At 40.7% G+C, this 60,948-nt stretch overlaps 5 protein-coding genes across 8 annotated transcripts; 4 read left to right on the top strand and 1 right to left on the bottom strand.

Annotated features, from left to right (window-relative positions):
* The first annotated feature begins 1,637 nt into the window (after nucleotides 1–1,637).
* On the top strand, nucleotides 1,638–3,281 carry LOC5506725 (tetraspanin-33). Its single transcript, XM_001627347.3, has one exon. The coding sequence runs from the start codon at nucleotides 1,839–1,841 to the stop codon at nucleotides 2,697–2,699; it is 861 nt and encodes a 286-aa protein (XP_001627397.3). The 5' UTR covers nucleotides 1,638–1,838; the 3' UTR covers nucleotides 2,700–3,281.
* A 507-nt stretch (nucleotides 3,282–3,788) lies between these two features.
* LOC5502365 (glutamine--fructose-6-phosphate aminotransferase [isomerizing] 1) lies at nucleotides 3,789–18,671 on the bottom strand. Of its 4 annotated transcripts, XM_048724757.1 has the most exons (26): nucleotides 18,511–18,671; nucleotides 18,200–18,307; nucleotides 18,092–18,125; nucleotides 16,956–17,005; nucleotides 16,274–16,399; nucleotides 15,682–15,740; nucleotides 14,415–14,495; nucleotides 14,011–14,070; nucleotides 13,539–13,600; nucleotides 12,900–12,979; nucleotides 10,602–10,619; nucleotides 9,889–9,927; nucleotides 9,357–9,456; nucleotides 9,198–9,268; nucleotides 8,880–8,975; nucleotides 8,368–8,463; nucleotides 8,198–8,295; nucleotides 7,991–8,111; nucleotides 7,662–7,739; nucleotides 7,494–7,573; nucleotides 7,217–7,331; nucleotides 6,847–6,974; nucleotides 5,807–5,935; nucleotides 5,439–5,477; nucleotides 5,072–5,233; nucleotides 3,789–4,547 (listed from the first exon to the last, which is right to left on the bottom strand). In XM_048724757.1, exons 1-26 carry the CDS (start codon nucleotides 18,515–18,517, stop codon nucleotides 4,503–4,505), a joined length of 2,082 nt encoding a protein of 693 aa, XP_048580714.1. In that variant the 5' UTR covers nucleotides 18,518–18,671; the 3' UTR covers nucleotides 3,789–4,502. The 4 variants fall into 4 exon arrangements, with proteins under 4 accessions (XP_048580714.1, XP_048580715.1, XP_048580716.1 ...); XM_048724758.1 differs by lacking the exon at nucleotides 9,889–9,927; XM_048724759.1 differs by lacking the exons at nucleotides 9,889–9,927; nucleotides 10,602–10,619.
* Nucleotides 18,672–18,892: 221 nt separating this feature from the next.
* Nucleotides 18,893–23,072, top strand: LOC5502374 (rab GDP dissociation inhibitor alpha). The gene is made up of 3 exons (XM_001623507.3): nucleotides 18,893–20,006; nucleotides 20,416–20,615; nucleotides 22,313–23,072. The coding sequence occupies exons 1-3, from the start codon at nucleotides 18,998–19,000 to the stop codon at nucleotides 22,448–22,450; spliced, it is 1,347 nt and encodes a 448-aa protein (XP_001623557.2). The 5' UTR covers nucleotides 18,893–18,997; the 3' UTR covers nucleotides 22,451–23,072.
* An 18,081-nt stretch (nucleotides 23,073–41,153) lies between these two features.
* Nucleotides 41,154–48,616, top strand: LOC5502367. The gene is made up of 6 exons (XM_048724468.1): nucleotides 41,154–41,315; nucleotides 41,562–42,572; nucleotides 42,694–42,804; nucleotides 47,089–47,538; nucleotides 47,784–48,549; nucleotides 48,600–48,616. Exons 1-6 carry the CDS (start codon nucleotides 41,154–41,156, stop codon nucleotides 48,614–48,616), a joined length of 2,517 nt encoding a protein of 838 aa, XP_048580425.1.
* Nucleotide 48,617: 1 nt separating this feature from the next.
* Nucleotides 48,618–49,577, top strand: LOC125561298. Its single transcript, XM_048725369.1, has 2 exons — nucleotides 48,618–48,794; nucleotides 48,916–49,577. The coding sequence occupies exons 1-2, from the start codon at nucleotides 48,627–48,629 to the stop codon at nucleotides 49,117–49,119; spliced, it is 372 nt and encodes a 123-aa protein (XP_048581326.1). The 5' UTR covers nucleotides 48,618–48,626; the 3' UTR covers nucleotides 49,120–49,577.
* Nucleotides 49,578–60,948: the final 11,371 nt, after the last annotated feature.

Below are 60,948 nucleotides of genomic sequence, written 5' to 3'. Positions count from 1 at the left end.
GGGCTTTTAGCACTGTTTGGATAAGGGTTTAACCAATGTGTGTAGGAGGGACGACCTTCCTACGTGGGTGTGCAAGTCGGTTACCCTTATGCTACCGTGACTTTCGTAATGTTTACAATGTTGCTACTGACTACGGATGTCACACACTAACCTGTTACACTGATAGTGCGCATGGCAAGATATACACGTGACTATTATGATTGACAGCATTCCAATCATTTTTGCACTCAAAATCTTTAAATGTACTAAAACCTAATTTCACCGACGGCTAGGTCTGAATCTTACTTAGGGTAAACCTTGTGTGGACTCAGACTTAACTTTCCTTATGTAGTTAACGGATACAGGACTAAAACAAATGCCCAAAACCCTGTTCTCCGCAGTACCACTTGAAAAGGGGCAAAAGGTCAATCTGCTAAAAATATGAACTGCTTGGCTAAGCAATTTCCATGCGAGCGTTTTATATTTCCCTGTCAAACGCGATAGGTTAACTAAACAAAATGCTTTTAGTTGTTCCGTGGACTTCAATATGCTGACAGCCGATCAGTATATAATTTCTAGATGCTAAATATCACTACATGTGATATTTCAGTTGCAAGGAGCTAATGATGCTATTTTCCATTTAGGTTTTATAAATAATGAGCATTTTATATAATTATTTGAAAATGGCAAAATTTTCACGGGGGAAGCATGCCCCCCGACCTCCCTATCAATATCATTTACACCCCTGAAAACTGGGCTCAAAACAGCACTTCTCCTGGCTTGGTGGTGTTAAAGGCTAGCTCCGCCGCCCCTTCATGGGCAAGCCTAAGTCATTCCCCCCCTCCCTCCCCCCCTCACACAACAGTTTTGCATGCAGGTTAGGGGGAGGGGGAGGTGTCTGTCTACCCACAATTATGGGTGTGTTTATTACATTTGTAGGTTATATAATTTCCTGGTGCTCCTGGAAGAACATGCCGTACCTAGAGCATCTTACAACCAGACAACTTGAATACAAATTCCTATTAACTAACCAATACGCTTTTTCAGCTTTTTTCTGTTGTGGGTGAGGGCCTTGATTTTTGGTTGCCATTTGGGGAGGGTCACCATTTCTGTGTTTTATTTGATTAGGGTAAAAACTTTTAAACAAGAAAAAAAATCTACTTAGCAGCCCCCCCTCCCCCCCCCCCCCCCCCCCCCGATAATTAATTACCCTTCCCGGGGGAAGGCACATCACAAATTTCAATTGCTTTATCTTCAACACCCCTCCCCTATTTATTTTGTCTACGGAAAATTATTGGGGAGTCAGTGTCCCCCCCCCCCTCCCCCCCTCCCCCCCTCCCCCCCTCGCCCACACGGTTCCACCGCCCATGTCTTGCTCTTGCATGCAAAACCCATTATTAGCTGATTAGCAGGTGAAAGCACGAAATAAGGTCCTTTATTAGTTGTGTAACAATGGGTTATATATCTGCAAACTAGGTAATTAAACTTGTATTTCCAACGTTCCTAATTGGTCTCAGATAATAGAATGTTTGTTATAGAACAATTTTTTAACAAAAACACACGCCCCCGCTTGATGTCACTCTTTGTCACTCTTTTACATTATGATAATGATTATGCACATTGCCTAATAGTTGTTAAGACAACCGACATTGTAATAGAATTCACTGTGTCGTGGAATATTGACCTCGCTTGAACATAGCACAGCACGTGATATCGCAAGGGATTAACACTGTATTGAGTGCCACGAATGAAGGATTAAACCCGCGTTCTAGTTGACTGAAGACTGCGACTGAATACCCCTTTGTATTTTTAAGAAAAGTTGTGACAGATATTCTGAAGAGCTGTTCGAGCGGTCCGACATGGCGCGCGGGACGAAAGTTCAGCCATTTCAACCACCTTCACAAGCTCGAAGACCAGTTGCTCGAAATGACAGGCTTATGTCTTACTCAACCAAAACCACATTCTGTGTTAAATACACAATGTTCTTCATGAATGTTCTGTTTTGGTTGATAAGCTGTATTATTCTGGCGATTTCCTCCTATGCGATGGTGAATAAGAAGGAACTTTATGGCAAGGTCAACAATTTGGCTACCGACCCCGCGGTTATGCTAGCGATCGCTGGCGTTCTGATGTTTGTCATCTCGTTCAGCGGATGTCTTGGTGCATTGAGGGAGAACGTTTGTATGTTACGATTCTATTCCATTATGCTTGGAATAATGCTTCTTTTGGAAATTGTAGCCGCTGTGTTGGGGTACGTTTATGCGGGGGAAGTAAAGCAACAAGTCGAGAAAGCTGTGGATCATATTATAGTCCGCTATCGCGACGACCCCGATTTGCAAAACATTATAGACCTCTTACAGAAAGAGCTCAAATGCTGCGGCAGCAAAGACTACAAAACATGGGAACAAAACGTGTACTTTAATTGCTCATCGCCCAGTGTGGAAAGATGCGGTGTCCCATTTTCTTGTTGTATTAGTGACCAGATAAATTCCCAGTGTGGGTTTGGGGCAATCAAAATGAGCGAAAGTGAAGCCTCCAAGGTTATTTACACTAAGGGCTGTATCCAAGGGGCTGAGTCTTGGTTTATGACTAACTTAATTATGATGGCCTCCATAGCCGCATCCCTACCAGCAACGCAAATTCTAGGATACTGCTTGGCTAGAAGACTGATAGAAGATATACGGGATATCATACGAAGGCAACAGCAAGCCTGGGGCTAGTGCCCGTAAAGCAAAGTTTGCTTTTACATGCGTGTCGCGTGTCACGAGAGCCAAAATATGTAAATTGTTTGTGTGGGCTCCAATCCGCGTCTATGGTATTCAGTAATGGATATTGGTGTGATTATCTGTCTGTTGTGAAACTCATTTGTGGAACATTCTTCACAAATTGTAAATATAATACATAATTTATTTCTAGAAAATTCAATCGATTTGAAGGAACGGATTATAGTCCCAATAAATTTGAACAAAAATCACTTTCTGAAAGTGATCTCGCTTCGTCTTTTCCTTCTAGCAGAGGCCTCTTTTCTCTTTATTTCACTGGGATGGCTGAGATATGCAGAAGAAAGAGGCCTCTGCTATCAGGAAAAAAATTGACATTGTGTATTTAAAGCAGATTAATTTTGTTTTACAGAGAAATGTTCTGTACTATACTATGCTAATGTACTAGGTCCCCCCCAAATGCTGTGACTTCAAGGAAGTAAGGAAACACAGACTTTCATAGATTCAACCAGAAACTTAAACAAAGTGTCATTTAGTGTCAGCGCACGACGATACAACAAATAAACGTCTTATAAACAGCAAGAGTTGAGTAAAGATTCCTAGCAGCCACACCCCCAAGATTTTCTGAGGGAGGGGGGCACAGTCATAGTTGTCATATGAAAAAGAAAAGGATTCGACGATCTTTCAATAACTTTCTGACATCCTGGGGGGAGGGGGGGATGCACCTTCTAGCATTCACCACTAAATAAGGGAGCAGTTCCAAAGCCAGCCCCACCCACATAGACTAGTGGGTTTGCTCAAGTAGGAAAATGTAGAGCAGCATTGCGAGCCAGGATGGCTAATTGAGGATAAACCATCCTGGGGAGATCCTGGTCGTCAAGCACTTATATAAACTCTTCTAAAAAAACATCCTAAAATTGCACCCGAATTGTCTTGAGTCATCAAGCACTTATATAAACTCTTCTAAAAAAATTGATAGGGAGGGGGTGCAGTTATTAGAGACAAAAAGGCACCAGCAGACCCAGCATGTTTTACAGCAGCAAACACCAAGAGACTTGGATATTCATGTTCTCTTGCAAACACTCAATACACCATGTCATAGCTTTATTCACATAAAAACAATATTTGTTTCTAATTTTGTGAAAAGTAATACCTCTTTCACAACTGCGCAATTATCTTAAAAACAATATTTTGTTTCTCTGTCCAGACGAGGCCTGTGCAGTTTTCAGTTTGAAACAGATAAATCATTCAGAAAATGCAAAACAGAGCACCACATGCTGTATAGCACAATAAAATACTCCATCACTAAACCTTCAAAACGTGGAAATCCCTTAAAAACTATCATAGATTTTGATAAAACTTTTGCAAGAACTTAAAGACTGTTGAACCGATTTGCGTGGCAATGCTGTTCTTATTTACCTTGAATCACAATTTCATTCCCTTTCATAATTTGATAATGAAATATAACTAACCATATTAATTGTTGGATTGAATGGAGTTGGATTGAATATCACTGAATATATAACCTTAGTTAACTAATGATATGAATATCTATGTTGTATAGGGTTTCATAGACTACAAAACTAAGAATGTGTCACGCAAGTCAGAACAAGAGCCTTTGACATTTAAACACAGCCCATACACAAAATTATTGAACATGTGTGCCCACAAACAATTCTTAAATATACAAGCATTTTTCCCATGTCATTCATGAACAATTTGCTAACATTTCGCATGTTGAAATCTAGAATATAATTCATTTAAACAGAGTATTAATGTAAGATATAAGTGCAAAATGAGGAATTACTCCACTGTAACGGACTTTGCTAAATTTCTTGGAAAATCAACCTGTGGAAAAGAAGAAAAAGAGCATTTATATTTTGTCTTCCATTAACATTAAGTTAGTTTTTTTATATTTAGGTTAAATGCAAATGTAGTGCACAGATATTAGATAACGGCAAAAGTATTACATGCATTACATGCAATGTGTAGTAAAGCCAAAAGTAGTACAGTATATGAATATACGTATAGTTTTTCTCGTCATTGCTTTTCTTGCCATTGCTTTTCTAGTTTGTTAACAAATTTGATTGGCCACAGCAAGACACTCTGGGCAGTTTCTATCATTATCAATATTGATATTTATAGTTACTACTACTCAGATTGAGGAGTTGGGTGTTTCCCATTGCTAACACACCATTTGACTCAATAAAGTGACTTCTTGGTCACAGTTTTCTTCGAAGCAAATTTGATATTTTCATGTGTTCCTTTGTGTTAAAACACAATGCGAGATTCTGAATGAGAAATCTACAGTTTCTCCTCGCCAATATATTAATTGACTTAAGAAGTGACTTCTTGGTCAAAGCATTACTTACGTCAAATCCCCGAAGCACAGCGATGTGGAAGGAGAGAAGTTGAAGAGGGATAACCGTAAGGATGCCTTGAAGACAGTCCACCACGTGAGGGACTTCCAAGAACTTGGTGCCGTGGTGTTTCACCTCATCGTCTCCCTTGTTGCAGATTAGAATCGGCCTTCCCTGAAAAGTCGAGCAAAGAGTTTAGGCAATCGTCCTGTGATTGTGGGATAATCAAGGACAAAAAGCTATATTCAAAACAATATCAGTCGAAAACGTTTGGCAAGAAGTGTTTTAATTGCATTATTTTGAGGGGTTAAATCTTATGTAAAAATTATAGCTACTGGACTTGATGTAGAGAAGGACATTACTTGTGTAAATAACTTACATTCCTTGCGGTGACTTCATGCAAAGCATTCATACATTTCTGCAAAAACAAACGTTGGTAATCAGCTTAAAGTTCGAGCTCTAAAACCTTTGTTTATTTAAAAGGGTAATGCTCTAAGTGCTCTAGCTCTGCAAGTAGAATGACGTTTTAAAAACTGTTTTGGGGAAAGAAAAGGATTTTTAGAATTATTAACAGTGCCCACTTAAGTAAAGGACAGTGGTAGTGAACAAGGTCGTCCTACAATAGCTGACTCCAGTTACTGACCAAGCACGCATATCAATAGAGGGCTATAATACCTAAGACTCGAGGTCTTAATCATCAAATAAGAAGAAGGTATTCTTGATACACCAGCAGCAAGGAATACTTACAGGAAAGACGGCATCCCTGGTGATGATCATGATGACGGGCATTGCCTTGTCAATGAGGGCGAGGGGGCCGTGTTTCAACTCGCCGGCCATTATACCCTCCGAGTGCATGTACGTCAACTCCTTTATTTTCTACAAACACAATAAATAGCGGATATAAGGTGTGGAAAAGGCTAGACACACAAAACTATATATAACTACTTCCACTATTGTTTATAATTATTAAGGTGGGGAAGATAAGGTGAAAAAATGTTAAAGACAAGGTAAAGTCACATATGTCACAAGTAATGTTATAAAGGTAACATGAGGCGAGTAAAAACTAGACATGGTAGCATAATATGAGGCAAAGTGACAAAGGTAAGGTAATGTTAGGTGATGACAGGGGGAGGTTCAGTAATGTAAGGAAGGTCACGCAGAGATGACTGGGGGTGAGGAAAAAGTCAATGTTAAGACAAAGGTAAAGGTAGGGATCATGGTAAAGATGAAGGTGGAGCTGAAAGTGAAGGTAATGATGAAGGTAAAGCTGAGGGTAACGATGAAAGTAAAGCTGAAGGTAATGATGAAGGTAAAGCTGAAGGTAATGATGAAGGTAAAGCTGAAGGTAATGATGAAGATACACGTGAAGCTGAAGGTAAAGATGAAGATAAACGTGAAGGTGAAGGTAACGACGAAGGTGAAGGTGAAGTTAAAGTTGAAGGTAAGGATTAAGGAGAAGCTGAAGGTAATGATGAAGCTGAAGGTAACGATGAGGATAAAGGTAAGCGTAAAGGCATAGTAAAGGTAAAGCTAAAGGCGAAGGTAAAGATAAAGGTGAAGGTGAAGGTAAGGGTAATAGTAAATGTAAAAGTATGATTAAGGTAAAGTTGAAGAAGGTAAAGCTCAAGGTAAAGGTGAATGTAAATGGAAAATGAAGGTAAAGTAAAGGTTAAGAGGAAGGTGAAGGTAAAAGTAACGGTGAAGGTGAAGGTAAAGGTGAAGGTTAAGGTAAAGATAAAGGTGAAGGTGAAGGTGAAGGTAAAGATATACTAAAGAGGTAATAATACCAGAGCTCCCTCTAGACATGTGGAAAACTGGTAGCCTCTGCCCATGACTAGCAGACTTTTCTGTTGGTAGATTTCTCGCGACAGTGTCTGGATTTGCTCGTCCAACTGTAGCACTTCTTTGATTAGATCTAAATTCAGGCAAACAATTGTATGCAGTCCGGTTAATGTCACTGAGAAATTATTCCATTTGTTATGGGTGTGGATTAATTCACTAATTAGGGAGACTAAAAAAGTTGCAATAAAATAAATAATTGGTGAGTGAATAAACGCACTAGGGAATATCGAAAAAGTGCACAATCTTGAAATATCTCTAGAGGTCTCTAGCTCCAATAAACCCTTGTACGCTAGCACTAACCTATAGGGTACTGACCTGGTAATTCTTTCAGTGTTTTTATTATCTCTTTTCTCTTCTCTTGCATGGAAATTCTGTCCTCTGACATCATCAGCGCAAACATCACAAGCGCCAGAAATTGGCTAGTATATGCCTGAAGATAAAGGACAGTTCAATTATAAATTAAGACCTTGTCTTGTAATGCTTTCTTCGAGCGAATTGTCATAAACCAGAAACTGACAAAAATCTAAATGTTAGATGACCATTGCGTAGACCCAATGAAAGCTTCCTGATTTATAATGCATATTAGCCTTACCTTTGTACTTGCCACACCAATTTCTGGACCAGCGTTAATATGACAGCCACAGGCACTTTCTCTAGAGATTGAGCTTCCCACTGAATTAACAAAAGACGATATTATGAGTGCCTAAGACATAACGCAATGATTCGGTAAATGCCAAAGTTCATGAGCTCTATACAGTACCCGTATTTGTTATTCCAACAATAAGAGCACCTCGCTCTTTGCAGTAGCGCAGAGCCATGAGAGTGTCGGCCGTCTCTCCTGAACAAATAATTGGAAAGGTTTTTGGTTGCTATTTGGGTAGTAGTAGGAGTGGTAAAGGGTATAGTAGAATGGGTTGGGGTGATGTTCCAGGATCCACAATAGTTATGTCAAAGGAACAAAATACTGTATATAAGAGACACCGGGACTAGGTCGTGTTCACATTTCAGCTGAGACAAATGAAACCAAACTCTACCCCCATGACACTTTAAAGAGACCATGTGGAAAATATGCCAGCATTGTTTGCATACCTGATTGGCTGATAAAGAAACATACATCATCCCGGAATATAGGCGTTCTTCTATCCAAGAAATCGCTAGCTAGTTCTACAACCACGGGTAGCTCAGTCAGCTCTTCAATTATCTGCCTTGTCTGGAAGGAGGAGAACATAACTATTTAATACATTGAAACATTGAAAACGAGGCATGGAAGACTTCGTAAAAAAGTTTGTGACCTACCGCTACAGCACTGTGGAAACTTGTACCGCATGCAATCAACATGATCCTACGACATCTTCTAATTGTCCCAATGTGAGCCTTCATACCTCCAAGAATGACTGGACAGGAAATATAAGTGATCAAAAAAAAGGAAGAGAGCACGAGTAATAATAATAATAACAACAGCATACCTTGGTTTGTCTCAAAGTTCACTCTTCCTCTCATGGTGTTGACAACACTCTCTGGCTGCTCAAAGATCTCTTTTTGCATGAAGGAGGCATAGTTCCCTAATAATGCAAAACCCAAAAAATTACCAGAATCGATCAGTAACCATTAGTAACCAAGCTGATATAGTACAGTAGCTACATTTGCAAGAGGTTGATGTTAAAAAGTGATTAGAGGATAATAACTAAATTGGAGTAGAAGCAAGAGATGTTGAAGAAAATATTTGTATAACTGAACTATCTATAACTAACTATCCATTCAAAATTGTGAAATCCGTGAGTGTGTATTACAGTATTAGAGTATTACTTCCTTGAGGCCCTTCCACTACCGCCGAAACCAGTCTGTTCTTATTTTAAGACAAATTTTAAATCACCTATAATATCACAATGGCATAAGAAAAGAGAATTGCTTAAAATAATGCAATTTTAACACCAAAAATGATAAAATCTATTACAAGTGAACAGCATAGTGCTCTTGCCTTTCATGATCTGCTGAAGCTCCAAATGTAAAGTCTGCACATCTCTGTAGTAATCATCAGACTCGTCATTATTCTTAAAACGATGAATGGACAGATCTAAAGGTACATAAGGTGACAATCAGTTAAAATATTGTGCCTGGGTGTTTGTGACTCTTCCATAAGGTCGTCCATGATACCATTGCAGTAATGAACTGATGGAATGACAGATCCAAAAACAAGAACAATCAGTGAAAATAATAATTGTTTTATGCTTATATGTTGTTATATGCTTATAAGCTCCAGTTACTCTGCCATTTGGAAAATACTGTAGGAACTTACTTCCATTGACAACTGCAGCAACATCATTATCCTCCAAGAAGATCACCTTGTTTGTGTGTTCGATCACAGCACTGAAAAAGGTGAGCAGGAGTGTGAGCAGGAGTTTTGCCAAAAAGGCACAGCTGCAGCCCCACGACTGAACAAAACCCGATAATTTACCTAGCATCTGAAGCAAAGTAGTACTCGATAGGCTTGCCCTCCTCTCTTGCCAGGCTTGACCATCCAGTCTCATCAGCGTATTCAGGCTCACCATAAACCCCTATGCAAGACAGTGAATAAAATCGGCCAAAAGAGTGTAATACGGTTTTTGTTATGCTTGTCGTTTTAATGATTTCTGTTGATGAGATGTTTTAGAATTCCTTCAGTTTAACATTTACATATTATTAAGATTTTATCTTCCGCTTTTAATAAACTTGGAACAAATTAATGTTAGAGTTCAGTTCAGTATGAAAGAGGAAATTTTCCTCAGAGTTCACAGCACACATGCAATATGTGAAAAAGTACATTCCCGTGGTCATTAGGTGAGCAGAACACATTATCGGTATAGTGTGTTCAACTTAAGGATTCATTGCAATGAGGTTCGTTCAACTGGGTGTGAAAATAAAAATCCAAGTACCCTTACAGCGGATACTGAGCATAAGTGCAAAGGTAATAGTAGAGCCATCTTGTGAGACAAGATGTCTGCACTGACCTGTTATTCCTGGATATACAACTGTTTCTTGTTGCCCATCTACCCAGCACCCACATAAACCAATTGTTTGTTAAGTATATTTTTTATAAAGCATTCCATTAAATCTATCTTAGGTCTATCTAAATCATTCGTTATTTTATATTGAGGTCCCCTTCAGCAAAAATCATAATTTACAAATGTTTTAAAAGTTTACATTGCTGTTTAAAAAGATATTTGTTCAGATGCTTTTATCAAATGTTATGTTCATTTTCATGCAATGAAGACAAATTTGTAGACACTGACAAGTACCAAGTAAATGAATTAAAAGATGGATGCTTGGGTTTCAAAGAGAACATTATCATCTTACCCTTCCATGGTCATGAAATTACAACATTACAGCCAAATTCATTGTTGTGCGAACTCGGTGGATCCAAAACCCTTGTCTCGTTTGGGAATAGCACATAGTCAGACACAAGCTTTGGGGGAGGTTTGTCTGGTTTTGATTGTTTGGTTTGATTGACTACGCACTATTCCCAAACAAAGAAAGGAATTTTGGATTCTGGCAGGTTGCACAACAACTAATTTGGCTATAAAATTAACCCAGAAAACTTTTTTATTTACAAGACAAAGTGCTACACCAGACTGTATTCATTAATACTTATCAGTCTACTAAATCTATTAATTTAATGTCTACTTATTGTTCATTGCTTAGGACAGTAATCAATTGCACTTACCGGCCATCATTTTATCGCCTATCAAGCAGGATACATGGAAAGAAAGAAATTCCAGCATTTATAATCACAGATTTTACAGTATTCAGCACCATACGTCTAGTCCAGGAAAATCTACTGTTCAACATTATGTAAACGGCAACATATTCTGCATCCCTCAATTTTGTTATAAACAAATTCCTCTAATAGCTCTCTTAAAGGATGCAGCTATCAAAAAAGTTGTACTAACTAGAGGTTCGGGCCAAATAATCGATAGTACATATTCATCCCAACTTTTAGGCTTGTTCCACCAAAGGGAGCACAAACTTCTGTTGAGTAAAATCAGCTAAAATATAACACAGAGTTTGTATGAGAAAATTTAGAGAAAATTTCCGTAAAAAATGTTGTAAAGAATCAATATATTTGTGATAAAATTCTTATTGTCTCTATATTATGTATCCCTGAGTTGAATTGACATGATTTGGGAGCAAATATAGAGACAATAAGGATTTTGTTACAAATAATATATTGATTCTTTATGATATTTTTTATGGAAAAGTTTTCAATTCCTCATACAAACTTTGTGTTATATTTCAGCAGTTTTCACTCAACAGGAGTTAATGCACCCTGTGGTTACCAACAGGACTTTTTGCTCTTTTTTAGTTATACTGTATACTGTATGGCTAAGGAAATTGGGAAAAAAAATATTTTGTATTTACTGTAGTTTCATTGGAACCCTAAAATCATATAGATTTCCTGGACTAATTTGGTGTCTGAACACAAAGACATTTAACAGATTCATTCTTACCCTTACTTAGTACTCTATTAGACAGCATTATTGCCCTATTACCGTGTATTACATTTACTGCATAATACATTAAATTTCAGGGGCATTCCCATAATTCCTTGGCGAGGGAGGAGATTTCTTTTATGAAATGTTTAATAAACAAGCTACAGTATTGGCTTTTATTCGGATTTTATAATCGATTGGGGCTATTGGGTCTGAGTGATAAAAAAGATTAAAGTCTAATAAAGTACTTCTAAAACTCATTAATTTTGAATTGCTATTTTGTTTGTGAGATGTTGTCAAATGTGTGTTCAAAAACTGACTTTCTGTGTTTGAGGGTACCAAAAATTCATTTGCTCAGTGAACAACATACAGTTGAATTGTACAGTCTAGGAACTTCATCGTTTTTCAGTGGAAATAAGGATTTCCAGGTGTTTGTGATGAATACTTGAATAACAATTTGTGACAGTGCATTTTCCGTTCTATAATGGTTGCAGAGCCCTGCAGCAAACAGCAACACATCTGATGGTTAAGTAGATTGTGGCATTGAAAGAGAATTTTTTTGTTTGGTAACCTATTAATGTATGTACTTTATATGAAACTACTAACAAGGTGTATGTGATTTCTGTGGTACATACTGTACAGTATGAGACCCCATCCTCATAACTACATCTGCTCACCCAATTTGGGAAATGGCTATAGAATAATTAACGAGTTTTTGAAATATGCCTTTTTTATTTTAAAAAGGAGAGTTCTACTTGATGTCCTTAAGTACTTCTTGGTTTGAGGGTTGCCTCTCCTTGTGTTGTGGTTGAAATTATGGACATGCCCCGGCATTACAATAACACTGATCTTGGCATTAGTTTGTTTTATAGCACATATTATAAGCAGAGTGAGAAATATTTGAGAATGATAAAAACTACCATGAGAAACGAGCTTGACTGTTCAAATGACCTGGATGGGTTACAGAAGATGTTCTTTCAAGAAGCATCACTAAAGCCATGCAGATATTAAATGATTAAAGTTACATACATATATACTGTATGGTTTACAAGTGAACAGAAATATCGAACAAAAATTCAAACAGTTTTACGAACCTATTGTACACAATCTCACAGAAGTTTAAGGACATTCAAATGCAATAGATTATTCATTCTATCCACCAGATTGTGCACAACATAAGGTACTGATGGTACTCTAAGTAAAATCAGTGAGAGTTTATGCACGATTCAGAGGAGACAGAAAAACAAAACACACACACACAGTTAAAAAGAACAAATTAAGATAAAATAAGATTAAGATAGAAAGCAATACTGTATTTATATAAAACTGAATGTAGAAAGCCTCCTAAACAGAATTCCTATTTACGGTAAAAATAAATGAACCTTAATTGAGAGAAATTATAAGGAAGATAAGGAGAAACCTGCATATGAACATTTATTTAGAGCAAATAAAAACTGAAAACAAAACATGAAGACATTAATCAAGAGCACATTAATCAAGAGCATACAGTATCACACAATTTTGCAAGTTACCTGAGTTGTAGATGATGGGTAGTTTGTCAGCTTTTAGTGGAGCTGAACTCCGAATACCAATAAGTAAAGGACTTCCACGTCTATAAAGTCATGTCACATTAAAAGCATTTATGAAAGAAAATTGCACTAAATACATTTTGATTATACAGTACAAGTACTGAAATCCATACAGTAGTTATGACACCTTTTTCAAAGTAGGTTGCTCTAAGAGAATCCATAAGTTGAAACTTGCAGTTCGCTTACGGGTATCAAATAAATACAAATCGCTTACGGGTATCAAATAAAATAAGCACATAAACTAAATCCAGGTTTGTAAAGCTGTAGTATTCTACTGTTAACATTTACATGGTTTTCAGGGACGAGGATAAAGCCTTTTATATATTACCCATGTAACAATGTGGGTTACGATGCATGGAATCTAACCTTATTTTTTATAGCCTCTGCTTATACGCATTTATACATATATTTTATGGAAGGAGGTCTGGCTCTATAGAAAATCCACTTTGCAACATCAACAAAAAAATTATCGGAATTCGAAAAAATGCAAGAAAGTTGAAATAAATGTAATTTTTATTTTCTTGTGTTTTCAAAGGATGGTGTCAAAAAAGTTAAACATGAAAGAGGCAGAGCAACACATACCTTGTGGCAACAATCTCTCCAGGAAAGTGCTTGCTTTTGAAGGCAAGAGCAAATGCCCCTTCCTAAGGATAATAATGCTTGATAAAAATCAAGAACACTCTTGTAAACTATCTACAGGTCACAAATGGTCCCTAAACATGGCTAAAAGCTAAGCACATCATTTTGTTGAAATCTCAGGATCTCATAGCTGTCAACTCACTTGCATTAGGCAGGTCTCACAAGATTTTGGACCTCATCACAAGCCTAATTTTTCACACACTGTATTTACTGTATTTTACCCTATTTCACAAGATTTCGGTGGAAGTTGGGTTGACAGCTACAGTATATATGGGATCTAAGATTTTTTTCTTAGACTGTCTGAAAATTATCATACATGTATCGGATATCTCCTCAGAGCTATGCACATGTAGCTATGGATTGCATGCCAAAAATGAGACAATGTAGTACAAAAGAATAAAGTTCAATCATTTACCAGTTGTGTCATAGCCATCTCGACCAATTGCCTAAACTCCATCTTTTTATTTTCTGCTTTCTGTAAATAAAAATGATATTATTTAAACATATACATTGCCTGCATGGCATTGGATTACAGTATTTCGTTTTAAAAGTAAGATTATTGTGCTGAAAAATTAGGAGGGAATATTTTTAAAAAATATGATGAGTTAGAGGGCCTATTATTATATTTTTTATGAAACTTGAAGCTTTCAGTTGCCTTGATTACAGTATATCAATAATCTATGACAAAAAAAAGCTATGTAAACATTGTATGTAAGCTATGTAATTCCATTTTACAATTAGTGCCCACAAGAGACAACTGATGAACTCTTTGTTTTGGTCTGCAGAGATACTAAGCAAATTCAAGACTCAAATACTCACTGTTTTGTCAAAGATGTACTTCACAAGCTTGGGGATGACCTCAGTATCTGTGTCAGAGTCAAACTTGAACCCTTTGCTCTCCTAAAAGATATTTTTTTATACACTTCCATTATAATAAATTTGAATTTGAATTTTTAATAATGAATTTATTTAATTGTACAGTATGACACATGTCAACATTGTGTAAAATCATGAAAAAACCTCTTGTTAAACAACCATATATGAAGTGATTGGCTGTAGCTACAAAGTAGTCTCCTTCGCAGCCCCCAGCGGTCGGAGTCACATAACGCCGGGGAGCGTTGTGTGACTCCGACCACTGGGGGCTGCGAAGGAGACTGGCTACAAAGCCACTGTACTTTTATTTACTGGTTTGGGCCCTCCCATGTTTTTGGCCCATGTATTTAACAATCTAAAAGCCCCCCACCTCCACCCCTTCTTACCCCTGCAAGAAACAGCTACAGTATTATGGAAGGCTACACTACAGGTCTAGAATAACATAACCTCCACTCGCCAGTACTCAAGACTTGTGCATATTCTACTCGAGAGTGGCTCAAGAGTATCGCCGAATATTCATAAGCTTGAGCGTGTTTGCGAGTGATTTATTTCTGTGTCCCCTAATCCGTCACTTAGTCGATGACATGAAATTATTATGCGTGGTTAGTGAAGTAAACTCAGAAACATTGAACAAATATTTTTTTGCAATCTCTCGAACTTTAGCAAAACAACTTGAACACTCCTGGGTTTTCGCTTTAGATATAACAGCAAGCAAAGGAAAATCATTCCAAATAAAACATGGAAAGGGCTCCAGTTGTTTTTATTTCCTAGGAATGTGAGCACGCTTCGCGTAACGCAACGGTGTGAGACATAAAACGAATTGCACATTACACTTGATCGACTTTGAGAACAGGGCTAAAAACATCTACCTTTCAGTTATCACCCTGGTAGCATTTTGAGGCATCGCAGAAAGCACTGCGAAGAAAATTAGCCACATAAAAGAAGTTGCGGACTTCGAAGCAAGTTGTAAAGAATCACATGTAGTGAAAGTCTAGTCAGCGAGACTTTGTATACAGTGACTAGACTGTGTGACTTGGCGCATTCGTTTTTCGCAAATTTTGATCTTATAACCTTGCACGGTTAGAATAAAACTAACACATCAGACACAAGTTATTGGACATTTGTCCTTTACAGACAATCACCCATAAGCAGTAAATATTAAGCTCAGCAAAAAGAATCAGTAGAGTACCTGCAGAAACTACAAAAGACTTACCAGAAACGTTTTGATATCCTTGTAATTAGTGATGATCCCATTATGCACAACAACAAAATCTAAAAATAGATAACTTAAACGTAAACTACTGAAAACTACTCAAGCATGAAGCATTAAACCATTAGAGGAAGACAGCTATATTTCATTAGTTGCATAAATCTATAAAATCAATCGAACAATGGCATAAAACTGATTCAATTTATGTATACAAAAACTTCTATAACTTGACTCTTTGCAGAGTCTGTTAGAAACATAAAGTAGAACCCAATAAATCAAACAAGCTTTGCACCTAGTACAATTTGTCTGCCATATATAGTACACACAAAAACACTAATAAAATATGCCGGTTGTGAAAGCAAAAAAAAAAAAAAAGGGCTTACATTAACTTTCAGAGCAGGCAGTGGAGATTGATAAGTAGGGGGTGGAAGTTATTTTATCTTTTTAGCTCAAATAAAACTTAATTTAATTTTTTTTTAAAGTAGCCTGTGCTAGGTGAAAAATAGCTGGCGCTTCCGCCGGCCATGACAAAAAGATGTCAAAGTCAGCTCTTTTCTTAAGAGAGAGCTATCAGGTTTTACATTACTGTACCTACCATTTTCTTTTCCAGAACACTGAGGATGGCTGTTCCTCTCACTTGGTTCACCGTGTGTCGCCCATCGAGTGTGGGCAATACCGACATGTACATCACACTCATCCATACATTTTATCTCCTCTTGGTCTGAAGAGAGGAAAACACCAGGATAAAAAAATGCAAAAGTGTATGGGCAATGAATTACAAAATATATACAGTAATGTTGTGGTTTGAAATGCTTCTTGGTTTGAAATTGTTAAAACCAGTTTGAAAAAAATTCAAACCAAGAAGCATTTCAAACCACAACAAATGTGGCATGGTTTGAATTTTTTTCAAACTGGTTTTAACAATTTCAAACCAAGAAGCATTTCAAACCACAACAGTAACAACAATTCAAGAACACATAATGAACACAAACAGATACTTTGCCCAAGGTGTTGAGGCCTTAGAACACACAAAAACGGAAAATATAATAAGAACAGTGGAGAGCCATAATATCCCAATGGAATCTAAAAATAAAATAAAATGCCCCCTTTGTACCCCCTAAGCTGGTTGGAATTTCAACTAAACTTGTATGGCTGTTGGGACAAACCCAAATACTTTACAAATAACACAACCTCAAAATAATATCAATTATACTTAAATACTTAAAAGTCAAACTTTGATATTTCCATCCACAATTAATACTTCAGTTACTAATTACCTTGGACAGCCTTTGCCAGAGAGGCTACTTTGCCTTTCTTTCTCACAATCCTACAGAACAGAAACATTACCCAGTAAAGTTGATGAACAGGAAAAACTAGACTTAAAATAGAAAGAGATTCCTTACACAAGCATAGTGAGGGGATGAAACGATGCACAGAAACACAAAGAGAATAAGATATTGGACTGATAGTTGATTCAAATTGCAAATAAAGAATCAAGAATGCACTTGAGAGTCAGGGGTGTTATGACATATTTCCTGAAGAGGTTGAAGCAATATCTGGTATGCTGCAGCAAAATCAATGATATAGTGCATGGATTTGATACTACCTTAGATTTTAGAATAACATTTACTAGAATTATGATGTCACATGACCTTACCCTCATCCTAGACATATGTCAGTTAGGATATCTTTTATTGCAGGCTTAACAGGAAAAACTATGTTTCATGGAATCAAGGTTTTCCTCATTCTTCGTAAACAGGAAAAATAAAGGATAGATTAACCTTTTTTTATTATACAATGCCAAAGTGAAGGCAAAATTTTTGTTGCTATTTGGTTAATCAGTTCAACAAAGATGGACAAATGATGTTTACGCATTTGGAAACATGATCTACAGATTAAATGTTGTTATACTGTAGCTTGTCATTTAAAAATGCTTAAATGACAAGTTTTATTAATACATTTTAATTTAGTGACAAAAGAACAGGTCAAATGGACATAACAGGAAGACATGGTCTAATATCATGTATAATGTATAATGATTACAGAATAGGGTATTGTGAATATTTATACCAAAATCTGTGAAATATCTGAGTAAATTATTAAAATAAAAAGTATCAATAAACGATAAAGTTTAGAAAAGATGCAGTGTGGGCGTGTGTGCGACTTTTCTGGGAAATACTTTTTTAAAGCGGAACCTGATCATCTGATCATATGACCACCCAGTTGTAGCATTTGAAAAACTGTCTATAAAGCAAATATATTACCATGATCCCACGGAATTGCGTGATTTTATAGTATTAAGCGTTTAATTTAATAAAAAAAAATAAACTGAACTGAACTGTTATTATTTTCAATTTTTTTGTTCTGCATAAATTAATGAGTTGTCTCTGATGAAATCGTGGCAACAACTTACTTCATAACAGCATCATTCCCATCGAAAGCAACTCCTAGAATAGAGATGAATTGAGTTAGATCTCAAAAAAAAAGAAGAAGGATTTCTCAAAAAGCAAGTGCTACCTACCGGCAGAATCGTAACCTCTGTACTCCAACCTTTGAAGTCCCTTGATCAATGTTTCCAAAATGTACCGCTTTTTTCTGGGTACGCAGAAGTTCAGGTACGCGAAAATCCCTGCAATAGACCAGAGCTTGTTGTGAGCAGAATGGATTATTAAACCTGTCTGTTTATAAACATCGAGGAAGACTTTAAAATAGTGCCACCCTGAGTTTACGAGCGGGGTTTCCAGGGTCTTTAGCCTCACACCTTCTATATTACACGTTGACATGAATGAAGTTTCAAGATATAAACATACAAAACTACCTGAAAATACTTACCACACATTATGATCGACAAAGAAAAGATAAAAAATTAAGAATTTTGTGTAAAGTTTGGAGACTTTCAGCTGCTTCAAATGTTGTTTGGGTCTCGTCTTGACTAGTTTTGAATTTGCAGAACCTTTCCAATTTCTACGTGGCGACTATCTTAAACGAATTTTGATTGGTCAACTAAATAGTTAGCCAATCAATTATTCGATTATAAACCCATCCCCTTTTATGAGCCCGCAAATGCCGAAAATATTCAGCAGTGGGTGAAAAAGAAATAGTGTTTTTATCAAGAGTTTTCATTGGACAACACCAATAAATGAGAACATAGAGAACCAATAAGCAAGTCTGTGATAATGGCAAGTTCGTCACCAGTCCTTTCGGAGCTTTACTTTATTCCAATGTTTTGACGTTTCTTTCCGGCAAACAGCAGGATCAGTACCTGTGAGGCAGAAAATTGATTTCTCGAAAGAAACATCCCTAGTTTTCAGAAATCGCCATGGATGCAGAGTATGACTACGTGGTGTTAGGAACAGGTCTTAAAGAATGCGTTCTAAGTGGCCTTTTGTCGCTGAACAAGAAAAGGGTTCTTCATATGGATCGAAACAAATATTACGGTGGCGATTGTGCGTCGCTCCACCCGCTAAATCAGCTGTATGAGACATTCGGCCGCACCGATTTTCCCGGAGATTCGCTTGGGAAACCCAGAGATTATAACGTCGACTTAATCCCTAAGTTCCTCATGGCTGATGGTACACTAGTGAAAATACTCGTACACACGGGTGTAGCGACGAAATATATGAATTTCAAGCAGATCGAAGGAAGCTTTGTTTACCGTGGAGGGAGCGTCCACAAGGTCCCCGCAAACGAGAAAGAGGCTCTCAACTCTAGTCTTATGGGGATTTTCGAGAAAAGGCGCTTCAGGAATTTCCTCATTTTCGCACTAGGCGTCGAGCCGGAAAATGCTTCTACTTGGAAGGATTATGCAGGAGGGAATTTTGACCCAAAGAAGACCACTATGAACGATGTGTTCAAAGCGTATGATCTATCGCAGGACACTGCAGATTTCACGGGTCACGCTATCGCGTTGTACCGAGATGACGAGTACATGAGTAAACCCTGTGAAGAAGCAATCATGCGAATCAAGCTATATTACCAGTCCTTGTCCAAGTATGGAGGGTCCCCCTATATCTACCCAGTATACGGCCTGGGGGAGCTCCCCCAGGGGTTTGCCAGGCTGTGTGCAGTTTGGGGTGGCACCTACATGCTAGACAAAGCTATTGATGAGGTAATCATGGAGAATGGTGTCGTCAAAGGTGTTAAAACACAGGGTGAAGTTGCTAAGGCAAAGGTTGTAATTGGCGACCCATCCTACTTTCCAGACCGCGTGAGGTCTATTGGGAAGGTGGTACGATGTATTTGCATTCTGTCACACCCTATCGCCAACACCAATAACAAACAGTCATGCCAGTTGATTATTCCACAGAACCAAGTCAACAGAAATTCTGGTAAGTTTAGAATATTGTTTTTTTTATCGTTTTATAGTAATCGAAACCAGAGGTATGGACAAATATAATGTATTTGCATACTTTTTAGGCCCTCCACCAATCACTGATGATAACAATGATCATTTCCCATGAAAAAAGCTGTACTAGCAAATTTGTAATGTACACATGTCTTTTTATTATGTAAACCTCATAAAAAAAAAACAATACAACAGCAATTCTCCATAACTAGGCAACATGTCATCTGCATCATGTAGCGTGCAAGACAAAACAAAAAGTTTAAGCCACTAACGTTAGCTATTTCCTCATGACTACAAAAAGATCCATACAGTTATTGTAACCACTGTAAACTTTTATTTTTCTTGCTAAATTATGCAAAAATACAAATGAAATTTATTTTAATTTTCTTTAGACATCTACATCTGCTGTGTCTCACAAACCAACCTGGTCACTCCTAAAGACAAGTACCTTGCTATTGTCAGCACAACTGTTGAAACAGCAGATCCTGAAAAAGAGCTGGAACCAGGCTTAAAGCTTCTTGGGAAGATTGATGAAAAGTTTGTTTCTGTGAGCAATTTGTATGAGCCGCTGGATGATGGCACAGAAAGCAAGGTATAGTAATTGCTATATGAAGTGCTACTAAAGTACTTCAGGATTTAGGATAAAGGGAAAGAGTTCCTGAAGTCTTGGTATTCGTTAAGTTTCTAGTTGTTACCCCCTAACTTGCCTTTCGTTACATGGATGAGTATAAACTAGTCTTCCTTGCTCTGTCACTCTTGATCCGTCATACTGTGTGGTTCTTCTCTTTTTTGTTAAGTTTCTAGGTATTGCCCCCTAACTTGCCTTTTTTTACATGGATGAGTATAAACTAGTCTTTCTTGCTCTGTCACTCTTGATTCATCATACTGTGTGGTTCTTCACCTCATTCTTGTTAAGTTTCTAGTTGTTGCCCCCTAACTTGCCTTTTGTTGCATGGATGAGTATAAACTAGTCTTCCTTGCTCTGTCACTCTTGATTCGTCATACTGTGTGGTTCTTCTCTTTCTTGTTAAGTTTCTAGGTATTGCCCCCTAACTTGCCTTTTGTTACATGGATGAGTATAAACTAGTCTTCCTCACTCTGTCAATTTTGATTCATCATACTGTGTGGTTCTTCACCTCATTCTTGTTAAGTTTCTAGGTATTGCCCCCTAACTTGCCTTTTGTTGCATGGATGAGTATAAACTAGTCTTCCTCGCTCTGTCAATTTTGATGCGTCATACTGTGTGGTTCTTCACCTCATTCTTGTTAAGTTTCTAGTTGTTACCCCCTAACTTGCCTTTTGTTGCATGGGTGAGTATAAACTAGTCTTCCTTGCTCTGTCACTTTGATTCGTCATACTGTGTGGTTCTTCACCTCATTCTTGTTAAGTTTCTAGTTGTTGCCCCCTAACTTGCCTTTTGTTGCATGGATGAGTATAAACTAGTCTTCCTTGCTCTGTCACTCTTGATTCGTCATACTGTGTGGTTCTTCTCTTTCTTGTTAAGTTTCTAGGTATTGCCCCCTAACTTGCCTTTTGTTGCATGGATGAGTATAAACTAGTCTTCCTTGCTCTGTCACTCTTGATTCGTCATACCGTGTGGTTCTTCACCTCATTCTTGTTAAGTTTCTAGTTGTTGCCCCCTAACTTGCCTTTTGTTGCATGGATGTGTAGAAACTAGTCTTCCTTGCTCTGTCACTCTTGATTCTTCTTGTGTGGTTCTTCTCCTCTTTCTTGTTCAGTTTCTAGGTATTGCCCCCTAACTTGCTTTTCGTTGCATGGATGAACAGGCGTGTTTCCAGGATTTTTCTTGGTGGGGGATGGGTGCGAAATCTGAAAAAGTAGACCTTATTTTTTCGGGGGTGGGGGGGGTGGGGGAGTTCTCTGATAAAAATCTGAACACCCCCCCCCCCCCCCCCAAAAAAAGGATTGTTTATGCCTTCGCAGTATTGCCACAGGATTTTTATTGTCGGATTTGGCGACATACCTGACTATTCTAGCTTATGCTTCATAGTTTTGTCTTCAAATAGCACTTCTATTGAGAACCGAAAGTGGACCTTTGGCCATTATGAGGGGACGCACCCTCTCTGGGTTCAGGCCTGATGAGTGTAAACTAGTCTTCCTAGTTCTGTCACTCTGGGTTTGTCATGCTAGGATGTGCTATGCTAGGAAGGCTTGAGCCCTCAAATGCCACCAAGGATGATGAGTCCAAAATGGCTGCGATGAGACTCAGTTTAAATTGTATTGAAGATGAAACTTTTGCTGTGGATTTAGAAAAGTTATTTTTTGCAGATTGTTATTTCCAAGTCTTACGATGCCACAACCCACTTCGAGACAACTTGTGACGACATTATGGACATGTACAAGAGAATCACTGGCGAAGAGTTTGATGCCAGCTGTATCGAAATCAAATTGAAAATGAAGGACTAGTAGTCTCGCAGTAGAGTATAAAATCTAATCTTAAAGATTTCAGATTCATTAATCGTACAAGGGTTGCATGTTAAAGGAACACTCTGGTATATGCAGCTTTTTAAAGCATTTTTCCATTTCTTATTGTTTTATCTGTCACTACTGGTATAGCTGAAATTTGTTGATATGTGATGGTTTTACCAGTTAGAAAGATATGATTTGATTTGTTCAGTATACTGTAGGTTGAACATTTGTGGAATTCTCAATGTACTGGGGCTTGAAGATTGACCTTCCCCTCTATTTGTTTAGGGCAATTTGCAGCAGTCAGAGTAGGTTGATTTCAGTTCAAATGTAAAATATTCAAATATTTCAGAGTTTATTTTTAAAAATTTATTTTATTTATTTATTTATTTACTTTATAGAAATATACTACATGAGATGATATTTCTAGCTGAAGGGAAATTTATGAAATCGAATTTAATTACAAAGTATAGAATATCTGATTCAATCAGTGGATTTCAATATTTTTTTAAAATTAATTAGTATCAAACAAATATTAATATGAAATAATGGTTTACTTTAGGGTAAATAATTTGTCCAGTAATGTTTAACTTCAAATAAATGCAGATATGTACTAAATTCAGATGCTGTATCTAATCTGTGTATTTATCCTTGTAAGCATTAGATGTACCATAGAACTACCATATGATCGGCATAAGTAGCTTTACATGACTAAAAACATTGGGATTTAAAAATCCCAAAGTAAATTAAAAAAAAAAAATCAGCTTTGACATGGTTAAAAAAAGATTGTACAATATTTGTCACAGGATAGCGCTTTGTTTGCCGCTAACAGTTGTATGGGTTGAGTTTAATAATTCATAAGTGGTTTCCCTTGCAATGTAAACACGGTAGAACGTTTTTGGAAACCACGTTTTAAAAATGACTTAATAGTAAATGGAGTCGGATGACAAATAAACACAAAAAGTAAGAAACTGATGGTATAACTAACATATTTGTGTCATGTTGTACTTGAAATGATAATTAAATTTAACAAAGGGCGAAGCTATGAGTTTTCCTGTACGCCTCAAGTATCGCCCGAGGTACGAATCAAACACGACCCCAAGGTATAAGGGACTCTTCTCGGATATATGCTGCCGAGAGTCGGGTAAGTGTTTTTCTATGACAAAAGGTCTATTTACCATATACGGAACTCTTCTTACAAATCCCCGCCCAAGGAATACAGTAATGTCCAGGCCTTTAGAGTTAATGGCGTCACTAAAGACCATTTCAGAATTATTTCCAATGATAATTATAGTATTCAAGGTATTGGAGTGTCTACGAGGATTTTTCACATAAACTTGAGATGTGAGATGTCGCGTTTTAAATACAGCACTAATGTGCACGTTGTATTAGAATTTCATTGTCATTCATTTACATTGAAGCCCTATATTTACTCAATTCCCTGGAAAACATTTGGAATAACCATGGAAAGTATCATAACACAAAGATACTTTATTTTCCCAAAATGCTTTCTTTTTTCCCTGCTATTCAATTTGGCACACTCTATCCTGTTCTGTGGTGAAATCAAAAGGAACAACACAAATAAAACACGGAATAATAAAATAACAATTGAGAGAGGCTGAGGTTCTATGCTGTCATAACACATATGATATGCAAGGGCGGGTCCAGGCGGGGGTGCGGGTGGATTGGGTGGCCTTTCACCCCCATTCTAATGAATACTGTAAATAATTGTATGATAAACTCCTTTTCGTGTTTTTTTTTTCATGTTTATGTGTTTATTTTTTTACAAATCTGATCGGTTAGGTTTATATGGTATCAAAACGCAAGCTCTACAGTTAAACCTACGGTTCACTATCTTGTCTTCCACACAGTATGGTGTCTTTGGTGCCAGTATTCTTCTGCTTTTTTCAACCGTCAACCAAATTATCTATCGCTGTTGTAATAAGTTACGGCTTGAGTGATTCATAGTGGCTTATCTAGTCAGTATGCGGGAAATTCTCGGAGTCGCAGTCAGAGATAGAAGGCGACAACATGGTTCTTCCAGTCGGCTTTCTCGTGCTAATTTTCTGTGCTTATGTCAAGGGAACTTCAGGAGACTTAACCTCAGCCGTATCGTTTGCGCTCTGTGATGATTTTCATACGTCCGGGTTAACTTCTGAGACATCTTTCAGAATTGGAGTAATACTTAAAGAGCCCATCAATGGCAATGCGGTTATCGGTTTTAAGATCCGCGCACCGTTCCCATCTCCGAAAAGGCTAATGTATCCAATCCCCCAAAATCAGAAAAAGGGAGTGGTGATTAGCAGTCTAACCGGACTGACTGAGATTTGTCTTCAAGCCCTTGTTGTCGACACTACCGTCTTTGTAGACACGCCGACGGTTTTTAAAACCAAGTGCAGTGAGGACGATAAAGCAGCCGTCATTCCAAAGTGCAAAGATCTCGAAGAAGATTTTGCTCCCGCCCGAATATGCCCAGAGCGCCTATCCCAGGTTTTAAAAGACAAGGGTGTCATCACTTCTATCCCAACTCTCCCTACTCCAGGGTCAGAGAACCAGTTTGAACCTCCAATTTACGATACCACAGAAGATATGACACAAGCTTCTATTGCCATCACTGACGGGCTTGTGGAAGGGGGAAAGAAGTACATTAATCGTTACTTGACCGGCCTCAAAAACGCTAAGAACACTGTTAAGCTCAGTAAGATTGGAGGTACTCTAGGAAATCTCAAGTCATTTGCCAGCGCGATTGGACCATTTCTAGGATTCGCCGGTGGTTTGGCGACTATTCTGACGACCTTTCTGACTCCAAACCCATTTGATGCTCTCGCCGAATATCTTGACAAGGAATTTGAAGCTCTCCATTCCCACCTCGACCGAATGCAAGGAGAACTTAATACTGTTATAACTGATGAAAGTGTTAAGACCAGAATGAAGGATACCTTTCAAGCGATCCGATTTTCACTGAGAGAATATGACGATATGGTAAAGAGCCTTTCCCGCTTTTCAGTATGCGGAGCTGATCAGCTACTCAGGAACGAAAAAGTGGACTTGTTTGTGGAAGAGTTCAATCGACGAGACACTGACCACCATCTCCGCGATCTCCTGGAAGTAGAGGAGGGCGGTCTACCCCTCACGGGCTCACTCCTCAAGCCAATGATGAAAAGGTATTGCAGATCCAATCCATCCAAGCTCATCCAGTTTGTTCGGGATGTCACCACGTACGCGCTGCTCGGCACACAAGCGCGCAATGCGTACGAGCAGATCAGATGCGTCAAGCGAAACATGGAGCACTGTAAAAGCGCTGTTCTGCTCTGCTACAGACGGCCGGGAACCAACAGGGAGATGTGTGACGACGAATTGCGTACTTGCATCTCGGACCGAAACTGTGAGGTAGAGGATGAGGAAGAGTGGAAAGGAGAACTTTATAGACTGCTCACAAGAGCCAACGCGTTAGAGGTAGCACTAACCAACCCAAGCAAAGGTTTGTCAGAGTATTTCAAATTTGATATTCGTAGCGTGCTGTCCACAAGCACCAATAAGATGACAGATGCTAGTAATTATTTTGTAAATAACATCATGTTTGATTCTGAAAACTGGCCTAAGCATTGTATTCTAGACGAACGTGACAATACTGTGGTAACTGCAGTTATTAAATCAAACGCACCAACCGACGCCACAAAACTAAATGGCGCGTTTGGCCCCTCGGTTGGGACCAAGCGACGCGGACGAAACATGGAATTGATCAAACTTAAAATCAAACATCCCATAAAAGGTGTAGATAAGGGAAATACTAAACTCAACGGTAAAAAACCTCATGACTGGCACACTGATAATGGTAATTCTGTTAGTCATGTGACTTGTGACGTCGGTTCGGTGCATTTTAGTAAAGTTCGCATGACTTGTGAAGGCGAGGCTCGTTACGTTAGTAAACATCATCCAGGGGGACTTGGCGGTATAACAATTCATGTACTGTACTGGTCGCCTGAAGACGCAACAGAAAAAGATAAGCTCGTTTACATGGAACTCAACCCTGATACTAATGAAGGCTACCTTGAAATCAAAGTGCAAAACTCCGATGTATACTACATCCCGTACCGTAATGGCCACCATCCACGTGGTAATTACATACTAAGGATGGGGTGTTGGAAAGGGAACAATAGGAAGAAAAATTATAATTGCGATCGCTTCTTTGTGCTTGTTCCTGCCACAGGCACCGATGAATTAAATGATAGAAATGCTACTCCTGTTGAATTCCCAGTTCCTCGCTAAGTCAAACAGATCATTGTCTCCCTGGAAGATTTGTGTAAAATGTGAACCAAGGAATAATATCAATAAAGGCTGTACTAAGATTATCTTTTTATTGTACATCTCATTTCTTTTCGGGTGTCAACTAATGGGTAAAAAAGAGAAATCAGGGTTTCTCTCGGTGCTAGAGAGCTGTGCGTTTTGGATCCTGGTAGCATAGGTCGTGCATGCCGCCACCCATTTTTCCGTCCGCACTCGCTCGTCGTGCTTCATCTTACTCGCAACATAGCATAGTATTCATTTTTATCGTCTGATTTAGGGTAGGCTTTTCAATATTTTCGATTGATTTTATAAACGTTGCATAAAATTCTAAGATTGTTTTTATGAAATGGCATCACTGTTTTTGCCAACTTGAATGAAACCATAAATAAAAAAAAGGTGTGGCAAGCGATTATTCTCAAGACATAGTTTCTGCCACGATTTCGAGACGGTCCGGATATGACAGAGCCCGTAAATCAGCTCGACGCATCAGATCGTAGTGAGAAGTTCTCAAATGATGGAGTGCCCGCGAGCGACATGTTATTTTATCTTTTCTGAAGCCTATGCGCAGTCAGGGGGGGGAGGGAGGGAGGGGGGAAGGTTGGTGGCTGCGGGGTTATAACCCGTCACGCCCTCTTGCCCAGGACAGCAGTACTACCCCCACCACCACACACACACTTTTCTGAGTGGATGGACAGGAGCAAAAAATGGCAAATTTCAAATTGTAAGGTTGTGTCAGCTCACATTTTCTTGATTTTTTCCCTATAGGTTCCTTTTGTAATATAAAACGAAATAAGCATTAGTATTTTCTGTGATATGATTTGATTCAGCAAAGCCATAAATCATGAAAAAGTAGTAATTTTTGCCCAAATTGGGCAATTTCAGGCAAATCGAAAGTCTTTGAGTGGATGATTTCTTATGAAAGAGGAAAGGCCGTTAGGTCATCGGTACATATGCATCAGCCGATCATAATTTTTATAACTCTTGCATAAAAAACAAGGTTAGCCCCTTGCATTCTTATAAATGGCGCCATTACTGCTGTAGCCGTAGCCGGGTTTCCTAACCATTTTTACCCTGCTATTAGAGGCTTTTTCCTAGTGTTTCTCGGTTGAAAGTTGTATTCGCGGTTGATAAAAACGAACAACGCAAAACCCCGAAACGCGAATCGGCAAGGAAAGTGTAACGCTAGTGTAACGGATCCGCAACCCGACACTGACAAACTCAATATTTTGGGGTATGTAAGGTGGGAAGCACAACACCGTAGCTCGCAAACTACTCGCCCAAATAGATTCGAATTTCATCCAGACTAGATTGACTACACAATAATCAAGTACGAATATTATTGAGATTTTTAAGGTTTTATCTCGTTGTAGAATGAACGGCTCATTTCAACTCTATATGTTTCCTTCAAACTAAGTAACAGCGTAGCGTGATCACACACTGTGAGCTTGGGATACCTGTGGTAATATATGGCATTCGCGCTGTCCCCCCTACGACCCAAATGGCGATGGAAGTGCGAGTATATGAACCCCTAAGTGCTCCACTTTTTTCTAAAATCAGCACACGAACTATCTTTAGATCGCGCACATTTTAGCATAGTTCAGTTTACTTTTCTTGTTTCTGAGCACGAAAAATATCATATGCAAGTGCGCGACTGAGCAAAGGAGAACAAAAGAATAAAGATGGCAATAAAACATTATGCCAGGATCACAACGCGCTTTTAAAACTCAGCTTGGAGATGGTTAAAAAAAGATTGTACAATATTTGTCACAGGCTAGTGTATTGTTTGCCGCTAACAGTTGTATGGGTTGAGTTTAATAATTCATAAGTGGTTTCACTTGCAATGTAAACACGGTAGAACGTTTTTGGAAACCACGTTTTAAATAGGACTAAATAGTAAATGGAGTGGGATGACAAATAAACACAAAAAAGGAGGAAACTGATGGTATAACATGTTCTGTGAAATGTAGGATGTATAACATATTTGTGTCATATTGTACTTAAAATGATAATTAAATTTAACAAAGGGCGAAGCTATGAGTTTTCCTGTACGCCTCAAGTATCGCCCGAGGTACGAATCAAACACGACCCCAAGGTATAAGGGACTCTTCTCGGATATATGCTGCCGAGAGTCGGGTAAGTGTTTTTCTATGACAAAAGGTCTATTTACCATATACGGAACTCTTCTTACAAATCCCCGCCCAAGGAATACAGTAATGTCCAGGCCTTTGGAGTTAATGGTGTCACTAAAGACCATTTTAGAATTATTTCTCGTGAAAATTATAGTATTCAAGGTATTGGAGTGTCTACGAGGATTTTTCACATGGACTTGAGATGTGAAATGTCGCGTTTTAAATACAGCAGTAATGTGCATGTTGTATTAGAATTTCATTGTCATTCATTTACATCGAAGCCCTATATTTACTCAATTCCCTGGAAAACATTTTGAATAACCATGGAAAGTATCATAACACAAAGATACTTTATTTTCCCAAAATGCTTTCTTTTTTCCCTGCTATTCAATTTGGCACACTCTATCCTGTTCTGTGGTGAAATCAAAAGGAACAACGCAAATAAAACACGGCATAATAAAATAACAATAGAGAGAGGCTGAGGTTGTATGCTGTCATAACACATATGATATGCAAGGGCGGGTCCAGGCGGGGGTGCGGGTGGATTGGGTGGCCTTTCACCCCCATTCTAATAAATACTGTAAATAATTGTATGATAAACTCCTTTTCGTGTTTTTTTTTTTTTTCATGTTTATGTTTTTTTTTTACAAATCCGATCGGTTAGGTTTATATGGTATCAAAACGCAAGCTCTACAGTAAAACCTACGGTTCACTATCTTGTCTGCCACACAGTATGGTGTCTTTGGTGCCAGTATTCTTCTGCTTTTTTCAACCGGCAACCAAATTATCTATCGCTGTTGTAATAAGTTACGGCTTGAGTGATTCATAGTGGCTTATCTAGTCAGTATACGGGAAATTCTCGGAGTCGCAGTCAGAGATAGAAGGCGACAACATGGTTCTTCCAGTCGGCTTTCTCGTGCTAATTTTCTGTGCTTATGTCGAGGGATCTTCAGGAGACTTAACCTCAGCCGTATCCTTTGCGCTCTGTGATGATTTTGATACGTCCGGGTTAACTTCTGAGACATTTTTCAAAATTGGAGTAATACCTAAAGAGCCCATCAATGGCTATTCGACTATTGGTTTTACGATCCGCGCACCGTTCCCATCTCCGAAAAGGCTAATGTATCCAATCCCCCAAAATCAGAAAAAGGGAGTGGTGATTCGCCGTCTGACCGGACTGACTGAGATTTGTCTTCAAGCCCTTGTTGTCGACACTACTGTCTTTGTAGACACGCCGACGGTTTTCAAAACCAAGTGCAGTGAGGACGATAAAGCAGCCGTCATTCCAAAGTGCAAAAAACTCGAAGAAGAGTTTCCTCCCGCCCGAATATGCCCAGAGCGCCTATCCCAGGTTTTAAAAGACAAGGGTGTTATCACTTTTATCCCAACTCTCCCTAGGGCAGGGTCAGGGAACCAGTTTGAACCTCCAATTTACGATACCACAGAAGATATGACACAGGCTTCTATTGCCATCACTGACGGGCTTGTGGAAGGGGGGAAGAAGTACATTAATCGTTACTTGACCGGCCTCAAAAACGCTAAGAACACTGTTAAGCTCAGTAAGATTGGAGGTACTCTAGGAAATCTCAAGTCATTTGCCAGCGCAATTGGACCATTTCTAGGATTCGCCGGTGGTTTGGCGACTATTCTAACCACCTTTCTGACTCCAAACCCATTTGATGCTCTTGCCGAATATCTTGACAAGGAATTTGAAGCTCTCCATTCCCACCTCGACCGAATGCAAGAAGAACTTAGTGCTGTTATAACTGATGAAAGTGCTAAGACCAGAATGAAGGATACCTTTCAAGCGATCCGATTTTCACTGAGAGAATATGACGATATGGTTAAGAGCCTTTCCCGCTTTTCAGTATGCGGAGCTGATCAGCTACTCAGGAACGAAAAAGTGCACTTGTTTGTGGAAGAGTTCAGTCGACGAGACACTGACCACCATCTGCGCGATCTCCTGGAAGTAGAGGAGGGCGGTCTGCCCCTCACGGGCTCACTCCTCAAGCCAATGATGAAAAGGTATTGCAGATCCAATCCATCCAAGCTCATCCAGTTTGTTCGGGATGTCACCACGTACGCGCTGTTTGGCACACAAGCGCGCAATGCGTACGAGCAGATCAGATGCGTCAAGCGAAACATGGAGCATTGTAAAAGCGCTGCTCTGCTCTGCTACATACGGCCGGGAACCAACAGGGAGATGTGTTACGACGAATTGCGTACTTGCATCTCGGACCGAAACTGTGAGGTAGAGGATGAGGAAGAGTGGAAAGGAGAACTTTATAGACTGCTCACAAGAGCCAACGCGTTAGAGGTAGCACTAACCAACCCAAGCAAAGGTTTGTCAGAGTATTTCAAATTTGATATTCGTAGCGTGCTGTCCACAAGCACCAATAAGATGAAAGATGCTAGTAATTATTTTGTAAATAACATCATGTTTGATTCTGAAAACTGGCCTAAGCATTGTATTCTAGACGAACGTGACAATACTGTGGTAACTGCAGTTATTAAATCAAACGCACCAAACGACGCCACAAAACTAAATGGCGCGTTTGGCCCCTCGGTTGGGACCAAGCGACGCGGACGAAACATGGAATTGATCAAACTTAAAATCAAACATCCCATAAAAGGTGTAGATAAGGGAAATACTAAACTCAACGGTAAAAAACCTCATGACTGGCACACTGATAATGGTAATTCTGTTAGTCATGTGACTTGTGACGTCGGTTCGGTGCATTTTAGTAAAGTTCGCATGACTTGTGAAGGCGAGGCTCGTTACGTTAGTAAACATCATTGGGGGGGACTTGGCAGTCCACCATTTCGTGAAGTGTACTGGTCGCCTGAAGACGCAACAGAAAAAGATAAGCTCGTTTACATGGAACTCAACCCTGATACTAATGAAGGCTACCTTGAAATCAAAGTGCAAAACTCCGATGTATACTACATCCCGTACCGTAATGGCCACCATCCTCGTGGTAATTACATACTAAGGATGGGGTGTTGGAAAGGGAACAATAGGAAGAAAAATTACGATTGCGATCGCTTCTTTGTGCTTATTCCTGCCACAGGCACCGATGAATTGAATAATAGAAATGCTACTCCTGTTGAATTCCCAGTTCCTCGCTAAGTCAAACAGATCATTGTCTCCCTGGAAGATTTGTGTAAAATGTGAACCAAGGAATAATATCAATAAAGGCTGTACTAATATTATCTTTTTATTGTACATCTCATTTCTTTTCGGGTGTCAACTAATGGGTAAAAAAGAGAAATCAGGGTTTCCCTCGGTGCTAGAGCGCTGTGCGTTTTGGATCCTGGTAGCATAGGTCGTGCATGCCGCCACCCATTTTCCCGTCCGAACTCGCTCGTCGTGCTTCATCTTACTCCCTCGTCGTGCTTCATCTTACTCGCTCGTCGTGCTTCATCTTACTCGCTCGTCGTGCTTCATCTTACTCGCTCGTCGTGCTTTATCTTACTCCCTCGTCGTGCTTCATCTTACTCCCTCGTCGTGCTTCATCTTACTCGCTCGTCGTGCTTTATCTTACTCGCTCGTCGTGCTTCATCTTACTCCCTCGTCGTGCTTCATCTTACTCGCTCGTCGTGCTTCACCTTACTCCCTCGTCGTGCTTCATCTTACTCGCTCGTCGTGCTTCATCTTACTCCCTCGTCGTGCTTTATCTTACTCCCTCGTCGTGCTTCATCTTACTCCCTCGTCGTGCTTTATCTTACTCCCTCGTCGTGCTTTATCTTAATCCCTCGTCGTGCTTTATCTTACTCGCTCGTCGTGCTTTATCTTACTCGCTCGTCGTGCTTCATCTTACTCGCTCGTCGTGCTTCATCTTACTCCCTCGTCGTGCTTCATCTTACTCGCTCGTCGTGCTTCATCTTACTCCCTCGTCGTGCTTTATCTTACTCCCTCGTCGTGCTTCATCTTACTCGCTCGTCGTGCTTCATCTTACTCGCTCGTCGTGCTTCATCTTACTCGCTCGTCGTGCTTCATCTTACTTCCTCGTCGTGCTTTATCTTACTCCCTCGTCGTGCTTTATCTTAATCCCTCGTCGTGCTTTATCTTACTCGCTCGTCGTGCTTCATCTTACTCCCTCGTCGTGCTTCATCTTACTCCCTCGTCGTGCTTTATCTTACTCGCTCGTCGTGCTTCATCTTACTCGCTCGTCGTGCTTCATCTTACTCCCTCGTCGTGCTTTATCTTACTCGCTCGTCGTGCTTCACCTTACTCCCTCGTCGTGCTTTATCTTACTCGCTCGTCGTGCTTCATCTTACTCGCTCGTCGTGCTTCATCTTACTCCCTCGTCGTGCTTTATCTTACTCCCTCGTCGTGCTTCATCTTACTCGCTCGTCGTGCTTCATCTTACTCCCTCGTCGTGCTTTATCTTACTCCCTCGTCGTGCTTCATCTTACTCCCTCGTCGTGCTTCATCTTACTCGCTCGTCGTGCTTCATCTTACTCCCTCGTCGTGCTTTATCTTACTCCCTCGTCGTGCTTTATCTTACTCGCTCGTCGTGCTTCATCTTACTCCCTCGTCGTGCTTCATCTTACTCCCTCGTCGTGCTTCATCTTACTCGCTCGTCGTGCTTCATCTTACTCCCTCGTCGTGCTTTATCTTACTCCCTCGTCGTGCTTTATCTTAATCCCTCGTCGTGCTTTATCTTACTCGCTCGTCGTGCTTCATCTTACTCCCTCGTCGTGCTTCATCTTACTCCCTCGTCGTGCTTTATCTTACTCCCTCGTCGTGCTTTATCTTACTCCCTCGTCGTGCTTCATCTTACTCCCTCGTCGTGCTTCATCTTACTCGCTCGTCGTGCTTTATCTTACTCCCTCGTCGTGCTTTATCTTACTCGCTCGTCGTGCTTCATCTTACTCCCTCGTCGTGCTTCATCTTACTCCCTCGTCGTGCTTCATCTTACTCGCTCGTCGTGCTTCATCTTACTCCCTCGTCGTGCTTCATCTTACTCCCTCGTCGTGCTTTATCTTACTCGCTCGTCGTGCTTCACCTTACTCCCTCGTCGTGCTTTATCTTACTCGCTCGTCGTGCTTCATCTTACTCGCTCGTCGTGCTTCATCTTACTCCCTCGTCGTGCTTTATCTTACTCCCTCGTCGTGCTTCATCTTACTCCCTCGTCGTGCTTCATCTTACTCGCTCGTCGTGCTTCATCTTACTCCCTCGTCGTGCTTCATCTTACTCGCTCGTCGTGCTTCATCTTACTCCCTCGTCGTGCTTCATCTTACTCCCTCGTCGTGCTTTATCTTACTCCCTCGTCGTGCTTTATCTTAATCCCTCGTCGTGCTTTATTTTACTCGCTCGTCGTGCTTCATCTTACTCCCTCGTCGTGCTTCATCTTACTCCCTCGTCGTGCTTTATCTTACTCGCTCGTCGTGCTTCATCTTACTCGCTCGTCGTGCTTCATCTTACTCCCTCGTCGTGCTTTATCTTACTCCCTCGTCGTGCTTCATCTTACTCGCTCGTCGTGCTTCATCTTACTCCCTCGTCGTGCTTTATCTTACTCCCTCGTCGTGCTTCATCTTACTCCCTCGTCGTGCTTCATCTTACTCGCTCGTCGTGCTTCATCTTACTCGCTCGTCGTGCTTCATCTTACTCCCTCGTCGTGCTTCATCTTACTCCCTCGTCGTGCTTCATCTTACTCCCTCGTCGTGCTTTATCTTACTCGCTCGTCGTGCTTCACCTTACTCCCTCGTCGTGCTTTATCTTACTCGCTCGTCGTGCTTCATCTTACTCGCTCGTCGTGCTTCATCTTACTCCCTCGTCGTGCTTCATCTTACTCCCTCGTCGTGCTTTATCTTACTCGCTCGTCGTGCTTCATCTTACTCGCTCGTCGTGCTTCATCTTACTCCCTCGTCGTGCTTTATCTTACTCCCTCGTCGTGCTTCATCTTACTCCCTCGTCGTGCTTCATCTTACTCGCTCGTCGTGCTTCATCTTACTCGCTCGTCGTGCTTCATCTTACTCCCTCGTCGTGCTTTATCTTACTCCCTCGTCGTGCTTCATCTTACTCGCTCGTCGTGCTTCATCTTACTCGCTCGTCGTGCTTCATCTTACTCGCTCGTCGTGCTTCATCTTACTTCCTCGTCGTGCTTTATCTTACTCCCTCGTCGTGCTTTATCTTAATCCCTCGTCGTGCTTTATCTTACTCGCTCGTCGTGCTTCATCTTACTCCCTCGTCGTGCTTCATCTTACTCCCTCGTCGTGCTTTATCTTACTCGCTCGTCGTGCTTTATCTTACTCGCTCGTCGTGCTTCACCTTACTCCCTCGTCGTGCTTTATCTTACTCGCTCGTCGTGCTTCATCTTACTCGCTCGTCGTGCTTCATCTTACTCCCTGGTCGTGCTTCATCTTACTCGCTCGTCGTGCTTCATCTTACTCCCTCGTCGTGCTTCATCTTACTCGCTCGTCGTGCTTCATCTTACTCGCTCGTCGTGCTTCATCTTACTCCCTCGTCGTGCTTCATCTTACTCGCTCGTCGTGCTTCATCTTACTCGCTCGTCGTGCTTCATCTTACTCGCTCGTCGTGCTTCATCTTACTCGCAACGTTGCATTCATTTTTATCGTGTCCCTGGAAGATTTGTGTAAACTGTGAACCAAGGAATAATATCAATAAAGGCTGGACTAAGATAATCTTTTTATTGTACATCTCATTTCTTTAAATTTCTTTAATTTTTTTTAAATTTTTTATTGTAAATCTCATTTCTTAAAATTTCTTTAAATTTTTCTTTAAATTTATTATTATTTTATTATTATTTTTTTTTATTTTACCTCATTTTTTTTGCACATAATACAATCAAATAGGCCGCCCTCACACGACCAGTCTAGTCACAGAAGCACTATCGGGCACCTTGAGGGTGGGAACATCCATGAGTATTTGGTGGACCTGAAGGACCTTCCCCCGCGCTCCTCAAACGAGGCGAGTGAGACAGTGATCGATAGCCCCTTGATAGACTCACTACCTGACGAAGAGGGGGGCAAAGTTACCTCTGACGAGGAAAAGGTTGTTCCAGCTGTGAGCCAGAGCGTGGTCGAGGCTACCAGCCCCTCACAGCAATCTTTGTATGACTTCGGTGAGTGCCCAGCCTGGCTAACAAATCTGCTTAAGGGTGATGATGAGAAAACTGTGAGGCAACGGATAAGCTGTGATTGAGGAGCTATTGGCCCTGATGGACGAAGTCAAAATTCCCGTCACGAACTCCCCCATCGCCTCCGCCTGCCAAACAAATCATATATCGACTCTAGCAGGAGAGGTGGATAACACGGCCGCTCACCCTAACAATACATACAAGTTATCTATCGCTGATTGCAGCACATTGGAAGAGCTACTTGCTCCTGCAGACGAGGTCAGCACCGTGACAGAGCCTGTTGACAGCCAACAAGACTTTAAGGCTGAACCAGACGAGACCCCCCTTCCTGACCCAAGTACCGTGCGGGAGCTACTTGCTCTTGCAGACGAGGTCAGCACCGCGGCAGAGGGTAGTACAGTGCCTGTTGGCAGCCAACAAGTCTCTGAAAATGCACAGGAGGAGGCCCCACTTCCTGACCCCAGCACCATGCAGGAGATATTGTCTCTTGTCGGGGAGGTGACGAGTGCTGTTGAGAGTGGTGATTCCTCCAGCAACGCGAGTTGCGTTGAGTATATCGAGGAGGTCATTGAAGAGGGTACTGTTCCTTCTTTCACCACGCCCACCGTCTATCAAAGCCCCACGGTAACCGCTCAGGTAGGACTCGCTAATCTTTTAAACATCACATGTAAGTCTGAAAAGGCCAGATAATATGTAAAGTTGAAGAAAGCCAAGTCACAACGATTTAAAAATTTAATTTTTTTTTTGGATTTTAATTACAGGTGTGGTTCAGCCTTTACACTTGCACGTATATGAACATGTCTGCTGAACTCGCCTCAGTCTTTTCCAGTTCTGTCGCCCCGTGGCCATTGAGTAGCACTTCTGTGCCGGAAGTAACGTCACGCAAGCGCAGACGCAGTCAGAAAATTAATGAAGAGAAGACAAAGAGGAGAAGGACTGGGGACAAGTGGGGTGTGCCTCAGTAAAACGAAATCTCCCTTCGGAGAAGGGACAAGAGAGAAATATGGATTTGTGATTAGGAATAGACATTACAAAGTAGAGATTACTCTAATAACATCCTTAAAATCGATTATAAAATCGATTATACCCATTAGTCATGGGAGGCAATTGGTATAACATATGCACGTGATTTTACTGCCAATCACGATTGTAACCCCCCCCACCTCTCCTACACCCCAAAATACTTGCATTTACTAGACGTTTAAGTCACTTAAAGGCGTTAATCGGCGTTGGTACACTTTATATTGATCTAAGTGATTGGTAATCACCGGGACGTACACCGGGACGGGCATTAGCCGTGTCACGCAACGTACTGTAACTGTCACGTCAGTGAAAATGTCTGGAATTAGTGACCATGTGTCAATATGTGTAGTGTAAATATTGTTTGTATCTCTATAACAAGTGTAGTAAATGTGTGGCTGATGTCCAAATGTTTGAGGCGTTTGATTAGCGCCGTTGGATTAATAATCTTATGTTGACTGACGATCACTAACCATACCAACGTCGTCGGCATACTCGCTCGGGGCCGCACCCCCTTGGAAAATAATTATGATAGTTAAATTCATTTTGGCACAGCATTTGTCTACCCCTCACCTCCCCCGAAAACGTTGACCTAAATTATCCGGGGGTGCGGTTTTGGGGGTGGGGAAGGGGTGGGGAGAGTGAGTTCTCTGACCCCCGAAAAAAACAAAAAGGGATTTCTTTATGCATTTGTAGTATCTTTAAGGGACGTTAATTGTCGGATTTGACTACATACCAGAGTGATCTAGCTTATGCTTTATAGTTTTTTCTACAAAAAGCACGTCTATTTAGAACCGAAACGGCCGTTGTGGGGGCGGGGTGCGCTAACACCCCCTGCACCCCCCCCCCCCCCTTCCTGGGTACGGGCCTTGCAGTGAACCAAAAAAATGTTTAAGAAATATTTAACAATTTTCAAACACATTCTCAGTTTTCCTGAATTTTATTTCGGTGCTATCTCTGCTGGGGGGACCGTATTTGCAAGATTGCCACTGTAAAAGATAGGACAGTCAACCCCATCTACTTCAATGGAGCACACCTTAAGTCCACCCCACCTCAAGAAATGACGCATCTTACCTTTCTTGCCCCAATCAGTGTTGCAATATGGCATTTACAATAAAAAACAAGATTATACAGATATGTGTATTATGTCCAAAGGTAGTGGGCAGTAGAATCTTTGTCATACATGTCACAACACACACAGGACCCAAGCAAATTGCATATCTCCGGTATCTTAGTCAACCCTGCGCGCAGGGTCTAGTTGCAATTATAATCCGAACACTGCCAAGCAAGAAGTCAAAAGTTATAAGCAAGAAGTCACAAATTATAAGTATCTTCTAAAATTTCTTATTTCTGAGCCCCCGTCGGTTGGAAAAAAAAAACTCTTTTTGCACAGATAGCATTTCAATTGTGTTTAGAAAATTTGTGATTTGCTTTCCACCAACGTTTACGGTGCAAAATTACTGTCACGTGAGTGTCCGCACAGGAATCCCAAGCAACATTGTTTATACACTCGCATCGTATACAATTACTCAACACCGAGTAAGAATTACTTAACAATGAGTAAGATTACTGAGTAAGAATTACTCAACACTGAGTAAGAATTACTCAACACTGAGTAAGAATTACTCAACACTGAGTAAGAATTACTTAACACTGAGTAAGAATTACTTAACACTGAGTAAAAATTACTCAACACTGAGTAAGAATTACTTAACACTGAGTATAAAATTACTCAACACTGAGAAAGAATTACTTAACACTGAGTAAGAATTACTTAACACTGAGTATAAAATTACTCAACACTGAGTAAGAATTACTCAACACACTGAGAAAGAATTACTTAACACTGAGAAAGAATTACTTAACACTGAGTAAGAATTACTTAACACTGAGTAAGAATTACTTAACACTGTGTAAGAATTACTCAACACTGAGGAAGAATTAATCAACACTGAGTAAGAATTACTTAACACTGAGTAAAGATTACTTAACACTGCGTATGAAATCCTCAATACTGAGTAGGAATTCCTCGACGCTGATTAAGAATTCCTCAACACTGAGTAAGAATTACTCAACACTGAGTAAGGATTACTTAACACTGAGTAAGAATTACTTAACACTGAGTATATAAAAAACTACTCAACATACTGAGTAACAATTCCTCAACACTGAGTAAAGATTACTTAACACTGCGTATGAAATCCTCAATACTGAGTAGGAATTCTCCTCGACGCTGATTAAGAATTCCTCAACACTGAGTAAGAATTACTTAACACTGAGTAAGAGTTACTTAACATTGAGTAAGAATTACTAAACACTCAGTAATTTCACATTTTACACTATTTCTAAATCACGGTAAGAACCAGGCGGCATCCCTCATGGGACCCCGTGTCCCGTTGCACCTTTCACTTTTGAGTTAACATATACGTTTTGCATATCGATATTTTGTATTGTTGTCTGATTGCGCCTATTTCTACATTAGACGCTGAGTTATCGATTAACTCATCGGCAAGATATTGATTAACCGTTGTGAAATCGATTGGCGCGCGCGTGTTGATGTCACGGGAGTTTTCACATCGTACGCGTAATCATGGCAAAAATACACAAAAACACCCAGAAACGACTTTCTCTTGAGCATGAATACCTTTTACGAAAATACTAAAAATTTTAATCCTAAAATTTTATACAAAACCCTTTTTACATGGATATCTGATGTATGAGTATTGGCGCGTGCGTTTCGAGGCACGCCCACTAGGCTCAACTGTTACGTCGCGCGCGTAACCATGGCAAAAATAAACAGATTGACTCAGAAACCACTTACTCTTGAGCAGGAAAAGGTTTCACCAAAAACGCTTTCAAAAAAGTTCAAAAAGTAATCTCATAACCTTGAAAAAGCATCAACTACGCCATGTGGCAGGTGAGATGAGAAGTTTGTTGATTGAATAAAGTGATTTCGATGATAAACAGACCATTTATAGATATCGAAAGAATCCGTGCGAAATTTCTACTGATCTTTGAGATAAATATTTGACATTATCCAAAGTACAAACAGGGACGGATCTAACTTTTAGCTCAATAACAATTGGGTAGGGTGTAATAGACTTTTGTTGCATCGGCTTTCTGACTCACACACACACAAATTCCTACCTTAGAAGTGCGTTTTGTCGATAAGACACTCAACAGTTAGGTTGTTTGCATCCCATCAAAGAAATACATATAGATACTGTATGCTTTTATGCCTCCAGCTCCTCAAATTCTTTTGTTAAACAAAGCAGCAAAAGAATGGATACGGGCACATAACACTTTCCCTGCAACCCAAGAGAGGGTTTTAAACCGCTAAACCCTCCCCCTTGTGTTTTTACATCCAAAACATACAAATCAAGACAGTAGTCAGTCATTTAGGCAATTTAGTCTAAAAAAAAGTATTGCATCTCTATACCATTACATCTTGTACTATCACGGAGGGTATCAGGTATATCACACTCTATTCACTACTTGTTTAGTGATGATAAGCGTTTAACTAAAGGAGTGGAAAAGACTCAATCTATGGTACAGCACGAATGCTTCCTTGTTTTTATACTTGAATATTTTTCGGCGAGAAAAATCCTTAAACAAAAAAAAAATGCATACTAGATACGCTTGCTCCTTTTTCGCGACAACTAGTTATAAATTTGCAGGTCGCTCAGAGCTGCAATTGAAAGATTCAGGCCGCTCTTTATTAGCTAACCCCTTAATATCCCTCAACGAAGGCATTAAAAATGCTCATGTTGTTCTGTTAAATTATGAAAAGTCCAAATATAAATGCTACTCCTTATATAGAGTTTCACTATGGTGTTTCTGGTTTATCTGATCCTTCCACGATGTTCAATTCAGATAACTCCAGACGGCACCGCTACTAACCAGGGGAGGGTGAGGGACCCGTTGTCATGGCGCGACTACGAGTATGCGCTCCGGCCAATATCAACTTTACAACAGCCCCCGAACCCCCCGCAAAGTCGGCGCATACGCCGCCCAGAATACCTACCCCAACCTCATGTCAGCCAAGCACAATTATCCCCTGGGGGTACCCCTTATATGTATGGCGGCCCGTACAGATCAGCCTTAACCTACCCCGTGCTAGTACAACAAAAGCGCTTAGATCGGAGTCCTTGCCATGTGACAATGGGACCACACGCTGGGCAGTATATCATGCAGGCGCCTTTCAGTGGGATTCCTGTGGCCAGGGGTGCCATCCCGTGTATCCCTAACGTTGCTCTAAACGGCGTTGTCAATCAAACTGCCGTTGCCTCGACAGCAAGAGCTTGCGCGATAAGCCAGGGTCAGGTAGGTGGTTGTGTAATTAATGTGAGGGGGGGATATGATTTTGCTACAGAGTAACTAGGATCGATACGTCACCACAAATATGCGTACTGCATTTGATGGTAGAAAACAACTAGAATATAGGAAAACGAAAATCGTTTTACACTTCTATACAATACGCGCATTAGAGCATTAGACATAAAAGTTTTAGCCTTGACCTCTTGCTTGATACGAAGACTAGACCATGAGGATTTCCTCAACTATTTACAGTCACACGATGATGAGGTGCTCCAGGAGATGCATCAACTCCTGCACGAGGCCGCTGACCTCTACACTACTCCCTCACACGACACGTTCAGTCACAGTAGCACTATCGGGCACCTTGAGGGTGGGAACATCCATGAGTATTTGGTGGACCTGAAGGACCTTCCCCCGCGCTCCTCAAACGAGGCGAGTGAGACAGTGATCGATAGCCCCCTGACAGACCCACTACCTGACGAAGAGGGGGGCAAAGTTACCTCTGACGAGGAAGAGGTTGTTCCAGCTGTGAGCCAGGGCGTGGTCGAGGCTACCAGCCCCTCACAGCAATCTTTATATGACTTCGGTGAGTGCCCAGCCTGGCTTACAGATCTGCTTGAGGGTGATGATGAGAAAACTGTGTCAAGTGAGGCAACGGATGAGCTGCCCCTCCCTGATCCTAATGCGATTGAGGAGCTATTGGCCCTGATGGACGAAGTCAAAAGTCCCGCCACTGACTCCCTCATCGCTCCCGCCTGCGAAACAAATCATATATCGATTCAAGCAGGAGAGGTAGATAACACGGCCGCTCACCCTAACAATACATACAAGTTCTCTATCGCTGATTGCAGCACATTGGAAGAGCTACTTGCTCCTGCAGACGAGGTCAGCACCGTGGCAGAGCCTGTTGACAGCCAACAAGACTTTAAGGCTGAACCAGACGAGACCCCCCTTCCTGACCCAAGTACCATGCGGGAGCTACTTGCTCTTGCAGACGGGGTCAGCACCGCGGCAGAGGGTAGTACAGTGCCTGTTGGCAGCCAACAAGTCTCTGATGCTGCACAGGAGGATGCTCCACTTCCTGACCCCAGCACCATGCAGGAGATATTGTCTCTTGTCGGGGAGGTGACGAGTGCTGTTGAGAGTGGTGATTCCTCCAGCAACGCGAGTTGCGTTGAGTATATCGAGGAGGTCATTGAAGAGGGTACTGTTCCTTCTTTCACCACGTCAACCGTCTATCAAAGCCCAACGGTAACTGCTGAGGTAGGACTCGCTAATCTTATATTAACATCACATTTAAGTCTGAAAAGGCCAGATAATATGTAAAGTTGAAGAAAGCCAAGTCACAACGATTTAAAATTTTTTTTTTGGATTTTAATTACAGGTGTGGTTCAGCCCTTACACTTGCACGTATATGAACATGTCTGCTGAACTCGCCTCAGTCTTTTCCAGTTCTGTCGCCCCGTGCCCATTGAGTAGCACTTCTGTGCCGGAGGTAACGTCACGCAAGCGCAGACGCAGTCAGAAAATTAATGAAGAGAAGACAAAGAGGAGGAGGACTGGGGACAAGTGGGGTGTGCCTCAGTAAATCGAAATCTCCCTTCGGAGAAGGGACAAGAGAGAAATATGGATTTGTGATTAGGAATAGACATTACAAAGTAGAGATTACTCTAATAACATCCTTAAAATCGGTTATACCCATGAGTCATGGGTGGCAATTGGTATAACATATGCACGTGATTTTACTGCCAATTACGGCTTTTAACCCCACCCCCCCCACCTCTCCTCCACCCCAAAATACTTGCATTTACTAGTGTTTCAATATGTGTAGTGTAAATATTGTTTGTATCTCTATAACAAGTGTAGTAAATGTGTGGCTGATGTCCAAATGTTTGAGGCGTTTGATTAGCGCCGTTGGATTAATAATCTTATGTTGACTGACGATCACTAACCATACCAACGTCGTCGGCATACTCGTTCGGGGCTGCACCCCCTTGGAAAATAATTATGATAGTTAAATTCATTTTGGCACAGCATTTGTCTACCCCTCGCCTCCCCCCCTATACAACAGAAGCATCGCTATTTCCTGGGATACCTGTGGTAGCCCATTAAGGCAACGCAGTCATGCCCGTACCCAGGATTTTTCTTGGAGGGTGCGAAATGCGAAAACGTTGACCTAAATTATCCGGGGGTGTGGTTTTGGGGGGTTGGGAAGGGGTGGGGAGAGTGAATTCTCTGACCCCCGAAAAACAAAAAGGGATTTCTTTATGCATTTGTAGTATCTTTAAGGGACGTTAATTGTCGGATTTCACTACATACCAGAGTGATCTAGCTTATGCTTTATAGTTTTGTCTACAAAAAGCACGCCTATTTAGAACCGAAAGTGGACCTTCGGCCGTTGTGGCGGCGGGATGCGCTAACACCCCCTGCCCCCTGCACCCCTCCCCCCCTTCCTGGGTACGGGCCTTGCAGTGAACCAAAAAAAATGTTTAAGAAATATTTAACAATTTTCAAACACATTCTCAGTTTTCCTGAATTTTATTTCGGAGCTATCTCTGCTGCGGGGACAATATTTGTAAGGTTGCCACTGTAAAAGATAGGACAATCAACCCCATCTACTTCAATGGAGCACACCTTAAGTCCACCCCACCTCAAGAGATGACGCACCTTACCTTTCTTGCCCCAATCAGTGCTGTAATATGGCATTTACAATAAAAATAACAAGATTATACATATTTTTTTATTATATCCAAAGGTAGTGGGCAGTAGAATCTTTGTCATACATGTCACAACACGTAGAGGGCCCAAGCAAATTGCATATCTCCGGTATCTTAGTCAACCCTGTGCGCAGGGTCTAGTTGCAATTATAATCCGAACACTGCCAAGCAAGAAGTCAAAAGTTATAAGCAAGAAGTCACAAATTATAAGTATCTTTTAAAATTTCTTATTTCTGAGCCCCAGTCAGTTGGAAAAAAACTATTTTTGCACAGATAGCATTTCAATTGTGTTTAGAAAATTTGTGATTTGCTTTCCACCAACGTTTACGGTTGAAAATTACTGTCACGTGAGTGTCCGCACAGGAATCCCAAGCAACATTATTTATACACTCGCATCGTATACAATTACTCAACACTGAGTAAGAATTACTTAACAATGAGTAAGATTACTGAGTAAGAATAACTTAACACTGAGTAAGAATTACTCAACACTGAGTAAGAATTACTCAACACTGAGTAAGAATTACTCAACACTGAGTAAGAATTACTCAACACTGAGTAAGAATTACTTAACACTGAGTATAAAATTACTCAACACTAAGTAAGAATTACTTAACACTGAGTAAGATCACTGAGTAAGAATTACTTAACACTGAGTAACAATTACTCAACACTGAGTAAAAATTACTCAACACTGAGTAAGAATTACGTAACACTGAGTGAGAATTACTCAACACTGAGTAAGAATTACTCAACACTGAGTAAGAATTACTCAACACTGAGTAAGAATTACTTAACACTGAGTAAGAATTACTCAACACTGAGCAAAAATTACTCAACACTGAGTAAGAATTACTCAACACTGAGTAAGAATTACTTAACACTGAGTAACAATTACTTAACACTGAGTATAAAATTACTCAACACTGATAAAGAATTACTTAACAATGAGTAAGAAATACTTAACACTGAGTAATAATTACTTAACACTAAGTATAAAATTACTCAACACTAAGAAAGAATTACTTAACACTGAGTAAGAATTACTTAACACTGAGTAAGAATTACTCAACACTGAGTAAGAATTACTTAACACTGAGTATAAAATTACTCAACACTGAGAAAGAATTACTTAACACTGAGTAAGAATTACTTAACACTGTGTAAGAATTACTCAACACTGAGGAAGAATTACTCAACACTGAGTAAGAATTACTTAACACTGAGTAAGAATTACTTAACACTGAGTATAAAATTACTCAACACACTGAGTAAGAATTACTCAACACTGAGTAAGAATTACTTAACACTGAGTATATAAAAAACTACTCAACACACTGAGTAACAATTCCTCAACACTGAGTAAAGATTACTTAACACTGCGTATGAAATCCTCAACACTGAGTAGGAATTCCTCGACGCTGATTAAGAATTCCTCAACACTGAGTAAGAATTACTTAACACTGAGTAAGAGTTACTTAACACTGAGTAAGAATTACTAAACACTCAGTAATTTTACATTTTACACTATTTCTAAATCACGGTAAGAACCAGGCGGCATCCCTCATGGGACCCCGTGTCCCGTTGCACCTTTCACTTTTGAGTTAACCTATACGTTTTGCATATCGATATTTTGTATTGTTGACTGATTGCGCCTATTTCTACATTAGACGCTGAGTTATCGATTAACTCATCGGCAAGATATTGATTAACCGTTGTGAAATCGATTGGCGCGCGCGTGTTGATGTCACGGGAGTTTTCACATCGTACGCGTAATCATGGCAAAAATACACAAAAACACCCAGAAACGACTTTCTCTTGAGCATGAATACCTTTTACGAAAATACTAAAAATTTTAATCCTAAAATTTTATACAAAACCCTTTTTACATGGATATCTGATGTATGAGTATTGGCGCGTGCGTTTCGAGGCACGCGCACTAGGCTCAACTGTTACGTCGCGCGCGTAACCATGGCAAAAATAAACAGATTGACCCAGAAACCACTTACTCTTGAGCAGGAAAAGGTTTCACCAAAAACGCTTTCAAAAAAGTTCAAAAAGTAATCTCATAACCTTGAAAAAGCATCAACTACGCCATGTGGCAGGTGAGATGAGAAGTTTGTTTATTGAATAAAGTGATTTCGATGATAAACAGACCATTTATAGATATCGAAAGAATCCGTGCGAAATTTCTACTGATCTTTGAGATAAATATTTGACATTATCCAAAGTACAAACAGGGACGGATCTAGCTTTTAGCTCAATAACAATTGGGAAGGGTGTAATAGACTTTTGTTGCATCGGCTTTCTGACTCACACACACGCAAATTCCTACCTTAGAAGTGCGTTTTGTCGATAAGACACTCAACAGTTAGGTTGTTTGCATCCCATCAAAGAAATACATATAGATACTGTATGCTTTTATGCCTCCAGCTCCTCAAATTCTTTTGTTAAACAAAGCAGCAAAAGAATGGATAGGGGCACATAACACTTTCCCTGCAACCCAAGAGAGGGTTTTAAACCGCTAAACCCTCCCCCTTGTGTTTTTACATCCAAAACATACAAATCAAGACAGTAGTCAGTCATTTAGGCAATTTAGTCTAAAAAAAAGTATTGCATCTCTATACCATTACATCTTGTACTATCACGGAGGGTATCAGGTATATCACACTCTATTCACTACTTGTTTAGTGATGATAAGCGTTTAACTAAAGGAGTGGAAAAGACTCAATCTATGGTACAGCACGAATGCTTCCTTGTTTTTATACTTGAATATTTTTCGGCGAGAAAAATCCTTAAACAAAAAAAAAATGCATACTAGATACGCTTGCTCCTTTTTCGCGACAACTAGTTATAAATTTGCAGGTCGCTCAGAGCTGCAATTGAAAGATTCAGGCCGCTCTTTATTAGCTAACCCCTTAATATCCCTCAACGAAGGCATTAAAAATGCTCAGGTTGTTCTGTTAAATTATGAAAAGTCCAAGAATAAATGCTACTCCTTATATAGAGTTTCACTATGGTGTTTCTGGTGTTATCTGATCCTTCCACGATGTTCAATTCAGATAACTCCAGACGGCACCGCTACTAACCAGAGGAGGGTGAGGGACCCGTTGTCATGGCGCGACTACGAGTATGCGCTCCGGCCAATATCAACTTTACAACAGCCCCCGAACCCCCCGCAAAGTCGGCGCATACGCCGCCCAGAATACCTACCCCAACCTCATGTCAGCCAAGCACAATTATCCCCTGGGGGTACCCCTTATATGTATGGCGGCCCGTACAGATCAGCCTTAACCTACCCCGTGCTGGTACAACAAAAGCGCTTAGATCGGAGTCCTTGCCATGTGACAATGGGACCACACGCTGGGCAGTATATCATGCAGGCGCCTTTCAGTGGGATTCCTGTGGCCAGGGGTGCCATCCCGTGTATCCCTAACGTTGCTCTAAACGGCGTTGTCAATCAAACTACCGTTGCCTCGGCAGCAAGAGCTTGCGCGATATGCCAGGATCAGGTAGGTGGTTGTGTAATTAATGTGAGGGGGGATATGATTTTGCTACAGAGTAACTAGAATCGATACGTCACCTCAAATATGCGTACTGCATTTGATGGTAGAAACCAACTAGAATATAGGAAAACGAAAATCGTTTTACACTTCTATACAATACGCGCATTAAAGCATTAGACATAAAAGTTTCAGTCTTGACCTCTTGCTTGTTACGAAGACTAGACCATGAGGATTTCCTCAACTATTTACAGTCACACGATGATGAGGTGCTCCAGGAGATGCATCAACTCCTGCACGAGGCCGCTGACCTCTACACTACTCCCTCACACGACACGTTCAGTCACAGTAGCACTATCGGGCACCTTGAGGGTGGGAGCATCCATGAGTATTTGGTGGACCTGAAGGACCTTCCCCCGCGCTCCTCGAACGAGGCGAGTGAGACAGTGATCGATAGCCCCCTGATAGACCCACTACCTATAGAAGAGGGGGGCAAAGTTACCTCTGACGAGGAAGAGGTTGTTCCAGCTGTGAACCAGGGCGTGGTCGAGGCTACCAGCCCCTCACAGCAATCTTTATATGACTTCGGTGAGTGCCCAGCCTGGCTTACAGATCTGCTTGAGGGTGATGATGAGAAAACTGTGTCAAGTGAGGCAACGGATGAGCTGCCCCTCCCTGATCCTCATGCGATTGAGGAGCTATTGGCCCTGATGGCCGAAGTCAAAAGTCCCGCCACTGACTCCCTCATCGCTCCCGCCTGCGAAACAAATCATATATCGATTCAAGCAGGAGAGGTAGATAACACGGCCGCTCACCCTAACAATACATACAAGTTCTCTATCGCTGATTGCAGCACATTGGAAGAGCTACTTGCTCCTGCAGACGAGGTCAGCACCGTGGCAGAGCCTGTTGACAGTCAACAAGACTTTAAGGCTGAACCAGACGAGACCCCCCTTCCTGACCCAAGTACCATGCGGGAGCTACTTGCTCTTGCAGACGAGGACAGCACCGCGACAGAGGGTAGTACAGTGCCTGTTGGCAGCCAACAAGTCTCTGAAGCTGCACAAGAGGAGGCCCCACTTCCTGACCCCAGCACCATGCAGGAGATATTGTCTCTTGTCGGGGAGGTGACGAGTGCTGTTGAGAGTGGTGATTCCTCCAGCAACGCGAGTTGCGTTGAGTATATCGAGGAGGTCATTGAAGAGGGTACTGTTCCTTCTTTCACCACGCCAACCGTCTATCAAAGCCCCACGGTAACCGCTGAGGTAGGACTCGCTAATCTTATATTAACATCACATTTAAGTCTGAAAAGGCCAGATAATATGTAAAGTTGAAGAAAGCCAAGTCACAACGATTTAAATTTTTTTTTTTGGATTTTAATTACAGGTGTGGTTCAGCCCTTACACTTGCACGTATATGAACATGTCTGCTGAACTCGCCTCAGTCTTTTCCAGTTCTGTCGCCCCGTGGCCATTGAGTAGCACTTCTGTGCCGGAGGTAACGTCACGCAAGCGCAGACGCAGTCAGAAAATTAATGAAGAGAAGACAAAGAGGAGAAGGACTGGGGACAAGTGGGGTGTGCCTCAGTAAAACGGAATCTCCCTTCGGAGAAGGGACAAGAGAGAAATATGGATTTGTGATTAGGAATAGACATTACAAAGTAGAGATTACTCTAATAACATCCTTAAAATCGATTATACCCATGAATCATGGGTGGCAATTGGTATAACATATGCACGTGATTTTACTGCCAATCACGACTTTTAACCCCCCCCCCCCCACCTCTCCTCCACCCCAAAATACTTGCATTTACTAGACGTTTAAGTTACTTAAAGGCGTTGATCGGCGTTGGTACACTTTATATTGATCTAAGTGATTGGTAATCACCGGGACGTACATATGTTGGGCATTAGCCGTGTCACGCAACGTACTGTAACTGTCACGTCAGTGAAAATATCTGGAATTAGTAACCATGTGTCAATATGTGTAGTGTAAATATTGTTTGTATCTCTATAACAAGTGTAGTAAATGTGTGGCTGATGTCCAAATGTTTGAGGCGTTTGATTAGTCCCGTTGGATTAATAATCTTATGTTGACTGACGATCACTAACTATACCAACGTCGTCGGCATACTCGCACGGGGCCGCACCCCCTGGAAAATAATTATGATAGTTAAATTCATTTTGGCACAGAATTTGTCTACCCCTCACCTCCCCCCCTATACAATAGAAGCATCGCTATTTCCTGGGATACCTGTGGTAGCCTATTTAAGGCAACGCAGTCACGCCCGTACCCAGGATTTTTCTTGGAGGGTGCGAAATGCGAAAACGTTGACCTAAATTATCCGGGGGTGCGGTTTTGGGGGTGGGAAGGGGTGGGGAGAGTGAGTTCTCTGACCCCCGAAAAAAAACAATAAGGGACGTTAATTGTCGGATTTGACTACATACCAGAGTGATCTAGCTTATGCTTTATAGTTTTGTCTACAAAAAGCACGTCTATTTAGAACCGAAACGGCCGTTGTGGGGGCGGGGTGCGCGAACACCCCCTGCACCCCCCCCCCCACCCTCCCTGGGTACGGGCCTTGCAGTGAACCAAAAAAAATGTTTAAGAAATATTTAACAATTTTAAAACACATTCTCAGTTTTCCTGAATTTTATTTCGGTGCTATCTCTGCTGCGGGGACAATATTTGTAAGATTGCCACTGTAAAAGATAGGACAATCAACCCCATCTACTTCAATGGAGCACACCTTAAGTCCACCCCACCTCAAGAGATGATGCATCTTACCTTTCTTACCCCAATCAGTGTTGCAATATGGCATTTACAATAAAAAACAAGATTATACAGATATGTGTATTATGTCCAAAGGTAGTGGGCAGTAGAATCTTTGTCATACATGTCACAACACGCACAGGGCCCAAGCAAATTGCATATCTCCGGTATCTTAGTCAACCCTGCGCGCAGGGTCTAGTTGCAATTATAATCCGAACACTGCCAAGCAAGAAGTCAAAAGTTATAAGCAAGAAGTCAAAAATTAGAAGTATCTTCTAAAATTTCTTATTTCTGAGCCCCAGTCGGTTAGAAAAAAGCTATTTTTGCACAGATAGCATTTCAATAGTGTTTAGAAAATTTGTGATTTGCTTTCCACCAACGTTTACGGTGCAAAATTACTGTCACGTGAGTGTCCGCACAGGAATCCCAAGCAACATTGTTTATACACTCGCATCCTATACAATTACTCAACACTGAGTAAGAATTACTTAACAATGAGTAAGATTACTGAGTAAGAATTAATCAACACTGAGTAAGAATTACTCAACACTGAGTAAGAATTACTCAACACTGAGTAAGAATTACTTAACACTGAGTAAGAATTACTTAACACTGAGTAAGAATTACTCAACACTAAGTAAGAATTACTCAACACTGAGTAAGAATTACTTAACACTGAGTAAGAATTACTCAACACTGAGTAAGAATTACTCAACACTGAGTAAGAATTACTTAACACTCAGTAAGAATTACTTAACACTGAGAAATAATTACTTAACACTGAGTATAAAATTTCTCAACACTGAGTAAGAATTACTTAACACTGAGTAAGAATTACTTGACACTGTGTAAGAATTACTCAACACTGAGGAAGAATTACTCAACACTGAGTAAGAATTACTTAACACTGAGTATAAAATTACTCAACACACTGAGTAAGAATTACTCAACACTGAGTAAGAATTACTTAACACTGAGTAAGAATTACTCAACACTGAGTAAGAATTACTTAACACTGAGTAAGAATTACTCAACACTGAGTAAGAATTACTTAACACTGAGTATAAAATTACTCAACACACTGCGTAAGAATTACTCAACGCTGAGAAGGATTCCTCAACTCTGAGTAAGAATTCCTCGACACTGAGTAAGAATTACTCAACACTGTGTAAGAATTACTCAACATTGAGTAAGAATTACTCAACACTCAAATAAATTTTACATTTTACACTATTTTTAAATCACGGTAAGAACCAGGCGGCGCCCCTCATGGGACCCCGTGTCCCGTTGCACCTTTCACTTTTGAGTTAACCTATACGTTTTGCATATCGATATTTTGTATTGTTGACTGATTTTCTGAACACCCAGAAACGACTTTCTCTTGAGCATGAATACCTTTTACGAAAATACTAAAAGTTTTAATCCTAAAATTTTATACAAAACCCTTTTTACATGGATATCTGATGTATGAGTATTGGCGCGTGCGTTTCGAGGCACGCGCACTAGGCTCAACTGTTACGTCGCGCGCGTAACCATGGCAAAAATAAACAGATTCACCCAGAAACCACTTACTCTTGAGCAGGAAAAGGTTTCACCAAAAACGCTCTCAAAAAAGTTCAAAAAGTAATCTCATAACCTTGAAAAAGCATCAACTACGCCATGTGGCAGGTGAGATGAGAAGTCTGTTGATTGAATAAAGTGATTTCGATGATAAACAGACCATTTATAGTAATCGAAAGAATCCGTGCGAAATTTCTACTGATCTTTGAGATAAATATTTGACATTATCCAAAGTACAAACAGGGACGGATCTAGCTTTTAGCTCAATAACAATTGGGAAGGGTGTAATAGACTTTTGTTGCATCGGCTTTCTGACTCACACACACACACACACACACACAAATTCCTACCTTAGAAGTGCGTTTTGTCGATAATACACCCAACAGTTAGGTTGTTTGCATCCCATCAAAGAAATACATATAGATACTGTATGCTTTTATGCCTCCAGCTCCTCAAATTCTTTTGTTAAACAAAGCAGCAAAAGAATGGATAGGGGCACATAACACTTTCCCTGCAACCCAAGAGAGGGTTTTAAACCGCTTTAAACCCTCCCCCTTCTGTTTTTGCATCCAAAACATACAAATCAAGACAGTAGTCGGTCATTTAGGCAATTTAGTCTAAAAAAATATTGCATCTCTATAACGTTACATCTTGTACTATCACGGAGGGTATCTGGTATATCAGACTCTATTCACTACTTGTTTAGTGATGATAAGCGTTTAACTAAAGGAGTGAAAAAGACTCAATCTATGGTACAGTACGAATGCTTCCTTGTTTTTATACTTGAATATTTTTCGGCGAGAAAAATCCTTAAACAAAAAAAAATGCATACTAGATACGCTTGCTCCTTTTTCGCGACAACTAGTTATAAATTTGCAGGTCGCTCAGAGCTGCAATTGAAAGATTCAGGCCGCTCTTTATTAGCTAACCCCTTAATATCCCTCAACGAAGGCATTAAAAATGCTCAGGTTGTTCTGTTAAATTATGAAAAGTCCAAGTATAAATGCTACTCCTTATATAGAGTTTCACTATGGTGTTTCTGGTGTTATCTGATCCTTCCACGATGTTCAATTCAGATAACTCCAGACGGCACCGCTACTAACCAGGGGAGGGTGAGGGACCCGTTGTCATGGCGCGACTACGAGTATGCGCTCCGGCCAATATCAACTTTACAACAGCCCCCGAACCCCCCGCAAAGTCGGCGCAGACGCCGCCCAGAATACCTACCCCAACCTCATGTCAGCCAAGCACAATTATCCCCTGGGGGTACCCCTTATATGTATGGCGGCCCGTACAGATCAGCCTTAACCTACCCCGTGCTAGTACAACAAAAGCGCTTAGATCGGAGTCCTTGCCATGTGACAATGGGACCACACGCTGGGCAGTATATCATGCAGGCGCCTTTCAGTGGGATTCCTGTGGCCAGGGGTGCCATCCCGTGTATCCCTAACGTTGCTCTAAACGGCGTTGTCAATCAAACTACCGTTGCCTCGGCAGCAAGAGCTTGCGCGATAAGACAGGGTCAGGTAGGTGGTTGTGTAATTAATGTGACGGGGGGATATGATTTTGCTACAGAGTAACTAGAATCGATACGTCACCACAAATATGCGTACTGCATTTGATGGTAGAAAACAACTAGAATATAGGAAAACGAAAATCGTTTTACACTTCTATACAATACGCGCATTAGAGCATTAGACATAAAAGATTCAGTATTGACCTCTTGCTTGTTACGAAGACTAGACCATGAGAATTTCCTCAACTATTTACAGTCACACGATGATGAGGTGCTCCAGGAGATGCATCAACTCCTGCACGGGGCCGCTGACCTCTACACTACTCCCTCACACGACACGTTCAGTCACAGTAGCACTATCGGGCACCTTGAGGGCGGGAACATCCATGAGTATTTGGTGGACCTGAAGGACCTTCCCCCGCGCTCCTCAAACGAGGCGAGTGAGACAGTGATCGGTAGTGGGATAGACCCACTACCTAAAGAAGAGGGGGGCAAAGTTACCTCTGACGAGGAAGAGGTTGTTCCAGCTGTGAGCCAGGGCGTGGTCGAGGCTACCAGTCCCTCACAGCAATCTTTATATGACTTCGGTGAGTGCCCAGCCTGGCTTACAGATCTGCTTGAGGGTGATGATGAGAAAACTGTGTCAAGTGAGGCAACGGATGAGCTGCCCCTCCCTGATCCTCATGCGATTGAGGAGCTATTGGCCCTGATGGACGAAGTCAAAAGTCCCGCCACTGACTCCCTCATCGCTCCCGCCTGCGAAACAAATCATATATCGACTCTAGCAGGAGAGGTGGATAACACGGCCGCTCACCCTAACAATACATACAAGTTCTCTATCGCTGATTGCAGCACATTGGAAGAGCTACTTGCTCCTGCAGACGAGGTCAGCACCGTGGCAGAGCCTGTTGACAGCCAACAAGACTTTAAGGCTGAACCAGACGAGACCCCCCTTCCTGACCCAAGTACCATGCGGGAGCTACTTGCTCTTGCAGACGAGGTCAGCACCGCGGCAGAGGGTAGTACAGTGCCTGTTGGCAGCCAACAAGTCTCTGATGCTGCACAGGAGGAGGCCCCACTTCCTGACCCCAGCACCATGCAGGAGATATTGTCTCTTGTCGGGGAGGTGACGAGTGCTGTTGAGAGTGGTGATTCCTCCAGCAACGCGAGTTGCGTTGAGTATATCGAGGAGGTCATTGAAGAGGGTACTGTTCCTTCTTTCACCACGCCAACCGTCTATCAAAGCCCCACGGTAACTGCTGAGGTAGGACTCGCTAATCTTATATTAACATCACATTTAAGTCTGAAAAGGCCAGATAATATGTAAAGTTGAAGAAAGCCAAGTCACAACGATTTGAAAAAATTTTTTTTTGGATTTTAATTACAGGTGTGGTTCAGCCCTTACACTTGCACGTATATGAACATGTCTGCTGAACTCGCCTCAGTCTTTTCCAGTTCTGTCGCCCCGTGGCCATTGAGTAGCACTTCTGTGCCGGAAGTAACGTCACGCAAGCGCAGACGCAGTCAGAAAATTAATGAAGAGAAGACAAAGAGGATCCCCAATCAGTGTTGCAATATGGCATTTACAATAAAAATAACAAGATTATACATATTTTTTTTATTATATCCAAAGGTAGTGGGCAGTAGAATCTTTGTCATACATGTCACAACACGCACAGGGCCAAAGCAAATTGCATATCTCCGGTATCTTAGTCAACCCTGCGCGCAGGGTCTAGTTGCAATTATAATCCGAACACTGCCAAGCAAGAAGTCGAAAGTTATAAACAAAAAGTCACAAATTATAAGTATCTTCTAAAATTTCTTATTTCTGAGCCCCAGTCGGTTGGAAAAAAAACTATTTTTGCACAGATAGCATTTCAATAGTGTTTAGAAAATTTGTGATTTGCTTTCCACCAACGTTTACGGTGCAAAATTACTGTCACGTGAGTGTCCGCACAGGAATCCCAAGCAACATTGTTTATACACTCGCATCCTATACAATTACTCAACACTGAGTAAGAATTACTTAACAATGAGTAAGATTACTGAGTAAGAATTACTCAACACTGAGTAAGAATTACTCAACACTGAGTAAGAATTACTCAACACTGAGTAAGAATTACTCAACACTGAGAAAGAATTACTTAACACTGAGTAAGAATTACTCAACACTGAGTAAGAATTACTCAACACTGAGTAAGAATCACTCAACACTGAGTAAGAATTACTTAACACTGAGTAAGAATTACTTAACACTGAGTATAAAATTACTCAACACTGAGAAAGAATTACTTAACAATGAGTTAGAATTACTTAACACTGAGTAAGAATTACTGAACACTAAGTATAAAATAACTCAACACTGAGAAAGAATTACTTAACACTGAGTAAGAATTACTTAACACTGAGTAAGAATTACTTAACACTGAGTAAGAATTACTTAACACTGAGTATAAAATTATTCAACACTGAGAAAGAATTACTTAACACTGAGTAAGAATTACTTAACACTGAGAAAGAATTACTTAACACTGAGTAAGAATTACTCAACACTGAGGAAGAATTACTCAACACTGAGTAAGAATTACTTAACACTGAGTAAGAATTACTTAACACTGAGTATAAAATTACTCAACACACTGAGTAAGAATTACTCAACACTGAGTAAGAATTACTTAACACTGAGTAAGAATTACTTAACACTGAGTATATAAAGACTACTCAACACACTGAGTAACAATTCCTCAACACTGAGTAAAGATTACTTAACACTGCGCACTAGGCTCAACTGTTACGTCGCGGGCGTAACCATGGCAAAAATAAACAGATTGACCCAGAAACCACTTACTGTTGAGCAGGAAAAGGTTTCACCAAAAACGCTCTCAAAAAAGTTCAAAAAGTAATCTCATAACCTTGAAAAAGCATCAACTACGCCATGTGGCAGGTGAGATGAGAAGTCTGTTGATTGAATAAAGTGATTTCGATGATAAACAGACCATTTATAGTAATCGAAAGAATCCGTGCAAAATTTCTACTGATCTTTGAGATAAATATTTGACATTATCCAAAGTACAAACAGGGACGGATCTAGCTTTTAGCTCAATAACAATTGGGTAGGGTGTAATAGACTTTTGTTGCATCGGCTTTCTGACTCACACACACACAAATGTCTACCTTAGAAGTGCGTTTTGTCGATAAGACACTCAACAGTTAGGTTGTTTGCATCCCATCAAAGAAATACACATAGATACTGTATGCTTTTATGCCTCCAGCTCCTCAAAATTCTTTTGTTAAACAAAGCAGCAAAAGAATGGATAGGGGCACATAACACTTTCCCTGCAACCCAAGAGAGGGTTTTAAACCGCTAAACCCTCCCCCTTGTGTTTTTACATCCAAAACATACAAATCAAGACAGTAGTCGGTCATTTAGGCAATTTAGTCTACAAAAAGCACGTCTATTTAGAACCGAAAGTGGACCTTCGGCCGTTGTGGGGGCGAGGTGCGCTAACACCCCCTGCACCCTCCCCCTTTCCTGGGTACGGGCCTTGCAGTGAACCAAAAAAATGTTTAAGAAATATTTAACAATTTTCAAACACATTCTCAGTTTTCCTGAATTTTATTTCGGTGCTATCACTGCTGCGGGGACAATATTTGTAGGATTGCCACTGTAAAAGATAAGACAATCAACCCCATCTACTTCAATGGAGCACACCTTAAGTCCACCCCACCTCAAGAGATGACGCATCTTACCTTTCTTGCCCCAATCAGTGTTGCAATATGGCATTTACAATAAAAATAACAAGATTATACATATTTTTTTATTATATCCAAAGGTAGTGGCAGTAGAATCTTTGTCATACATGTTACAACACGCACAGGGCCCAAGCAAATTGCATATCTCCGGTATCTTAGTCAACCCTGTGCGCAGGGTCTAGTTGCAATTATAATCCGAACACTGCCAAGCAAGAAGTCGAAAGTTATAAGCAAGAAGTCACAAATTATAAGTATCTTCTAAAATTTCTTATTTCTGAGCCCCAGTCAGTTGGAAAAAACTATTTTTGCACAGATAGCATTTCAATTGTGTTTAGAAAATTTGTGATTTGCTTTCCATCAACGTTTACGGTGCAAAATTACTGTCACGTGAGTGTCCGCACAGGAATCCCAAGCGACATTATTTATACACTCGCATCCTATACAATTACTCAACACTGAGTAAGAATTACTTAACAATGAGTAAGATTACTGAGTAAGAATTACTTAACACTGAGTAAGAATTACTCAACACTGAGTAAGAATAACTCAACACTGAGTAAGAATTACTCAACACTGAGTAAGAATTACTTAACACTGAGTAAGAATTACTTAACACTGAGTAAGAATTACTCAACACTGAGTAAGAATTACTCAACATTGAGTAAGAATTACTCAACACTGAGTGAGAATTACTTAACATTGAGTAAGAATTACTCATCACTGAGTATAAAATTACTCAACACTAAGTAAGAATTACTTAACACTGAGTAAGAATTACTTAACACTGTGTAAGAATTACTTAACACTGAGTAAGAATTACTCAACACTGAGTCAGAATTACTTAACACTGAGTAAGAATTACTTAACACTGAGTAAGAATTACTTAACACTGAGTAAGAATTACTTAACACTGAGTATAAAATTATTCAACACTGAGAAAGAATTACTTAACACTGAGTAAGAATTACTTAACACTAAGAAAGAATTACTTAACACTGAGTAAGAATTACTCAACACTGAGGAAGAATTACTCAACACTGAGTAAGAATTACTTAACACTGAGTAAGAATTACTTAACACTGAGTATAAAATTACTCTACACACTGAGTAAGAATTACTCAACACTGAGTAAGAATTACTTAACACTGAGTAAGAATTACTTAACACTGAGTATATAAAGACTACTCAACACACTGAGTAACAATTCCTCAACACTGAGTGAAGATTATGTTACCTTATAATTTGTGAAAACTCGAGTAACATTAAAAATAAACCGAAAATAAACCACACAGAAACAAACATGGCGGTCAACACGTTTTTTTCTTCTTCTACACACACTGCATTATGGGTAATACAATATTTTTCTATGGGGGGGTGGGCAAGTGCTAAATTCCAAGGGTAACACACTTCCCCCCTGAAAAGATGTCGTCCTCGACATTTAAGTTACTAGTATGTTTCAATACTACAATGCAACTGAGGAAAAAAAAAATCTGACTACTCTACTATTTCAATGTTCAGTTCCATGAAGGCATGGTGTAGGGTGATCAAGTCCAACCATGGCTTCCACTTGTTTCTTCATACAGCTGTATCTTGCTTATTCTTTACTCTACAGTTCTCTTGCACAATGTCATTGCCACGTAAATACCCAATGCTGCTCAAGGTCTTACACCTTGTTACCTACACTATATGCTAGGCTATACTAGTATTATTTAACTAGTGTCTCTAACTAGACCGTTTTTTTTCTTTTCTTTTTCTTGTAACAAACAAACAAATATAAGTCAAGTAAGTGTACTAGTGTACTTGTAATTACATTGCTGGTGTCCATGGTGAGAAGGAAGGACATCTGTAGGGTACCTGTAAACCGTAGGGTACCGGATAACCGTAGGGAGTCTGTAGACTGCAGGGTACCGAATAACCGTAGGGTACCTGTAAACCGTAGGGTACCGAATAACCGTAGGGTACCTGTAAACCGAAGGGTGCCTTGAACCCGCATGTGGCACATGGTAACTCTTGTGTAGGAGGTGCACCGTAAGCACTCCATGCTGACTCATTTATAGTTATACCATGGTTAGCGACCGGTCCCCGATAATAGGATGGCTGACCAATAACATCATAAGTAACCCGCAAAGGTGGATGCCTATTCCGCTCGGGTCGTCCAATGATGCTGCCATTAGCATAGTTCTCCTGGCTGTCCCTATCACCTTGTTCCCCTTGCTGCTGCTGTGATGCCCTCTCTGCCTGCTCCTCTATTGCTTCATCCAGCTCACCTGCCGTTCCTTCCTGTTGATCGGGTGCTCCATCCAGCTCGCCTGATGCTCCTTCCTGCTGATCAGGTGCTCCATCCAGCTCGTCTGAAGCTTCCTCTTGCTGATCCAGAGATACATCTGACTCGCCCGATGCTATTTCCTCTTGCCGATCCGGTGCTACATCAGACTCGCCTGATACTTCCTCCTGCTGACCCAGGACTACATCCGATTCGCTTGATGCTTCTTCTTTCTCGTCGGGCGCATATCCAACCTGTCTACCGTAAACAAAGTCTGGTTCCTCTTCACTACTCGACTCCTCTTTCAACTCTGCTGCGTTCCTTGTTGCAGGTTTCCGTGTTTTGGTTTTCCTTTTTAGCTGAGTAATCACGTCACTCATGAGATAATCACATGGCAGTAAGAGGTTATAATGCAGAGTCCGGTTCCTGCCCTTGCCATTCTCAGGTCTGACCTCATACACTGGGCTCGATTCTCCCTTCTGATTCACAACCACAAACACCTGATCCTCAAAGTATGAGCGTAGTTTCCCTGGACCGCCTCGTTCTGACAGGTTTCGTACCAATACCCGATCACCCGGCTTAAGTGATGAGCATCTCACTTTCTTCTCGTAGTACCTCTTACCCCGCGCGGCTTGAGCTGTCGACTTAGAACGTGCGATCCTGTAAGCTTCTTCCATGGTTTCTCGCCACTTTGTCACATATTTCGGATACTGTTGCGGAGTGCCTTGCAAACTGGTACCAAGCATTAAGTCAATGGGAAGTCGAGGTGAGCGACCATAAAGTAGATAGAAAGGAGAAAATCCTGTTGAGTCATTTCGAGTGCAGTTGTATGCGTGTACAACTTTGTTAAGACTATCTTTCCACTTGGATTTCTGGTTCTCTGGTAGTGTGCGTAACATTGCAAGAAGGGTCTGATTAAAACGCTCGACTTGTCCATTGGATTGTGGATGATATGGTGTGGTTCTTGAGTGAGCTACCCCACTAAGCTTTTCCAGATGTTTATGTAGATCGTTCTCGAACTCCTTCCCCTGATCGTGATGTATTCGAAGGGGAAACCCAAACCTCATGATGTAATCATTATACAGCTTCTCTGCCACTGTAGGGGCCGATTTATTCCGTGTTGCGTATGCTTGGGCAAATCGAGTAAAATGATCAATCACTACGAGGATATATTCATACCCACCACTGCTTTTTTCTAGATGTAAAAAGTCCAAAGAAATGAGTTCAAAGGGAGCTGTTGTTTGAATACTCTGTATTGGTGCCCGTTGAGCATGTTTCGGTCGTTTTTGCTTGATACATCGACAAACAGAGGTAACATAGTGTTCAATGTCCTGTTGCATACGGGGCCAAAAGAACCTATCCCTCGCAAGTGGCAATACCCTCTCTGCACCGAGATGCCCCATTTCCTCATGTAGTTCCTTATAAACGAGATGATGAAGTTTCCGTGGAAGGACCAATTGGAGACGTGGTCCAATTCTCCGGCGAAGGATATCATCCTTACCTAGTTCCAACTTCTTCCAGTGACGTAACATGGCCTTTGTTTCAGGAGTTTCCT

This window comes from Nematostella vectensis, chromosome 3, assembly GCF_932526225.1.
Source record: "Nematostella vectensis chromosome 3, jaNemVect1.1, whole genome shotgun sequence".
Taxonomy (NCBI): domain Eukaryota; kingdom Metazoa; phylum Cnidaria; class Anthozoa; order Actiniaria; family Edwardsiidae; genus Nematostella; species Nematostella vectensis.
Note: the sequence above shows the minus strand (reverse complement) of the source record. Positions and strands in the feature narration are given on the sequence as shown.

What these genes read in the sequence shown, in the direction of transcription:
- LOC5506725 (XM_001627347.3), top strand. Translation starts at nt 1,839, where the DNA reads ATGGCGCGCGGGACGAAAGTTCAGCCATTTCAACCACCTTCACAAGCT.
- LOC5502365 (XM_048724757.1), bottom strand. An exon ending in AGGATATCAAAACGTTTCTG is followed by an intron (nt 14,496 to 15,681) that starts GTAAGTCTTTTG and finishes AATATCTTTTAG; the next exon opens with GAGAGCAAAGGGTTCAAGTT. An exon ending in AACACTGAAAGAATTACCAG is followed by an intron (nt 6,975 to 7,216) that starts GTCAGTACCCTA and finishes GCCTGAATTTAG; the next exon opens with ATCTAATCAAAGAAGTGCTA.
- LOC5502367 (XM_048724468.1), top strand. Translation starts at nt 41,154, where the DNA reads ATGGGACCACACGCTGGGCAGTATATCATGCAGGCGCCTTTCAGTGGG. An exon ending in GCGCGATAAGCCAGGGTCAG is followed by an intron (nt 41,316 to 41,561) that starts GTAGGTGGTTGT and finishes AACTATTTACAG; the next exon opens with TCACACGATGATGAGGTGCT. An exon ending in GCCCAACGGTAACTGCTGAG is followed by an intron (nt 42,573 to 42,693) that starts GTAGGACTCGCT and finishes TTTTAATTACAG; the next exon opens with GTGTGGTTCAGCCCTTACAC.
- LOC5502374 (XM_001623507.3), top strand. Translation starts at nt 18,998, where the DNA reads ATGGATGCAGAGTATGACTACGTGGTGTTAGGAACAGGTCTTAAAGAA. An exon ending in CCAAGTCAACAGAAATTCTG is followed by an intron (nt 20,007 to 20,415) that starts GTAAGTTTAGAA and finishes AATTTTCTTTAG; the next exon opens with ACATCTACATCTGCTGTGTC. An exon ending in ATGATGGCACAGAAAGCAAG is followed by an intron (nt 20,616 to 22,312) that starts GTATAGTAATTG and finishes TATTTTTTGCAG; the next exon opens with ATTGTTATTTCCAAGTCTTA.
- LOC125561298 (XM_048725369.1), top strand. Translation starts at nt 48,627, where the DNA reads ATGCAGGAGATATTGTCTCTTGTCGGGGAGGTGACGAGTGCTGTTGAG. An exon ending in GCCCCACGGTAACCGCTGAG is followed by an intron (nt 48,795 to 48,915) that starts GTAGGACTCGCT and finishes TTTTAATTACAG; the next exon opens with GTGTGGTTCAGCCCTTACAC.